General features: G+C 46.4%; 3 protein-coding genes and 1 pseudogene across 6 annotated transcripts; 2 read left to right on the top strand and 2 right to left on the bottom strand.

The window, feature by feature from the left end:
* The first annotated feature begins 12,529 nt into the window (after positions 1-12,529).
* On the top strand, positions 12,530-15,730 carry LOC125536278 (NADPH HC-toxin reductase 1). Its single transcript, XM_048699470.2, has 5 exons — positions 12,530-12,731; positions 12,872-13,041; positions 14,558-14,770; positions 14,856-15,241; positions 15,358-15,730. Exons 1-5 carry the CDS (start codon positions 12,626-12,628, stop codon positions 15,488-15,490), a joined length of 1,008 nt encoding a protein of 335 aa, XP_048555427.2. The 5' UTR covers positions 12,530-12,625; the 3' UTR covers positions 15,491-15,730.
* A 20,422-nt stretch (positions 15,731-36,152) lies between these two features.
* Positions 36,153-37,101, bottom strand: LOC147984303 (uncharacterized; annotated as a pseudogene).
* Positions 37,102-40,263: 3,162 nt separating this feature from the next.
* Positions 40,264-43,418, bottom strand: LOC125536279 (PLASMODESMATA CALLOSE-BINDING PROTEIN 2). The gene is made up of 4 exons (XM_048699471.2): positions 43,168-43,418; positions 42,162-42,395; positions 41,096-41,129; positions 40,264-40,960 (listed from the first exon to the last, which is right to left on the bottom strand). Exons 1-4 carry the CDS (start codon positions 43,226-43,228, stop codon positions 40,687-40,689), a joined length of 603 nt encoding a protein of 200 aa, XP_048555428.1. The 5' UTR covers positions 43,229-43,418; the 3' UTR covers positions 40,264-40,686.
* Positions 43,419-49,254: 5,836 nt separating this feature from the next.
* Positions 49,255-54,830, top strand: LOC125536280 (uncharacterized). Of its 4 annotated transcripts, XR_015615928.1 has the most exons (8): positions 49,257-50,005; positions 50,325-50,412; positions 51,062-51,098; positions 51,256-51,679; positions 52,245-52,454; positions 52,775-52,957; positions 53,983-54,099; positions 54,452-54,830. XR_015615928.1 is itself a non-coding variant. In XM_087543476.1 (7 exons), the coding sequence occupies exons 4-6, from the start codon at positions 51,639-51,641 to the stop codon at positions 52,947-52,949; spliced, it is 426 nt and encodes a 141-aa protein (XP_087399602.1). In that variant the 5' UTR covers positions 49,255-50,005; positions 50,325-50,412; positions 51,062-51,098; positions 51,256-51,638; the 3' UTR covers positions 52,950-52,957; positions 54,060-54,830. The 4 variants fall into 4 exon arrangements, 3 of the variants coding, with proteins under 3 accessions (XP_087399602.1, XP_087399603.1, XP_087399601.1); XM_087543476.1 differs by having other exon boundaries at positions 49,255-50,005; positions 54,060-54,830; XM_087543477.1 differs by lacking the exon at positions 53,983-54,099.
* Positions 54,831-72,089: the final 17,259 nt, after the last annotated feature.

Below are 72,089 nucleotides of genomic sequence, written 5' to 3' on the forward strand. Positions count from 1 at the left end.
GCTTTCCCTTCACCTTGAACCGTTGCAGGCCCCTCATAGGGGATACTCGTAGGTACACATATGCATCGGGTTCAAAGCTGACTTCACGGTGCTTCTGGTTGTAATAACTCTTTTGTTGGCTTTGCGCTGCCTTGAGTCGGTCCCTAATGAGTCTAACTTTCTCTTCAGCTTCCTTGAGCATGTCTGGGCCGAAGATACGACTGTCTCCTGTTTCTGACCAATTTAATGGGGTACGACACCTCCGTCCGTACAGGGCTTCAAAAGGTGCCATTTGTAGGCTGGATTGGTTACTGTTGTTGTATGCGAACTCGGCATATGGCAAGCTTTCTTCCCAACTGGTTCCATAGGTGAGGACACATGCTCTCAGCATGTCCTCTAGAATTTGGTTCACGCGTTCAGTTTGTCCATCACTCTGGGGGTGGTAGGCTGTACTGAATGCTAGCTGAGTTCCCAGAGCCTGTTGTAAATGATCCCAGAATTTCGAGACGAACTCAGTGCCTCTGTCGGATATTATAGTCTTTGGAACTCCATGCAGACAAACTATACGGGAGAGATAAATCTTGGCAAGCTTCTGAGTGGTGTGGGTTGTCTTCACTGGGATGAAATGTGCCACCTTGGTTAGTCTATCGGTGATGACCCATATGGCATCATTTCCGCGTTGTGACCGAGGTAGTCCGACAATGAAATCCATCCCAATTTCGTCCCATTTCCACTCAGGTATCCTGTTTGACTGTAGTAATCCGGCTGGTTTTTGGTGCTCGGCTTTTATGCGTTGACAAGAATCGCAACATGCAATGAAGGTGGCTATATCCCTCTTCATACCATGCCACCAAAATCTTTCCTGAATGTCCTTATACATTTTGGTTCCTCCAGGGTGGATCGAATATGGAGTGGTGTGGGCTTCGGTTAGGATTTGTTGTTTGAGGCCCTCTATATTTGGCACGCAAAGTCTGTCTCCGTACCATAATATTCCCTCATCGTCTATGACGAATTCTGAGGCTTTGCCCATACTCACTTTTCTTTTTATGCCTTCGATGCTGGGATGTCCATGCTGAGCTTTCTTAACCTGCTCCACAAGGGTGGGTTGTAATTCCAAATTTGACACAGTGCCTTCCGTGACCATCATCAAGTTGAGTTTGGCGAACTCCTGTTGAAATTCAGGTCTCAAGTCTTGTAGACTATTGTTGTCCGAGCTGGGGTTTCGACTAAGAGCATCTGCCACTACGTTTGCCTTTCCTGGATGGTAGTGGATGCCCACATCATAATCTTTCACCAATTCCAACCAGCGCCGTTGCCGTAAATTGAGCTCTGGCTGTGTGAAAATATATTTGAGACTTTTGTGGTCTGTATATATTTCATAATGATTTCCAAGCAAGAAATGTCTCCACTCTTTGAGTGCATGAATGACAGCTGCCAATTCTAAGTCATGAGTGGGATAATTTTCTTCATGCTTTCGAAGTTGTCTTGAAGCGTATGCGACAACCTTGCCTTCTTGCATCAGCACACATCCGAGGCCTTTCCGGGATGCGTCACAATACACTTCAAAACTTTTGTGTATGTCTGGTATAACTAACACTGGTGCGGTTGTTAATTTCTTCTTGAGTTCTTGGAAAATCTTCTCGCAAGCTTCAGTCCACACAAATTTCTTATCCTTCTTGAGTAACTGTGTCATTGGTTTTGCTATGGTGGAGAATCCCTCAATGAACCTTCGGTAGTATCCAGCCATTCCCAGAAAACTGTGGACATCTGTTACGTTGGCTGGTGGTTTCCAGCCAAGTACGGCCTTGACTTTTTCTGGGTCCACGGCAACACCTTCTTGGGTCAATACATGGCCTAGAAAACCAACCTGTCTTAACCAAAATTCACATTTGCTGAATTTGGCGTATAATTGGTGTTTCCTTAATTCTCCCGGTACAATCCTGAGATGTTCTGCATGCTCTTCTGGTGTCTTAGAGTATACGAGAATATCGTCAATGAACACCATGACAAATTTGTCCATAAATTTCATAAACACTTGGTTCATGAGATGGACAAAATATGCGGGGGCGTTTGTTAGTCCAAACGGCATTACTGTAAACTCATATAGTCCGTATCTGGAGGTGAATGCTGTCTTAGGGATATCTTTTGTCCGGACTTTTAGTTGATGATATCCTGACCTTAAATCAATTTTTGAGAAAACTTTGGCTTGTGCGAGCTGGTCAAATAAACCATTTATCCATGGCATCGGATATTTATTTTTGATGGTGACCATATTGAGTGCTCGATAGTCTATGCATAATCTCAGTGTCCCATCCTTTTTCTTGGCAAATAATACTGGCGAACCCCAAGGTGAGGAGCTGGCTCGTATAAATCCTTTGTCCAGTAATTCTTTTATTTGCTTCTTTAATTCTACCAACTCGGAGGGTGCCATCCTATAGGGTTTCTTGTAGATGGGGGCGGTTCAAGGTGCTAGTTCAATGCTGAACTCTATTTCCCAGTCTGGCGGCATGCCGGGTAGTTCTTCGGGAAAAACGTCAGGGAACTCACACACCACTGGAACTTTGCTTAACTCTGAGGTGTCCACCTTGTTCAATCTTGGTTGTCGTGATCCTGGTCTTTCTTGGGCTGTGACTTTTATTGTCTTCCCGTGATGATGAGTGAGGATTACAGTCCGATTAAAGCAATCGATAAATCCCTTGTTGGTGGTTAACCAAACCATTCCTAGGATAACCTCCAGTCCTTTATTTTCCAATACAATGAGGTTTGCTTGAAACTTTAGTCCTCTGAGCTCAATAACCACACCTTGACAGTAACTCTGAGTGATTTGCTTATTCCCAGGGGACTTGATGATCATGGATTTTTCCAAAGGGAGCATCGAAAAATCATGTTGCAAAGCAAAACTCTTCGAAATGAACGAGTGAGAAGCTCCAGAATCAAACAAAACCGTGGCAGGTATTATGTTGACAGTGAACGTACCGAGTACGATATCCGAGGCATTATGTGCTTCCTCCTTGGTCACATGGTTCAGGTGGCCCTTCTTGTGATTGTTGTTGGGGTTGAAGTTGTTGCGCTTGGGTGCTGAATTGTTCCCATTGTTGTTCGGTTTTGGGGCCGAGTTTCTTGGCTTTGGGCACTGTTTAGCATAGTGTCCTTCCTCTCCACAAGCGTAGCAAGTGACGCCTGGGTGATACGTAAAATCCTTGTCCCTTGCATGAAAATTTTTGATTGGCCGCGGAACATTGGTTGTGGGTCAGTTTGCTCCAATCTTCTGAGGGTCGGTCTTGTGCCGGTTGTTGCGAGCATGAGTAACCTGGTCCCTTTTCCGCTTGCGAAATTCCTCCAAGCTGTGGCGCTCATTTTCCAATGTAATGGCCCTGTCCACAAGTGTTTTGAAGTCTGGAAAGGTGTGTACGACCAGCTGGCATTTAAGTGCTGGTGCCAGAAACTTCTCCATCTTTTTGTTCTCTGTCATACGTTCTTCATTGGCATAACGAGATAATAGGGTAAACTGACTATTGTAGTCAGTCACTGTCATGCTTCTCTACTTGAGGTCGTCAAATTCCCTTTTCTTGATCTTCATAATTCTTCTGGGAATGTGCGCCCCACGAAATCCTTCTTTAAAATCTTCCCATGTGATATTGTTTTCATTGGGGTGCATGTGTAGGAAATTCTCCCACCATGACGCGGCTGCTCCCGTGAGATAGTGAGGTGCATAAAGTACCTTCTCACGGTCTGAACACTGTGAAATAATCAGCTTCCAAAATTTTTAAATAGCCTCCTCCAAATCAAATAAAGATTTTTTATAAAAACCAAATCAAATTTTTTTTTGGAGTGTCACATGGTCCATCCATAAGCGGCAGCCCGATTGCTCTCCACGCCGGTGTCTCTCTCTGGCACGCTCGTCTTGGTCACCCCGGCGCCGATGCTCTTCACAAAATTTTGCGCACTTTTCCCTTTTCTTGTAATAAATCGGAGGCTCATACTTGTCATGCCTGCCGCATAGGAAAACATGTTCGTTTGTCGTTTACATCATCCTCCTAAATTGCCACTTTTCCCTTTGATGTTATTCACTGTGATGTTTGGACCTCTCCGGTACCTAGCAATTTGGGTTTATCATATTATCTCATGATTTTAGATGATTTCTCTCATTTCACTTGGACTTTTCCGTTATGCCGCAAATCAGATGTAGCTTCGACTCTTCGTTCTTTTTATGCTTATATTGCTACACACTTTCATCGCACCATTGCTCACCTCCAAACGGACAACGGAAAAGAATTTGATGATCTCGCCATTCGCAACCTTTTATTCAACCATGGCACTATTTTTCGTCTCACCTGTCCTTACACATCACAGCAAAACGGCCGTGTCGACCGTGTTCTTCGCACACTTAATGAGAGTGTTCACGCTTTGCTTTTCCATGCACACATGCATGCATGATTTTGGCCAGATGCTCTAGCTACCGCCACACTTCTCCTCAACATTCGGCCATGCAAACCGCGGTGGCACTATACACCTCATCACCTCCTCTTTGGGTCTCCTCCATCCTATGACGATCTTCATGTCTTTCGATGCTTGTGTTATCCCAATATCAATGCCACTGCACCACATAAACTCGCGCCTCGATCTCTTGCCTGTGTTTTCCTTGGGTATCAACCTAACACCAAAGGTTTTCGCTGCTACGACCCGGTGTCCCATTGTGTGTTTGTCTCGCGGCACATTTATTTTGATGAGGTTCACTTTCCCTTTCAGCAGGCATCTTCGATCGCGTCGCCGTCTCCGGATGCACCCTCTCGACGACCTCATGGCGCCCTTGAGCTCCACCCGCCGCCTCTGCATGCGGCCCACCCAGCTGCTCACTCGACCTCCCCGTCCTCGGCAGGGACCCCGACGCCGGTGCCCTCCCATGTCTCCTCGCCGGCTTAGGAGGAGCCGACCTCGTCTTCGTCGGCTCAGGAGGCGCCGGCCTCGCCTTCATCAACTCGGGCGGCGCTGGGCCCCTCTTCGCCGGCTCACGAGGAGCCGGCCTCTCGGCGCCCTCGTCGCCCCACTCGGCCGCCTCGGTGGGCCACTCGCCCGGGCCCTCATAGCCCCACCCGGCTGCCTCGGTGGGCCGCTCGATCGGGTCCTCGGCACCTTCGGTCGGGCCTTCGGCCTCCTCTTCGGCCGAGTCCTCGGACGACCCTTCGAAGGCTTCTTCAACCGGCCCCACGGTTTCTTCGTCGCCGCCTCCCGCGGCCTCACCCGAGTCGTCACCCTCGCCGGTTATGCCCGTTTTCGTGGTTCCTCGCCGTCGTGGTCCCTTCCACCTCCTCCGTCGCCTCGTCATTCTATGGTGACGCGTGCCAAGGATGGGATCCAACAACCGAACCTGCGCTACCACAACCTCAGTGTCACGAAGATCTCTCCGGTACCGCACTTGGTGCGCTCTGCGTTGAGTAATCCGCACTGGCTCACTGCCATGCGCGCCACGTACGACACCCTTGTCGCCAACCGGACTTGGACTTTGGTCCCTCGTCCTCGCGGCGCCAACATCATCTCCGGCAAGTAGGTTTTTCGACATAAACTCCTCCCGGATGGCTCCTTCGACAGGTACAAGGCTCGTTGGGTCGTTCGCGGGTTTGCTCAGCGTGCCGGTGCTGACTTCTCGGAGACCTTTTCTCCTGTCGTCAAACCCTCCAGCTCGCTGCTTCTTGATGATGGCATGTACATCAGCTCGACATCAACAATGCTTTTTTGTACGATCATCTCCAGGAGCGTGTTCTCTATCAGCAGCCCGCTGGCTTCGTCGACCCACAACGACCGAATGACGTCTACCTATTATCCCGGTCTCTCTATGACCTTAAACAGGCCCCTCGTGCGTGGTACCAATGCATTGCGGCATTCCTCGCTGCTCTCGGTTTTCACAGCACCACATCCGACACGTCATTATTCGTGCTACATCGAGCCATTCATGTCGCAATGCTCCTTCTGTATGTTGATGATATTGTCATCACTGCATGTAACACCCACAATGCGACTATATCTCCCATGTGTCAGGGCACGACTTAGAGGCATAGTCGCATGGTAGTTTTGTCGCAAGAGGGGTAATCTTCACACAATACCATGTACTGAATAAGAAAGGGATAAAGAGTTGGCTTACAATCGCCACTTCACACAATACATAAATAATTCATACATCATCCAAATACACTCAAAGACCGACTACGGTCAAATCCGAATAAAAGGGAAGATAAACCCCAAATGCTAGATCCCCGATCATCCCAACTGGGCTCCACTACTGATCATCAGGAAACGAAACGTAGTAACGACCAAGGTCTTCATCGAGCTCCCACTTGAGCTCGGTTGCGTCACCTGCACTGGTATCATCGGCACTTGCAACTGTTTGGAAGTATCTGTGAGTCATGAGGACTTAGCAATCTCACACCTGCGAGATCAAGACTATTTAAGCTTATGGGTAGGATAAGGTAATGAGGTGGAGCTACAGCAAGCGCTAAGCAAATATGGTGGCTAACATACGCAAATAAGAGCGAGAAGAGAAGCAACGCAACGGTCGAGAAGCTAGATGTGATCAAGAAGTGATCCTAAAACTACTTACATTCAAGCATAACACAAGACCGTGTTCACTTCCCGGACTCCGCTGAGAAGAGACCATCACGGCTACACACGCGGTTGATGCATTTTAATTAAGTCAAGTGTCAAGTTCTCTACAACTGGACATTAACAAATTCCCATCTGTCACATAACCACGGGCACGGCTCTCGAAAGTTTATACCCTGCAGGGGTGTCCCAACTTAGCCCATCACAAGCTCTCACGATCAATGAAGGATATTCCTTCTCCCGAAAAGACCCGATCAGTCTCGGAATCCCGGTTACAAGACATTTCGGCAATGGTAAAACAAGACCAGCAAAGCCGCGCGATGCGCCGACAAATCCCGATAGGAGTCGCACGTATCTCGTTCTCAGGGCACACCGGATAGGTCAAACTACGAGTAAACTCAGCCCTCAAGTTACCCTGAGGTGGCCCCGCAGGTTACCCGTTTCGAACCAACACTCGGAGGAGCACTGGCCCGGGGGGGTTAACATAAAGATGACCCTTAAGTCTGCAGAACCCAAGGGAAAGGTATATGGTGGTAGGTATGCAAATGGTAAAACCAAGGTTGGGCCTTGCTGGAGGAGTTTTATTCAAAGTGAACTGTCAAGGGGTTCTCATAACACCCAACCGCGTAAGGAACGCAAAATCAAGGAACATAACATCGGTATGACGGAAACTAGGGCGGCAAGAGTAGAACAAAACACCAGGCATAAGGCCGAGCCTTCCACCCTTTACCAAGTATATAGATGCATTAATTAAATAAGAGATAATGTGATATCCCAACATATCCATGTTCCAACATGGAACAAACTTCAACTTCACCTGCAACTAGCAACGCTATAAGAGGGGCTGAGCAAAAGCGGTAACATAGCCAAACAACGGTTTGCTAGGAAGGTGGGTTAGAGGCTTGACATGGCAATACGGGAGGCATGATATAACAAGTGGTAGGTAGCGCGGCATAGCGATAGAACGAACAACTAGCAAGCAAAGATAGAAGTGATTTCGAGGGTATAGTCATCTTGCCTGAGATCCCGCAAGGAAGAAGAACGAGTCCATGAAGAAGACAAACGAACGTAGTCGAACGGATCCCCACAACTCCAGAACAAAACCGAAGCTAACGAGAGAAGCAACCCGGAAAGAAGCAAGCAACATGGTAAACCAACAAGCATAAACATGGCATGATGCATAATCAAGTATGATGCATGTCCGGTTTAAAAAGGCATGACATGGTGATAGAGGCAAAGGTGTCCCGATGTTTCGATGAGATGGTGGCTATCGTTTTCTGTGGGAGTCGACCTTGACGATCCGACTACGAACGTGCGAGACGTCGCGCCTTAGCAATCGCTAAACCAAGTTCCGAGGGGTTATTGACCACGCCGGAGCACGATCAACCTGACCACGAGGACCTGTTTCCTGCGAGCAAACGAAGAACAAGCAAGAAACTGAGATTGCAATCTGGATATTGCGAATATAAGATGAAAGCTTTATTGATCAAGGTGGGGTTCTGTGACGTCTTGGTCTGGTCGTTGGACACAAACGAAGTACGCGAAGTTGCAGCTATGGCGAACTTTTAATCTAAACAAAACCCAAAGTCTAAACGACGCCCTAAGGGCTGTATATATGGAGGAAGAGAGGGGAATTTCGTGGCCCTTGAGGGTGGGGTCCGAAACCAACCCTAACTCTTGTTTCCCCACACATACGGACTCTAAAAATAGCCTATACTTAAGTATTTCGAAATTACATGGGCCTGGCCCATTAATGAGGTGACGCAGCACCTAGAATAGCCTATGGACGAATATTATGAAGTGGCATCTTGTATAACCCTAACTCTTGTTTCCCCACACATACGGACTCTAAAAATAGCCTATACTTAAGTATTTCGAAATTACATGGGCCTGGCCCATTAATAAGGTGACGCAGCACCTAGAATAGCCTATGGACGAATATTATGAAGTGGCATCTTGTATATTTCGTCCATGGCTTCATGCACTCCTTATGGCGGCTTCAAAGTCCTGAAATCATCACTTGTAACTCCGTTCTTAATCCCCTTGCGCATGCCATCAACTTCATGCGTTTTCTTGCTCCAATGTTCATCCTTCTCCCAGCTAGGCCCTTCATTTGAAAGCAAAACAAATGTATCCAATTTAGGCAGCATCATAATCTCATGAACATTAGAATCATTACCAAGAAACGAAAGTACCTGGTAATTTAATTGGCGTGCGCGAGCTCTAGTAATTGGTCCAGTATATGTAACAGTAGGGGCTGTGGGTGTAACAATGGTATTGATGTCCTCATCACATGGCAAAGTGCAACAACCAAAACTATAAATTAAGTGGAGCTCAATATGCAACAAGTTGCGTATTGACGAAATACCACATCAATTATTTAGTTCTCTCTCGTTTATGTACCCAACAATATTAAATGTTATTAAACATGGCAAGGGGTGAAGCATATGAAAACTATCTATCTAGGCAAGTTTAAATGAGGCCGGAACAACAAACAATAAGTCCGAAAAATCCTCATGCGCATATTTTAGAGTTTGTACCGTTCTGTCCTAAAGCTGATTTTATTGTTGTTAAACAGTAAAACAAAGTGCACCGTGTTAATCTATGCATTTTTCTACCCCATTTACATATATAATTTTTTTTAAATGAAGCTGCGGTTATTTGTTATGAAATAAATCATTTTAACATGGCATTATACAAAATAAACACAAAAAATATTTTAAACATTTTAAACATGGTTTAAAGTGGCATATTATGAAACTAGGCAAAATTTTAAGCAAGTTACATATATAAAACATTTTAATATGATGCACGGTTCATGAGTAATTATATGCATGAAAACTAGGGACTTTTCTGTAAAACTGCAATCCTGCGGATAATAGCTAAATTCGTTCGGCAGGAAAAAACAAGGACTGGGCCGAATCTAACTAGCCCAACAGTGGAAGGGGGCGCAGCGGTGGCTCACCATGGGCTGAGGCCCAGTTGGTGGAGGCAGGCCGAGCGAGACCGCTGGGCCAGGGCACGGTCAACGCGAGCGCTACTCGTGCGCTCGTTCTCCTTTCGATGCAGCGAGCTGCGGGCGGCGCCTGGAGCAGAGCTCCGACGAGCGGGCGAAGGGGCGGCGAGGCAATGGACTTGGCGGACGGGAACGGGCGCAGGGGGTTCGGATCCGGGGAGCCATGCCCGGATCTGGCCGGAGCAGGACCGGCGACGATGAGCTCGGCTCGCGCTCATCAATTGCGGCGGCGGCTCCTGTAGAATGGGAGAGAGGGAGACGTGAGAGGAGGGAGGAGAAGGAGACAGGCAGGGGAAGTAGGAGCAGGGCGGCGGGGTCCGGCCTGGGAGGTCTCCGGTGATGACTCTGGCAAGGCCGCTGGTGAGGACGGGGACGGGCGGCGCCTGGAGCTCGACATGGAGTTCCTCTGCTCGATCCCGCTCGGGGCAGGAGGACGGCGAACGATGGTGGCGCGACACGGGCGCCTCGGGCCCAGATCGGCCCGGGGCGGGCCGCAGATGGGCTTTTGCGGGCCCGGGTGGCGGGGTGAAGGCCGTGGCGCGCGTGGCAGCCTCCCGTTGGTGGAGGGCGGCGGTTGCGGCGGCGCTGGCCGCTCAGGCGGCGCCAAGTGGCGGAGGCGGGTTAGGCCGGCGTGGAAAACGAGGAGAAGGTTGTAGGTGGCTGGCGGCGCACGGATTTCGAGGAAGGAGTTGTCTGCTGCCAAAAATGGAAGGGGGGCTTCCTTTTATAGCTAGGGCTAGGGTTTGAGGGGTTAGGAGGGGTTTTCGGACCGTGCGATCACCATCGGACGGCTCCGGACGCGAGAAGGGATAGGTGGGCTGCCGGTGGGGATAGTGGGTTGTGTAGAGAGGAGGTGGTCTGCAAGGAAAGAGGAGGAATGCAGCCCGGCGGCTGTTTCTGGAGACCGACAACGTCCGATGATAGACCAGCTATACTGTCGCTGTAGTTATCCGTTGGGGCATCAAATGGACTCTGAACTCGATGAAATTTGACAGGCGGTCTACCTACACTATAATAAGACCGCATGCCAACTTTCACCCTATTTCAAGAACACTTTCCGGCCACTTATAAAATACTATTTCGGAGGTGCCGCGAGCGCGTGTAAGTGTGTCTGGGCTCAGAACGGACAACGGAAAGAACTTGGAGACCCGAACGGATCCAAGTTTTGAAAACATGATGATGCAATGCACATGATGACAAGGCAAGATGCAACACGCAAGCAAATGACATGGCAACAACAGCGAATAACTGGAAGACACCTGGTGCATCGGTCTCGGGGCGTTACACTGCATCACGAGAGGACATGCTTCGCGACATCACTGGTCGTCTTGGCTCCGAGTTTCGCCTGAAGGACCTGGGCGCGTTGCACTTCTTCCTCGGTATGAATGTGCGACGTGATGCTTCAGGTTTTTTCTTCATCAAGGGCAGTATGCTCTTGACATGTTGGATCGTTTCGGCTACTACACCCGCCGAGGCCAAGCCGAAGCTTTCTGCCTCAGCTGGACAGCCTGCCAGTGATGATGCTCTCTACCGCAGTATCGTTGGCACACTTCAGTACCTTACGCTCACCAGAAGGTGCAGCAAGTTTGCTTGCATATGCACTCGCCTCGTGATGTTCATTGGTCTCTGGTTAGCGTATTCTTTGGTACATCCGTGGCACGTCGACTTATGGTCTTCGTCTACGTGCTTCCGCCTCCAGCGAGCTTCTAGCCTATACGGATGCGGACTGGGCTGGTTGTCCTAACACTCGATGATCCACGCCGGGCTACTGTGTCTTCTTAGGCGACTTGCTTGTCTCATGGTCCTCTAAGCGGCAGCCCACTGTCTCCCACTCGAGTGCCGAGGCCGAGTACCGCGTTGTTGCCAACGTCGTCGTCGAGACTTGTTGGCTGCGTCACCTACTTGGTGAACTTCGGGTTCCTATCCCGAAGGATACAGTGATTTCTTGTGATAATGTTTCGGCCACCTATCTCGCGACCAATCCGGTGCAGTATAAGCGCACCAAACACATCGAACAAGATGTGCACTTCGTCCTCGAGAAGGTCCGGTTGAGTCAGCTACGTGTCCTTCACGTCCCGACTACCCAACAGTTTGCTGACATTATGACCAAGGGGTTGCCAACCGTTGTATTCCAGGAGTTTCGTTCCAGTCTTTGCATCGCCGACATCGACGCTTCGACTGCGCGGGGGAATTATCTCCAATTGATCTTCCTATGATCTCTAGCCTTGTATAGCTTGACTCCTAGAGATATGGTAGGGTTAGTTGGCTTGTCACGCAAAACAAGTTGTATATATTGTAACCAACTCCGATGAATACAATTGAGTTGCATCCAATACCTTTCTACACTCATTCCCGCAACCCGCAGTGTGACAAAGCGAGCGACGGAGGAGGAACGCACATATACAGCTTTTCTTCTGAAGCTTCCAATAACATGTGGTAGAGTAGCCCTTATAAAGAGGTCTCACTCTTACTACTGGAGCAGTATGGTACTAAATTTCTCACCTCTTACCATGCACCTAAATAGACGTTAGAGATTAATGAGGGATTATTGTCTTAAATAGGCTAAGAGATTAATCAGAAGTTATTGTCTTATAGTACGAGTCAAAGCCCATTTATAATCCAAACACAACCTTGCTCCGTGCTGACACCACTGCTGATGTGCTTGCATTTACATGCATGATCTCGTCACATCAGCAATGGACGAGAAACTGCTGTTCGATCTTTACAAAGCCTTGGACCTCGGCAACCCGCCGGTGTGCCTCGTAGTACACATCATCCGGAAATAGCTATTCTTATACTACCACAATTTGTCTGTTAGCTATAGCAGAGCAGAGCAGGTGGGCAGTCGCCCTCCGAAACCATCGCGTCGTGACGCGGTTTTCCAGCAGAGGAAACGGAAGTCTCGGGCCGGCGTGACCTTACTTAAAGCGGCAGAGAGGGCCATGGACGACACAGTCAGTTGAGTCGATTCCCTTGACCGGAGGAGAGGAGAACACGGGAGACCGAGAGTCCGAGAAGCTTGCTGTGAGGAAGATGAGCAGGGTGTGCGTCACCGGAGCCGCCGGCTACATCGCGGCCTGGCTCGTCCGCAAGCTTCTGGAGCGAGGCTGCGTCGTCCACGCCACCTTGAGATCCCTCCGTAAGTTCAGCTAGCATGTAGCCCTAGTATATTCTTTGCATGGAACTCTGGAGTAGACCGAATATCCATGGCCGCAAGTCCTTGTAGCTGCAAGAAGGCTAATCGTCGTACGGAACCGTTGGTGAATGCGTTCGTGGCAGGGGATGAGAAGAAGACAGGGCTGCTGAGGTCGCTCCCCGGCGCGGCGGAGCGGCTGGTGCTGTTCGAGGCGGACATCTACGACGCCGCCTCCTTCGAGCCGGCCATCCAGGGCTGCGAGTTCGTCTTCCTCGTCGCCACCCCGCTGCTGCACGACTCCAGCAGCACCAAGGTAACGCAAGACGATCGGACAAACTCGAGCTCAAAATCTGGCTGGTCACCCGCCTCTCTATGGAGCTCACAGCTCGATCTGCCGGTGCCTGAATATTTTGTGACGCTTAACCACTACGTAGGAGCTAGTACATCGGTGCATATTTTTCTCGTACTACTAGAATAAACTACGTACCTACTATTACTCCGGGTATGTGCCGATGCGATCGACTCAAACTTCCACCACGAAATTGATTGGAGTGCAGATAGCCGGCGAGGGACGGCGTGCGGAGTTCTTAACTCGCGGTCCCCTGTTATCGTAGGCGGTGGCGGCGGCTTTCGGCCAATATAATGGCCTCGCGCTGACTTTCTCTTTTGTCTTCACGCTCGCTGGCAGGATAGACCCTCGATCGGTACTTCTTAATACTCCTCCCTCCGGTCCTTTTACTCTGTATATAAAAATTGTCTAAAATCAAATTTTATAAAGTTTGATCATATTTATACAAAAAGTACTAACATTTACCATGTTAAAGCTATACAATATGAAAATTTGAGTTATGAGACATCTACTGATATTGATTTCATATTACGAATGTTGGTATTTCTTTTATAAAGTTGATCAAACTTTACAAAGCTTGATTTTATATAAATCTTATATGCGAACTTAAAAGAACCGGAGGGAGTAATTCCATCCGTGGACGCGACGAGATCGCCGGCCATAACGTGGGTTACATCAGCGGCGGGGAGATCCCGGCCGTAGCCACAACCGCATGGTCACCATGGGGCAATCTCGTCCACTCGCTCGGTGGTCTCCATTTCTGCACTACGGCCACGCTTGAAGCGGGATTTTTTTTTTCTTTTTGAGCTGACTCTGGCCAACAGATGACCGAGCTTTGCACGGGATAAGATACCCGGATTAGAGAAACTCCGGACACGGACCGACCTTGGCTATTGCTGGCACTAGAAGTCGATCTAGAAACTGCATGCGTAGTTGAGTGCTCGAGCGGTTTGATTGGGACGTGATTGGAATTCCGGCGCTCCATATGTTGGACTCTTCTTCGTGCATGCGTTTGACAAGCACTCTAGATTGCGACCGTGCCGACCAGCGGTTCACTGTGTGGTGTGTGCCGTTGCTACGTCAACGACTGCATGTCCAATATATGGCCATAGTTGGTTTGATGACAACGTTTGGAACTGCCAATATTTGGCAAACTAACATTTTGCATAAAATAAAAGTTGCCAAAGGTTGATAATTTTTTGTAGGTTGGCAAGAAAAGTTGGTAGCTAACCAATTACTAGCCAACGTTTGGCATCTGCAGAATATTGACATGCCAACTGTTGGCATCAAATCAATCATACTTTATATGTCACATACCAAAGGATAGTCAACTTGGGACTGTTGTGCGGTTAGTACATCAATTTTACTGAATACTAACACCTTTTTTTCACATATATAACTTTTTTAGCACAGTACAGTTGCATATCTGTTTATACATATAAGTTAACAAAGAAAGTGTTCATCGTTAATATGCATGCAGTACAAGAACATAACGGAAGCGATCGTGGACGCGACGCGCATCATCCTGCAGCAGTGCGAGCGGTCCAAGACGGTGCGGCGCGTCATCCACACGGCCTCCGTCACGGCCGCCTCGCCGCTCAAGGAGGACGGCGACGGGTACAAGGACAGCATGAACGAGTCCTGCTGGTCGCCGCTCAACCTCTCCTACGGTTACAGCAACGTTCACCTCGACGTAAGTATCCACACTCTCTCGGACAGCCGATCCATATCAGCTGGGTGTACCAGCAACTAACGGCGACGTGTTGGCGTGTACGCAGGCGTACGTGTCGTCCAAGCGGCTGTCGGAGGAGGAGCTGCTGGGGTACAACGACAAGTCGGAGGGCAGGGCGTTCGAGGTGGTGACGCTGGCGTGCGGGCTCGTCGGCGGCGACACCATCCAGCCCATCCTGTGGAGCAGCATCCCCGTGGTGGTGGCGCCGCTCACCGGCAACGAGATGCACCACAACTCCCTCAAGTTCATGCAGGCGCTCTGCGGCTCCGTGCCGCTGGTGCACATCGAGGACGTCTGCGAGGCGCACCTCTTCTGCATGGACCAGCCGTCCGTGGCCGGCCGCTTCCTCTGCGCCGTCGGGTACCCCAACATGGAGGACTACCTCGCCCGCTTCGCCGCCCGCTACCCGGAGCACAAGATACTGCTCAAGAAGTATGTATATGCAATCGATCGACCTAGTCTTCCTTCTCTATGTTCTCGGATATTATTATCTGTGGCTTGGTTGATCAATTTGTGCTTGTTTTTCTGTGGTGGTGATGGTGGTGTAGGGTGGCGGGAGAGGGGGTGAGGGTGAAGGGTGATTCGAGCAAGCTTGTGGATCTGGGATTCAGGTTCAAGTATGGTGTGGAGGAGACGCTGGACTGCAGCGTGGAATGCGCCAAGAGGATGGGAGAGCTCTGATGTGTGATGCCGTCGAAAGAAAAACCCAGGGAAAACCAAACTTTGGATTTGAATGCAGCCCGCATGAGTTTGAAGTATGGTCTTCTTTTTTCCGGTTGTTCATTGTGTAATGTGTCCCCGTTGTTGTTATTAGTATATGTTTTCTCGCCAGTTGCAATGTATTGCTTTCTTTTTGGTTTATAAGGCTTATTATGCATATCACTTGATATATAATTTGACCAACATAAAATGAGTTGTATAGTCCAAAACTCATACCATTAGAAAGTACGCGCGGAGTACTCCTTACAAGGAACACTCCCATCTTGTCAGGTCACAACAAGTGACGCGCTTTATGTGCGTCACTTTTCGCAATGAGTTTTCACTTTTTCGTAGATTTGTTTATTTAAAACATTTTATCTCTTAAACCGTGGGTACAAATCTTGAATTGTTTTCATCGTTGGATTCTTCATGTCGAGATGTTCAAAATTAGATCTGTGTTGATAGATTTGACGAACTTTTTTCATGAAAAGATCGGACCAAATCACGAGTAAATCCGTGCCTTTTGTGAAACAAGAAAAAGATACATTTTTCCCTTCTAAGAGGCACGATCGTTCCTCTCGCGGAAGCGAATATGTGCCTTTACGAGAAGTAAAACCGTGCCTCTTGCGGAACGAAGAAAAAACGTGTTTTTTTTCTTTTCGAGAGGCATGACCGTGCCACCCACTGAAGCAAATTCGTGCCTACCATGGAACAAAAAACACATGTTTTTTTCTTTTCCGAGAGGCACGACTGTGCCTTTGGCGAAAGCAAATCCGTACCTCTCGCCGAACGGAAAAAAAGGAAAACATGTTTTTTCTCTTTCCGAGAGGCATGACCGTGCCTCCACGAGAAGTAAATACGTGTCACTCGCGGAACAAAAAAGAAGAAAGCGTTTGTTTTTTCGAGAAGCATGACCGTGCCTCTCACAGAAGCAAATTCGTGCCTCCACGAGAAGTAAACCTGTGCCTCTCGTGGAACGAAAAAAATGCATTTTTTTCCTTTCTGAACGCAGAACAAGAAAAAACAAAACGTGTTTTCTTTCCTTTCGGAGAGGCACGACCGGTCCTTCTCTGTTGGTCAGCTTACGATCATGAATTGGTATACCTAGATACGTGAAAGGTAAAACCCCCAATTCACATCCGAACAATTGTTTGTACGCATCTTGGTCATCATTAGCTCTCCCGAAACAGAACAGTTCGCTCTTATGGAAATTAATCTTTAACCCGGTCAATTGTTCGAATAAGCATAACACTAGCTTCATGTTTCGCCCTTTTGCTAAATCGTGCTCCATGAAGGTGATAGTATCATTGGCATACTGTAGAATGGATACACCTCCATCAACTAAGTGGGGGACAAGGCCACCTACCTTACCCGCATCCTTAGCCCTTCCTATGAGAATTGTCAACATATCGACCACTATGTTGAAGAGGATAGGTGACATCGGATCTCCTTACCTCACCCCTTTGTGTGTTTGGAAATAGTGACATATATCATCATTCACTTTAATCCCAACACTCCATTTTTGCGTAAAAGAGTCTACCTGGTGTCTCCAGGCCTGATCAAAACCTTTCATATGCAAAGCCTGTTGAAGGAAGGATCATTTGACCTTATCGTATGCTTTCTCAAAGTCCACTTTGAAAACAACTCCGCCCAGTTTTTTTGTGTGGATTTCATGGAGCGTTTCATGCAGGATGACAACCCCTTCTAGGATGTTTCTATCCGGCATGAAAGCCGTTTGGGACGGCTGCACCATAGAGTGCGCAATTTGCGTAAGCCTATTAGTCCCAACCTTGGTGAAAATTTTGAAACTGACATTAAGAAGATAGATAGGCCTGAACTGCTCAATACGAACGGCCTCTGTTTTCTTAGGGAGTAGAGTTATCGTTCCAAAATTAAGTTGAAATAACTGAAGCTGTCCAGAGAATAGATCATGGAACATCGGAAGCAAGTCCCCTTTGATAATATGCCAGCATTTTTTATAAAACTCCATCGGAAAACCATCCGGCCCTGGAGCCTTATTGTTTATCATTTGTGAAATTGCCTCAAACACCTCTTTCTCCGTAAATGGGGCAGTCAAAATCTCATTCTCGTCTGACGCAAGTTGAGGAACATCCTCAACCCCGGACTCATCTAAGGACACAAAGTTATCCTCCGGAGGCCCAAACAGCTGCTTATAGTAATTGGTGATATACACTTTCAGATTCTCTTGTCCTAAAATCGTCCCCTCGTCCTGCTCTAGCTAAAATATCCTCTTCTTGCGGTGTTTTCCATTTGCAATCATATGGAAGAACTGAGTGTTATCATCCCCTTGGATGATTTTGCGAACCTTAGCTTCCAATGCCCACTTCAATTCCTCCTCCCGAAGAAGTTCTCTCAGTCTCAACTCCGCCTCCACCTTAGTTTCCAGCTCTCAGGTATCTAAGATAGCGGACTCGGTTTTTAAATCTAGGGATTGAATAAGAAAAGGAAGCCTTTTCTTCTCAGCCTTATAAATCACATGCGTATGTTTAGCCCATCCACGAAGGAATCTTCGCAGATGCCTAATCTTATTCTGCCACCTTTCAACAGGAGACCTTCCTCCTGATTTTTTTGCCCATTCTCTAGCAATCAAATCAAGGAACCCTTCTCTATCAAACCACGATAATTCGAAAGAAAAGGTGTCCTTATTGCCCACATGGGTAGGATCGCTAGAGTCAACAAGCAACGGGGTGTGGTCCGAAATTGCGTGTGATAACGCCTGGACTGTTGGGGAACGTAGTAATTTCAAAAATTTCCTACGCACACGCAAGATCATGGTGATGCATAGCAACGAGAGGGGAGAGTGTTGTCCATGTACCCTCGTAGACCGAAAGCAGAAGCGTTAGCACAACGTGGTTGATGTAGTCGTACGTCTTCACGATCCGACCGATCAATTACCGAATGCACGGCACCTCCGAGTTCTGCACACGTTCATCTCGATGACGTCCCTCGAACTCCGATCCAGCCGAGTGTTGAGGGAGAGTTTCGTTAGCACGACGGCGTGGTGACGATGATGATGTTCTACCGACGCAGGGCTTCGCCTAAGCACCGCTACGATATAACCGAGGTGGATTATGGTGGAGGGGGGCACCGCACACGACTAAGAGATCAAGAGATCAATTGTTGTGTCTATGGGGTGCCCCCTGGCCACGTATATAAAGGAGTGGAGGAGGGGGGAGAGGGCCGGCCCCTATGGCGCGCCCTGGAGGAGTCCTACTCCCACCGGGAGTAGGATTCCTCCCTTCCAAGTAGTAGGAGTAGGAGTCAAGGCAAGGGAAGAGAGAAGAGAAGGAAGGAGGGGGCACAGCCCCTCCCCCTAGTCCAATTCGGACTAGGCCTTGGGGGCGCCCAACCTCTCCTCTCTCTTTCCCCTAAAGCCCAATAAGGCCCATATACTCCCCAGCGAATTCCCGTAACTCTCCGGTACTCCGAAAAATACCCGAATCACTCGGAACCTTTCCGATGTCCGAATATAGTCGTCCAATATATCGATCTTTACGTCTCGACCATTTCGAGACTCCTCGTCATGTTCCCGATCTCATCCGGGATTCCGAACTACCTTCGGTACATCAATACACATAAACTCATAATATAACCGTCATCGAACTTTAAGCGTGCGGACCCTACGGGTTCGAGAACTATGTAGACATGACCGAGACACGTCTCCGGTCAATAACCAATAGCGGAACCTGGATGCTCATATTGGTTCCCACATATTCTACGAAGATCTTTATCGGTCAAACCGCATAACAACATACGTTGTTCCCTTTGTCATCGGTATGTTACTTGCCCGAGATTCGATCGTCGGTATCTCAATACCTAATTCAATCTCGTTACCGGCAAGTCTATTTACTCGTTCTATAATACATAATCCCGCAACTAACTCATTAGCTGCAATGCTTGCAAGGCTTATGTTGGGGAACGTTGCAGAAAACAAAAAAAAATCCTACGTTTTCACCAAGATCCATCTATGAATTCATCTAGCAACGAGTGATCGGATGTATCTACATACCTTTGTAGATCGCGAGCGGAAGCGTTCAAAGAACGGGGATGAGGGAGTCGTACTCGTCGTGATCCAAATCACCGGAGATCCTAGCGCCGAACGGACGGCACCTCCGCGTTCAACACACGTACGGTCAGCGTGACGTCTCCTCCTTCTTGATCAAGCAAGGGGAAGGAGAGGTTGATGAAGATCCAGCAGCACGACGGCGTGGTGGTGGATGCAGCAGTCACCGCAGCAGGGCTTCGCCGAGCTTCTGGGAGAGGGAGAGGTGTAGCAGGGGAGAGGGAGGCGCCAAGGCTTGAGGTGTGGCTGCCATCCCTCCCCCCTTTATATAGGCCCCCTAGGGGGGTGCGCCGGCCCTAGGATATGGGATCTCCTAGGGGGGGCAACGGCCAAGGGGGTGGAGTACCCCCCAAGGCAAGTGGAGGCGCCCCCTCCCCTAGGGTTCCCAACCCTAGGCGCATGGGGGGGCCCAAGGGGGGGCACACCAGCCCACTAAGGGCTGGTTCCCCTCCCCACTTCGGCCCTTGGGGCCCTCCGGGATGGGTGGCCCCACCCGGTGGACCCCCGGGACCCATACGCTGGTCCCGGTACAATACCGGTGACCCCGAAACTTTCCCGATGACCGAAATAACACTTCCTATATATAATTCTTCACCTCCGGACCATTCCGGAACTTCTCGTGACGTCCAGGATCTCATACGGGACTCCTAACAACATTCGGATTACTGCATACTCATATCTATACAACCCTAGCGTCACCGAACCTTAAGTGTGTAGACCCTACGGGTTCGGGAGACAAGCAGACATGACCGAGACGACTCTCTGGTCAATAACCAACAGCGGGATCTGGATACCCATGTTGGCTCCCACATGCTCCTCGATGATCTCATCGGATGAACCACGATGTCGAGGACCTAATCAATCCCGTACTCAATTCCCTTTGTCAATCGGTACGTTACTTGCCCGAGACTCGATCGTCGGTATCCCAATACCTCGTTCAGTCTCGTTACCGGCAAGTCACTTTACTCGTACCGTAATGCATGATCCCGTGATCAACCACTTTATCACATTGAGCTCATTATGATGATGCATTACCGAGTGGGCCCAGAGATACCTCTCCATCATACGGAGTGACAAATCCCAGTCTCGATTCGTGCCAACGCAACAGACACTTTCGGAGATACCTGTAATGTACCTTTATAGTCACCCAGTTACGTTGTGATGTTTGGCACACCCAAGGCACTCCTACGGCATCCGGGAGTTGCACAATCTCATGGTCTAAGGAAATGATACTTGACATCCAGAAAAGCTACAGCAAACGAACTACACGATCTTTGTGCTATGCTTAGGTTTGGGTCTTGTCCATCACATCATTCTCCTAATGATGTGATCTCGTTATCAATGACATCCCAATGTCCATAGCCAGGAAATCATGACTATCTGTTGATCAACGAGCTAGTCAACTAGAGGCTCACTAGGGACACATTGTGGTCTATGTATTCACACATGTATTACGATTTCCGGATAATACAATTATAGCATGAATAATAGACAATTATCATGAACAAGGAAATATAATAATCATTTTATTATTGCCTCTAGGGCATATTTCCAACAGTCTCCCACTTGCACTAGAGTCAATCATCTAGTTACATTGTGATGAATCGAACACCCATGGTATTCTGGTGTTGATCATGTTTTGCTCTAGGGAGAGGTTTAGTCAACGGATCTGCTACATTCAGGTTCGTATGTACTTTACAAATCTCTATGTCTCCATTTTGAACACTTTCACGAATGGAGTTGAAGCAACGTTTGATATGCCTGGTCTTCCTATGAAACCTGGGCTCCTTGGCAAGGGCAATAGCTCCAGTGTTGTCACAGAAGAGAGTCATCGGGCCCGACGCATTGGGTTTGACTCCTGGGTCGGTAATGAACTCCTTCACCCAGACTGCTTCGTGTGCTGCCTCCGAGGCTGCCATGTACTCGGCTTCACATGTAGATCCCACCACAACGCTTTGCTTGCAACTGCACCAGCTTACTGCCCCACCATTCAAAATATACACGTATCCGGTTTGTGACTTAGAGTCATCCAGATCTGTGTCGAAGCTAGCGTCGACGTAACCCTTTACGACGAGCTCTTCGTCACCTCCATAAACGAGAAACATTTCCTTAGTCCTTTTCAGGTACTTCAGGATATTCTTGACCGCTGTCCAGTGTTCCTTGCCGGGATTACTTTGGTACCTACCTACCAAAATTATGGCAAGGTTTACATCAGGTCTGGTACACAGCATGGCATACATAATAGACCCTATGGCTGAGGCATAGGGGATGACACTCATCTCTTCTATATCTTCTGCCGTGGTCGGACATTGAGTTGAGCTCAATTTCACACCTTGCAACATAGGCATGAACCCCTTCTTAGACTGATCCATATTGAACTTCTTCAATATCTTATCAAGGTATGTGCTTTGTGAAAGACCTATGAGGCGTCTTGATCTATCTCTATAGATCTTGATGCCTAATATATAAGCAGCTTCTCCAAGGTCCTTCATTGAAAAAATCTTATTCAAGTAGGCCTTAATGCTGTCCAAAAGCTCTATATCATTTCCCATCAAAAGTATGTCATCTACATATAATATGAGAAATGCTACAGAGCTCCCACTCACTTTCTTGTAAACGCAGGCTTCTCCATAAGTCTGCATAAACCCAAACGTTTTGATCATCTCATCAAAGCGAATGTTCCAACTCCAAGATGCTTGCACCAGCCCATAAATCGAGCGTTGGAGCTTGCACACCTTGTCAGCATTCTTAGGATCGACAAAACCTTCCGGCTGCATCATATACAATTCTTCCTTAAGGAAACCATTAAGGAATGCCGTTTTGACGTCCATTTGCCATATCTCATAATCATAGAATGCGGCAATTGCTAACATGATTCGGACGGACTTCAGCTTCGCTACAGGTGAGAAAGTCTCATCGTAGTCAACCCCTTGAACTTGTCGATAACCCTTAGCGACAAGCCGAGCTTTATAGATGGTCACATTACTATCCGCGTCTGTCTTCTTCTTAAAGATCCATTTATTTTCTATGGCTCACCGATCATCGGGTAAGTCAGTCAAAGTCCATACTTCGTTTTCATACATGGATCCTATCTCGGATTTCATGGCTTCCAGCCATTTGTCGGAATCCAGGCCCGCCATCGCTTCTTCATAGTTCGAAGGTTCACCGTTATCTAACAACATGATTTCCAAGACAGGGTTGCCGTACCACTCTGGTGCGGAACGTGTCCTTGTGGACCTTCGAAGTTCAGTAGGAGCTTGATCAGAAGTATCTTGATCATCATCATTAACTTCCTCTCTAATTGGTGCAGGCACCACAGGAACATTTTCCTGAGCTGCGCTACTCTCTGCTTCAAGAGGCAGTACTTCATCAAGCTCCACTTTCCTCCCACTTACTTCTTTCGAGAGAAACTCCTTCTCTAGAAAGGATCCATTCTTGGCAACAAAGATCTTGCCTTTGGATCTGAGGTAGAAGGTATACCCAATAGTTTCTTTAGGGTATCCTATGAAGACGCATTTTTCCGACTTGGGTTCGAGCTTTTCAGGTTGAAGTTTCTTGACATAAGCATCGCATCCCCAAACTTTTAGAAACGACAGCTTAGGTTTCTTCCCAAACCATAATTCATACGGTGTCGTCTCAACGGATTTCGACGGTGCCCTATTTAAAGTGAATGCGGCAGTCTCTAAAGCATAGCCCCAAAATGATAGCAGTAAATCAGTAAGAGACATCATAGATCGCACCATATCTAATAGAGTGCGATTACGACATTCGGACACACCATTACGCTGAGGTGTTCCAGGCGGCGTGAGTTGTGAAACTATTCCACATTTTTTTAAGTGTGTGCCAAATTCGTGACTCAAGTATTCTCCCCCACGATCTGATCGCAAGAACTTGATTTTCCTGTCACGTTGATTCTCAACCTCACTCTAAAATTCCTTGAACTTTTCAAAGGTCTCAGACTTATGTTTCATTAAGTAGACATACCCATATCTACTCAAGTCATCAGTGAGGGTGAGAACATAACGATAGCCACCGCGAGCCTCAACGCTCATTGGACCGCACACATCAGTATGTATGATTTCCAATAAGTTGGTTGCTCGCTCCATTGTTCCTGAGAACGGGGTCTTGGTCATTTTACCCATGAGGCATGGTTCGCATGTGTCAAATGATTCGTAATCAAGAGACTCTAAAAGTCCATCTGCATGGAGCTTCTTCATGCGTTTGACACCTATGTGACCAAGGCGGCAGTGCCACAAGTATGTGGGACTATCATTATCAACCTTACATCTTTTGGTATTCACACTATGAACATGTGTAGCATTACGCTCGAGATTCATTAAGAATAAACCATTCACCATCGGAGCATGACCATAAAACATATCTCTCATATAAATAGAACAAGCATTATTCTCGGATTTAAATGAGTAGCCATCTCATATTAAACGAGATCCTGATACAATGTTCATGCTCAAAGCTGGCACTAAATAACAATTATTGAGGTTTAAAACTAATCCCGTAGGTAAATGTAGAGGTAGCGTGCTGACGGCGATCACATCGACCTTGGAACCATTCCCGACGCGCATCGTCACCTCGTCCTTCGCCAGTCTCCGCTTATTCCACAGCTCCTGCTTTGAGTTACAAATGTGAGCAACCGCACCAGTATCAAATACCCAGGAGCTACTGCGAGTACTGATAAGGTACACATCAATTACATGTATATCACATATACCTTTCGTGATGCCGGCCTTCTTGTCCGCTAAGTATTTGGGGCAGTTCCGCTTCCAGTGACCACTTCCCTTGCAATAAAAACACTTAGTCTCGGGCTTGGGTCCATTTTTTGGCTTCTTCCCGGCAGCTTGCTTACCGGGCGCGGCAACTCCCTTGTCGTCCTTCTTGAACTTCTTCTTACCCTTGCCTTTCTTGAACTTAGTGGTTTTATTCACCATCAACACTTGATGTTCCTTTTTGACTTCTACCTCTGCTGATTTCAGCATTGCAAATACTTCAGGAATGGTCTTTTCCATCCCCTGCATATTGAAGTTCATCACAAAGCTCTTGTAGCTTGGTGGAAGCGACTGGAGGATTCTGTCAATGACCGCGTCATCCGGGAGATTAACTCCCAGCTGAGTCAAGCGGTTATGTAACCCAGACATTGTGAGTATGTGCTCACTGACAGAACTATTTTCCTCCATCTTACAGCTGAAGAACTTGTCGGAGACTTCATATCTCTCGACCCAGGCATGAGCTTGGAAAACCATTTTCAACTCTTCGAACATCTCATATGCTCCGTGTCGCTCAAAATGCTTTTGGAGCCCCGGTTCTAAGCTGTAAAGCATGCCGCACTGAACGAGGGAGTAATCATCAGCACGTGTCTGCCAAGCGTTCATAACGTCTTGGTTCTGTGGGACGGGTGCGTCACCTAGCGGTGCTTCTAGGACATAATCTTTCTTGGCAGCTATGAGGATGATCCTCAGGTTCCGGACCCAGTCCGTATAGTTGCCGCCATCGTCTTTCAGCTTGGTTTTCTCTAGGAACGCGTTGAAGTTGAGAACAACGTTGGCCATTTGATCTACAAGACATATTGTAAAGATTTTAGACTAAGTTCATGATAATTAAGTTCATCTAATCAAATTATTCAATGAACTCCCACTTAGATAGACATCCCTCCAGTCATCTAAGTATAACATGATCCGAGTTGACTAGACCGTGTCCGATCATCACGTGAGACGGACTAGTCAACATCGGTGAACATCTTCATATTGATCGTATCTTCTATACGACTCATGCTCGACCTTTCGGTTTTCTGTGTTCCGAGGCCATGTATGTACATGCTAGGCTCGTCAAGTCAACCTAAGTGTTTGCATGTGTAAATCTGTCTTACACCCGTTGTATGTGAACGTTGGAATCTATCACACCCGATCATCACGTGGTGCTTCGAAACAACGAACTGTCGCAACGGCGCACAGTTAGGGGAAATACTTTCTTGAAATTATTATGAGGGATCATCTTATTTACTACCGTCGTTCTAAGTAAACAAGATGCAAAAACATGATAAACATCTCATGCAATCAAATAATAGTGACATGATATGGCCAATATCATATAGCTCCTGTGATCTCCATCTTGGGGCTCCATGATCATCTTGTCACCGGCATGACACCATGATCTCCATCATCGTGTCTCCATGAAGTTGCTCGCCAACTATTACTTCTACTACTATGGCTAACACGTTTAGCAATAAAGTAAAGTAATTTACATGGTGTTTCTCAATGACACGCAGGTCATACAAAAAATAAAGACAACTCCTATGGCTCCTGCCGGTTGTCATACTTATCGACATGCAAGTCGTGATTCCTATTACAAGAACATGATCTCATACATCACATATATCATTCATCATTCATCACAACTTTGGCCATATCACATCACAAAACACTTGCTGCAAAAACAAGTTAGACGTCCTCTAATTGTTGTTGCAAGTTTTACATGGCTGCAAGAGGGTTCTAGCAAGAACGTTTTCTTACCTACGTTAAAGCCACAACGTGATTTGTCAACTTCTATTTACCCTTCATAAGAACCCTTTTCGTCGAATCCGCTCCAAGTAAAGTGGGAGAGACATACACCCGCCAGCCACCTTATGCAACTAGTGCATGTTAGTCGGTGGAACCGGTCTCACGTAAGCGTACGTGTAAGGTTGGTCCGGGCCGCTTCATCCCACAATACCGCTGAAGCAAAATAAGACTAGTAGTGGCAAGAAAGTTGACAACATCTACGCCCAAAACAAATTGTGTTCTACTCGTACAAAGAGAACTACACATAGACCTAGCTCATGATGCCACTGTTGGGGAACGTTGCAGAAAACAAAAAAATTTCCTACGTTTTCACCAAGATCCATCTATAAGTTCATCTAGCAACTAGTGATCGGATGCATCTACATACCTTTGTAGATCGCGATCGGAAGCGTTCAAAGAACGGGGATGAGGGAGTCGTACTCGTCGTGATCCAAATCACCGGAGATCCTAGCGCCGAACGGACGGCACCTCCGCGTTCAACACACGTACGGTCAGTGTGACGTCTCCTCCTTCTTGATCCAGCAAGGGGAAGGAGAGGTTGATGAAGATCCAGCAGCACGACGGCGTGGTGGTGGATGCAGCAGTCACCGCAGCAGGGCTTCGCCGAGCTTCTGGGAGAGGGAGAGGTGTAGCAGGGGAGAGGGAGGCGCCAAGGCTTGAGGTGTGGCTGCCATCCCTCCCCCCCCTTATATAGGCCCCCTAGGGGGGTGCGCCGGCCCTAGGAGATGGGATCTCCTAGGGGGGCGGCGGCCAAGGGGGTGGAGTACCCCCCCAAGGCAAGTGGAGGCGCCCCCTCCCCTAGGGTTCCCAACCCTAGGCGCATGGGGGGGCCCCAAGGGGGGCGCACCAGCCCACTAAGGGCTGGTTCCCCTCCCCACTTCGGCCCTTGGGGCCCTCCGGGATGGGTGGCCCCACCCGGTGGACCCCCGGGACCCATCCGGTGGTCCCGGTACAATACCGGTGACCCCGAAACTTTCCCGATGGCCGAAATAACACTTCCTATATATAATTCTTCACCTCCGGACCATTCCGGAACTTCTCGTGACGTCCAGGATCTCATACGGGACTCCTAACAACATTCGGATTACTGCATACTCATATCTATACAACCCTAGCGTCACCAAACCTTAAGTGTGTAGACCCTACGGGTTCGGGAGACAAGCAGACATGACCGAGACGACTCTCTGGTCAATAACCAACAGCGGGATCTGGATACCCATGTTGGCTCCCACATGCTCCTCGATGATCTCATCGGATGAACCACGATGTCGAGGACCTAATCAATCCCGTACTCAATTCCCTTTGTCAATCGGTACGTTACTTGCCCGAGACTCGATCGTCGGTATCCCAATACCTCGTTCAGTCTCGTTACCGGCAAGTCACTTTACTCGTACCATAATGCATGATCCCGTGATCAACCACTTGATCACATTGAGCTCATTATGATGATGCATTACCGAGTGGGCCCAGAGATAGCTCTCCATCATAGGGAGTGACAAATCCCAGTCTCGATTCGTGCCAACCCAACAGACACTTTCGGAGATACCTGTAATGTACCTTTATAGTCACCCAGTTACGTTGTGACGTTTGGCACACCCAAGGCACTCCTATGGCATCCGGGAGTTGCACAATCTCATGGTCTAAGGAAATGATACTTGACATCCAGAAAAGCTACAGCAAACGAACTACACGATCTTTGTGCTATGCTTAGGTTTGGGTCTTGTCCATCACATCATTCTCCTAATGATGTGATCCCGTTATCAATGACATCCCCATGTCCATAGCCAGGAAATCATGACTATCTGTTGATCAACGAGCTAGTCAACTAGAGGCTCACTAGGGACACATTGTGGTCTATGTATTCACACATGTATTACGATTTCCGGATAATACAATTATAGCATGAATAATAGACAATTATCATGAACAAGGAAATATAATAATCATTTTATTATTGCCTCTAGGGCATATTTCCAACAACTTATAGTGATGTGCATTACCGAGTGGGCCCAGAGATACCTCTCCGACAATCGGAGTGACAAATCCTAATCTCGAAATACGCCAACCCAACAAGTACCTTCGGAGACACCTGTAGAGCACCTTTATAATCACCCAGTTACGTTGTGACATTTGGTGGCACACAAAGTGTTCCTCCGGTAAACGGGAGTTGCATAATCTCATAGTCATAGGAACATGATAAGTCATGAAGAAAGCAATAGCAACAAACTAAACGATCAAGTGCTAAGCTAACGGAATGGGTCAAGTCAATCACATCATTCTCCTAATGATGTGATCCCGTTAATCAAATGACAACTCATGTCTATGGTTAGGAAACATAACCATCTTTAATCAACGAGCTAGTCAAGTAGAGGCATACTAGTGACACTCTGTTTGTCTATGTATTCACACATGTATTATGTTTCCGGTTAATACAATTCTAGCATGAATAATAAACATTTATCATGATATAAGGAAATAAATAATAACTTTATTATTGCCTCTAGGGCATATTTCCTTCAGTCTCCCACTTGCACTAGAGTCAATAATCTAGTTCACATCGCCATGTGATTTAATATCAATAGTTCACATCACCATGTGATTAACACCCATAGTTCACATCAACTTGTGACCAACACCCAAAGGGTTTACTAGAGTCAATAATCTAGTTCACATCGCTATGTGATTAACACCCAAAGAGTATTAAGGTGTGATCATGTTTTGCTTGTGAGAGAAGTTTAGTCAACGGGTCTGCCACATTCAGATCCGTAAGTATTTTGCAAATTTCTATGTCAACAATGCTCTGCACGGAGCTACTCTAGCTAATTGCTCCCACTTTCAATATGTATCCAGATTGAGATTTTTGAGTCATCTGGATCAGTGTCAAAACTTGCATCGACGTAACCCTTTACGACGAACCTTTTGTCACCTTCATAATCGAGAAACATATCCTTATTCCACTAAGGATAATTTTGACCGCTGTCCAGTGATCTACTCCTAGATCACTATTGTACTCCCTTGCCAAAAACAATGTAGGGTATACAATAGATCTGGTACACAGCATGGCATATTTTATAGAACCTATGGCCAAGGCATAGGGAATGACTTTCATTCTCTTTCTATCTTCTGCCGTGGTCGGGCTTTGAGTCTTACTCAGTTTCACACCTTGTAACACAGGAAAGAACTCTTTCTTTGACTGTTCCATTTTGAACTACTTCAAAATCTTGTCAAGGTATGTACTCATTGAAAAACTTATCAAGCGTCTTGATCTATCTCTATAGATCTTGATGCTCAATATGTAAGCAGCTTCACCGAGGTCTAAAAAACTCCTTTCAAACACTCCTTTATGCTTTGCAGAATAATTCTACATTATCTCCGATCAACAATATGTCATTCACATATACTTATCAGAAATGATGTAGTGCTCCCACTCACTTTCTTGTAAATACAGGCTTCACCGCAAGTCTGTATAAAACTATATGATTTGATCAACTTATCAAAGCGTATATTCCAACTCCGAGATGCTTGCACCAGTCCATAGATGGATCGCTGGAGCTTGCATATTTTGTTAGCACCTTTAGGATTGACAAAACCTTCTGGTTGCATCATATACAACTCTTCTTTAATAAATCCATTAAGGAATGCAGTTTTGTTTATCCATTTGCCAGATTTCATAAAATGCGGCAATTGCTAACATGATTCGGACAGACTTAAGCATAGATACGAGTGAGAAACTCTCATCATAGTCAACACCTTGAACTTGTCGAAAACCTTTTTGCGACAATTCTAGCTTTGTAGATAGTAACACTACTATCAGCGTCTGTCTTCCTCTTGAAGATCCATTTAATCTCAATGGCTCGCTGATCAATGGGCAAGTCAATCAAAGTCCATACTTTGTTCTCATACATGGATCTCATCTCAGATTTCATGGCCTCAAGCCATTTAGCGGAATCTGGGCTCATCATCACTTCCTCATAGTTCGTAGGCTCGTCATGGTTAAGTAACATGACCTCCAGAACATGATTACCATACCACTCTAGTGCGGATCTCACTCTGGTTTACCTACGAGCTTCGGTAGCAACTTGATCTGAAGTTACATGATCATCATCATTAGCTTCCTCACTAATTGGTGTAGTAGTCACAGGAACATATTTCTGTGATGAACCACTTTCCAATAAGGGAGCAGGTACAGTTACCTCATCAAGTTCTACTTTCCTCCCACTCACTTCTTTCAAGAGAAACTCCTTCTCTAGAAAGGATCCATTCTCAGCAACGAATATCTTGCCTTCGGATCTGTGATAGAAGGTGTACCCAACATTTTCTTTTGGGTATCCTATGAAGACGCACTTCTCCGATTTGGGTTTGAGCTTATCAGGTTGAAACTTTTCACATAAGCATTGCAACCTCAAACTTTAAGAAACGACAGCTTAGGTTTCTTGCCAAACCATAGTTCATACGGTGTCGTCTCAACGGATTTAGATGGTGCCCTATTTAACGTGAATGTAGCTGTCTCTAATGCATAACCCCAAAACGATAGCGGTAAATCAGTAAGAGACGTCATAGATCGCACCATACCTAATAAAGCACGGTTACGACTTTCGGACACACCATTACACTGTGGTGTTCCAGGTGGCGTGAGTAGTGAAACTATTTCACATTGTTTTAACTGAAGGCCAAACTCGTAACTCAAATATTTTCCTTCTGCGATCATATCGTAGAAACTTTTATTTTTGTGACGATGATTCTCCACTTCACTCTGAAATTCTTCGAACTTTTCAAATGTTTGAGACTTGTGTTTCATCAAGTAGATATACTCATATCTTCTCAAATCATCTGTGAAGATCAGAAAATAATGATACCTGCCGCGAGCCTCAATATTCATCAGACCACATACATCAGTATGTATGATTTCCAACAAATTTGTTGCCTGCTCCATTGTTCCGGAGAACGGAGTCTTAGACTCTTATTCATCTTGCCCATGAGGCATGGTTCGCAAGCATCAAGTGATTCCAAAAGTCCATCAACATGGAGTTTCTTCATGCGCTTTACACCAATATGACCTAAACGGCAGTGCCACAAATAAGTTGCACTATCATTATTAACTTTGCATCTTTTGGTTTCAATATAATGAATATGTGTATCACTACGATCGAGATCCAACAAACCATTTTCATTGGGTGTGTAACCATATAAGGTTTTATTCATGTAAACAGAACAACAATTTATTCTCTTACTTAAATGAATAACCGTACTGCAATAAACATGATCAAATCATATTCATGCTCAACGCAAACACCAAATAACACTTATTTAGGTTCAACACTAATCCCGAAAGTATAGGGAGTGTGCGATGATGATCATATCAATCTTGGAACCACTTCCAACACACATCGTCACTTCACCCTTAACTAGTCTCTGTTCATTCTGCAACTCCCGTTTCGAGTTACTACTCTTAGCAACTGAACCAGTATCAAATATCGAGGGGTTGTTACGAACACTAGTAAAATACACATCAATAATCTGTATATCAAATATACCTTTGTTCACTTTGCCATCCTTCTTATCCGCCAAATACTTGGGGCAGTTCCACTTCCAGTGACCAGTCCCTTTGCAGTAGAAGCACTTAGTCTCAGGCTTAGGACCAGACTTGGGCTTCTTCTCTTGAGCAGCAACTTGCTTGCCGTTCTTCTTGAAGTTCCCCTTCTTCCCTTTGCCCTTTTCTTGAAACTAGTGATCTTGTCTACCATCAACACTTGATATTTTTCTTGATTTCTACCTTCGTTGATTTCAGCATTACGAAGAGCTTGGGAATCGTTTCCGTTATCCCTTGCATATCATAGTTCATCACGAAGTTCTACTAACTTGGTGATGGTGACTAGAGAATTCTATAAATCACTATCTTATCTGGAAGATTAACTCCCACTTGATTCAAGCGATTGTAGTACCCAGACAATCTGAGCACATGCTCACTGCTTGAGCTATTCTCCTCCATCTTTTTAGCTATAGAACTTGTTGGAGACTTCATATCTCTCAACTCGGGTATTTGCTTGAAATATTAACTTCAACTCCTGGAACATCTCATATGGTCCATGACATTCAAAATGTCTTTGAAGTCCCGATTCTAAGCCGTTAAGCATGGTGCACTAACCTATCAAGTAGTCATCATATTGAGCTAGCCAAACGTTCATAACGTCTGCCTCTACTCCTGCAATAGGTCTGTCACCTAGCAGTGCATCAAAGACATAATTCTTCTGTGCAGCAATGAGGATAATCCTCAGATCACGGATCCAATCCGCATCATTGCTACTAACATTTTTCAACATGATTTTTCTCTAGGAACACAATAAAATGGGAGCAACATCGCGATCTATTGATCTACAACATAGATATGCTAATACTACCAGGAATAAGTTCATGATAAATTAAAGTTCAATTAATCATATTACTTAAGAACTCCCACTTAGACAGACATCCCTCTAATCTTCTAAGTGATCACGTGATCCATATCAACTAAACCATGTCCGATCATCACGTGAGATGGAGTAGTTTCAATGGTGAACATCACTATGTTGATCATATCTACTATATGATTCACGCTCGACCTTTCGGTCTCCGTGTTCTGAGGCCATATCTGTTATATGCTAGGCTCGTCAAGTTTAACCTGAGTATTCCGCGTGTGCAACTGTTTTGCACCCGTTGTATTTGAACGTAGAGCCTATCACACCCGATCATCACGTGGTGTCTCAGCACGAAGAACTTCCGCAACGATGCATACTCAGGGAGAACACTTATACCTTGATAATTTAGTGAGAGATTGTCTTATAAAGCTACCGCCGAACTAAGCAAAATAAGATGTATAAAAGATAAACATCACATGCAATCATAATATGTGACATGATATGGTCATCATCATCTTGTGCCTTTGATCTCCAACTCCAAAGCATCGTCATGATCTCCATCGTCACCGTCATGACACCATGATCTCCATCATCTTGATCTATATCAATGTGTCGTCACATGGTTGTCTCGCCAACAATTGCTCTTGCAACTATTGCTATCGCATAGCGATAAAGTAAAGCAATTATTTGGCGCTTGCATCTTATGCAATAGAGAGATAACCATAAGGCTTTTGCCGGTTGCCGATAACTTCAACAAAACATGATCATCTCATACAACAACATATATCTCATCACGTCTTGACCATATCACATCACAACATGCCCTGCAAAAACAAGTTAGACGTCCTCTACTTTGTTGTTGCAAGTTTTACGTGGCTGCTATGGGCTGAGCAAGAACTGTTCTTACCTACGCATCAAAACCACAACGATAGTTTGTCAAGTTGGTGTTTTTTTATCCTTCGCAAGGACCGGGCGTAGCCACACTCGGTTCAACTAAAGTTGGAGAAATTGACACCCGCCAGCCACCTGTGTGCAAAGCACGTCGGTAGAACCAGTCTCGCGTAAGCGTACGCGTAATGTTGGTCCGGGCCGCTTCATCCAACAATACCGCCGAACCAAAGTGTGACATGCTGGTAAGCAGTATGACTTATATCGCCCACAACTCACTTGTGTTCTACTCGTGCATATTACATCAACGCATAAAACCAGGCTCGGATGCCACTGTTGAGGAACGTAGTAATTTCAAAAATTTCCTACGCACACGCAAGATCATGGTGATGCATAGCAACGAGAGGGGAGAGTGTTGTCCACGTACCCTCGTAGACCGAAAGCAGAAGCGTTAGCACAACGGGGTTGATGTAGTCGTACGTCTTCACGATCCGACCGATCAATTACCGAATGCACGGCACCTCCGAGTTCTGCACACGTTCATCTCGATGACGTCCCTCGAACTCCGATCCAGCCGAGTGTTGAGGGAGAGTTTCGTTAGCACGACGGCGTGGTGACGATGATGATGTTCTACCGACGCAGGGCTTCGCCTAAGCACCGCTACGATATAACCGAGGTGGATTATGGTGGAGGGGGGCACCGCAAATGGCTAAGAGATCAAGAGATCAATTGTTGTGTCTATGGGGTGCCCCCTGGCCACGTATATAAAGGAGTGGAGGAGGGGGGAGAGGGCCGGCCCCTATGGCGCGCCCTGGAGGAGTCCTACTCCCACCGGGAGTAGGATTCCTCCCTTCCAAGTAGTAGGAGTAGGAGTCAAGGCAAGGGAAGAGAGAAGAGAAGGAAGGAGGGGGCACAGCCCCTCCCCCTAGTCCAATTCGGACTAGGCCTTGGGGGCGCCCAACCTCTCCTCTCTCTTTCCCCTAAAGCCCAATAAGGCCCATATACTCCCCAGCGAATTCCCGTAACTCTCCAGTACTCCGAAAAATACCCGAATCACTCGGAACCTTTCCGATGTCCGAATATAGTCGTCCAATATATTGATCTTTACGTCTCGACCATTTCGAGACTCCTCGTCATGTTCTCGATCTCATCCGGGATTCCGAACTACCTTCGGTACATCAATACACATAAACTCATAATATAACCGTCATCGAACTTTAAGCGTGCGGACCCTACGGGTTCGAGAACTATGTAGACATGACCGAGACACGTCTCCGGTCAATAACCAATAGCGGAACCTGGATGCTCATATTGGTTCCCACATATTCTACGAAGATCTTTATCGGTCAAACCGCATAACAACATACGTTGTTCCCTTTGTCATCGGTATGTTACTTGCCCGAGATTCGATCGTCGGTATCTCAATGCCTAGTTCAATCTCGTTACCGGCAAGTCTCTTTACTCGTTCTGTAATACATAATCCCGCAACTAACTCATTAGCTGCAATGCTTGCAAGGCTTATAGTGATGTGCATTACCGAGTGGGCCCAGAGATACCTCTCTGACAATCGGAGTGACAGATCCTAATCTCGAAATACGCCAACCCAACAAGTACCTTCGGAGACACCTGTAGAGCACCTTTATAATCACCCAGTTACGTTGTGATGTTTGGTGGCACACAAAGTGTTCCTCCGGTAAACGGGAGTTGCATAATCTCATAGTCATAGGAACATGTATAAGTCATGAAGAAAGCAATAGCAACAAACTAAACGATCAAGTGCTAAGCTAACGGAATGGGTCAAGTCAATCACATCATTCTCCTAATGATGTGATCCCGTTAATCAAATAACAACTCATGTCTATGGTTAGGAAACATAACCATCTTTGATCAATGAGCTAGTCAAGTAGAGGCATACTAGTGACACTCCGTTTGTCTATGTATTCACACATGTATTATGTTTCCGGTTAATACAATTCTAGCATGAATAATAAACATTTATCATGATATAAGGAAATAAATAATAACTTTATTATTGCCTCTAGGGCATATTTCCTTCATGGACTGTTACAAGGGGGAACATCTATTTCCATTCGACGCTAGCAAGGACACGGTCCAGCTTCTCAAAAGTCGGATTAGGTAGCGAATTGCCGCAAGTGAATTTCCTACCAGATTGCTCGATCTCTCTAAGATCCAAGCTTTCGATTATAGTATTGAACATAAACGGCCATCTACCGTCAAAATTCTCATTATTCTTTTCCTCCTTCCTTCGAATAATGTTGAAATCGCGCCCAAAGAGGATAGGGAGATGTTCGCTACCACAGATGCGGACAAGATCGGCCAAAAAATCTGGCTTGAGTTCTGGCTGTGCGGCACCATATACCGCCACCAATGCCCAATTAAATCCATCGGCCTTTGATCTGACCCGAAACTTAACCGCAAACTCTCCCATAACCACACTCCGAACTTCCAACGAGTCACACTTAACCCCGAGTAGGACCCCTCCTGACCTTCCTCTCGGAGGTAGGCAGTGCCAGTCGAAGTTGATACCCCCCAATAACGTGCTAAGAAATTGGGGGGGGGGGTGAAATTATCCCTTCCAGTCTCGGACAGGGCAATAAAATCCAACTAATATTCAATAGATGCTTCCGCTAGAAACCTTCTTTTAGCCAAGTCTTTAAGACCTCTGCTATTCCAAAAAATTTCTCTCATATTTCATCATGAATTTTTTTAGAGGTATGGATCCTAGCACTTCAACGCACAGCCGAAACTGGATAAACCTTCTGTTTCCATTTCCGCTTAGGCTTATCCTGATCCTCCCGCCGGTCCTCAGAACCGCGCTCTGGGGAAGTAACCTCCGGAATATCAACATGGCTCGAGGCCTTAGGGGACCCGACTCCCTCTACTTCCTCTGTCTCAGGAAGTGAAGGGGCAAGATCCGCACAAAAACTATCAACAGCTCTGACACCCAACGCATCTATCTCAGCATCATTCATGGGTTTAACAGCTGCTATATTGCGAATCATTTCCAAAGCGCGCTCCGCTTCGAGATCAAGAATATCATTAACTGATTTAGTGATTTCACTATCATTATTACCTAGTGAAACCCCTAATTGATTTGCATTGTGAATAATCTCATCATTGGAAAAATGAAGAATGGAATTTGATGTATTGACTGACATACTAGTAGTGACCTCAATGTCATGAAGCTTGGCCGTCCGCATAGCGCACCTTAGCTGCATGTCATCCACATCCGGCTGCTCCTGGAGATGACTAGTCATCCGCCACCCCTCAGAAACAAGATCCGGTATCCCTCCATAAGCAATGACCTCCTCCCGTGTAGCCATGTTTGGGGTAAGGCCTCCTGCCCGACCCCCAACCGAGCTCAACTGAACTGGAACAACCGAAGAGTCACCAAGAGGCCCCGAAGCCTCCCACGGCATCGGCCGATGCCCGGATCCCGGGGACGCCACGGGAGCCCCACCAGCCACGGGCGCGACCGTAGCACCTGAAATGAAGGGCGAGCGGGGCCCCTGGCTGCCAGCCCCAGGCGACCCTCCCACCAGGGTTGTCGTCACCAGTGATGGCGCCACCGGAGGCGTCAGCGGGGCCATCGCCTGAGGGGTAGAAAGGGGTGCGCAGGCCTCCTGCCCGCATGCCCCTCCGAGGTCCTCCGATCCCCCGCGGGAACCCATGGCCACCGATCCTTCCTTGGGCCCCTTCGGTGGAGATGAAGAAGGCGAAGAAGAGGGCCGGGCCATTTGCCCGCCACCTCCCGCCACGGCGTCCAAAGCAGCCGCCACCTCCAGCGTACACAACGGTGAAGAGGAGGCAATGGCGGCCTCCTGTCTACCGACTCCAGCATGTCCATCCAGCACAAACAAAGACTCACACCCCACAACCACCGGCGGAAGATGTTCCGCCGGGTCGTCCAAATCAACTCGATCACTCCAAAGACGAGGAGGCGCGGAGAACGCCCCCAAGGATCCAAGCTGCAGCATGTTGGTCGGAGCAGAAACCGGAGACTTCTCATTAACCGGCTCTCCTGCTTTAGACGAAGTGGAAGGCCCTCTAGCCTTGTCACCATTGTTCTGTGCATTATCCTCCTGGTTCCCGGAGTCACCTCCACCCTTAGAAGTATCCATATGTTGTACCTTCTCAAAGTCCTGAAACAAGTTTGGATCCTCATACTCAACATCCAACAACTACACCATACCCTCATGAGTCCATCTTACCACATCCGGCAAGAACTCAATGTTAGCCACACTAACAAGCAAACGTGCCACCCCATGAGTGCGTGTGAAGGGCATATCCACCTGTTCCGTCTTGCCAAGCAGGGATCCCAGGCTCCATGTGACCAAAAAATTATCCAGTGGTTCAGATGACGCCCCCGAGAAACGGACCCAAATCTGAGTCAACGGCATACCCTGAGGCTCCTTTTTTTTCCATTCATCAAATTGCAACACAAAACCTGTTCCAGTGACTCTACACATGCCAAATTTGAGGATTCTCAACTGATCCTCTTTAGAAGGGCCTATTAAAGCGTAGAAGCTACCTTCATTGAGAAAAATTGTTTAAGGGTCTCCATTGGTGGTTTTCTTGTAGGGAGAGACCTCTACTATACTATTCCGCGCACACGCCGCAGGCGGAGCAGAGGCACTACTGCCTACTGGCACTGTACCAGGTAGCCCGCAACGCGCGCCACGCCATGATTCGCACCCCTGCCGCCGCTCCCGCTGCCGCGCACAGTCGATTCATTGCACGCTCGCCTGATTCTGCGAGCCATCACTACCCCACCACCTTAACTCGGCCAGACCTGGCCTGGCCTGCGCACGCCGATGAATCATGCCATGCCGCTCGCCGCGAGCCGCCATGTGCGCCTGCACGGAACACCCCAAGTGAGATGCGCCACCGTACAGCCCACACCGGCGCAAATGGTCCATGCGCCCGATCATTCATCGCCACATTGGCAGCACAATCATACGATCCAGTGTAGCACCAACTCTGCCGGCTGACTCCATGGGCACGGTTCGCTCGTGCTTAGGGCATCTCCAGCCGTTGGCCTCTCAGGAGGCGTCTAAAATCGCCGCTTGAGGGTGAGCCGGCGTAAAAATTGGGTCTGGGGACGAGTTGGTCCCCAGCCGCCGGCCTCAGAGCCGCCCTCAAGCACGTTTTAAAATAAAAGAAGTTCGATGAAGTTCGGCTTAAACACGATAAATTTCGGCCAAACACGATAAATTTCGGCACATTTCGGCGAAGTTCGCGGATTTTCATTACATAGCACATATACATAAACTAATCTAAAGGAAAAACTGGCTGAAGTCGCCGCCGTCACCGCCATCGTCGTCGTCGGCCTTCTCCTCCTTGACGCGGGCGCCCCTGCTGGACCCCTGCCCGGCGTCGCCATGGCGGACTGGTGGCGGCGCATCGTCGTCGTCGTCGTCGCTGTCGTAGATGACGACGACTCCGCCTTCGTCGCGGCCGCGTCGACGCTCCGCGAAGCGAAGCAGGGCGGCGCACTGGCGCTCCTTCGCCTTCTCCAGGTGCTCCTTCTCCATTGCTATGGAGTCCCTGCGCGCTCATTTCAGGGCCGTGTCGTCGTCGTCGAGCTTCGTCGTCACCGGCGCGGCCGGCTCCTTCTTCACCGGCGCGAGCCCCGGCTCCGTCTTCACCGGCGCGAGCCCCGGCTCCGTCTTTGGGCGTCGGTGAGGGAGGCACGCACGACCTCGGCTTCGCCACGGCGTCGGGCAACGGGGGAATGGGCACTCCCCCGGCGCTGAGTCTCCACCCCGTCGGCCCGGCGCGCATGTCTGGCGGCGCCGGGATGTTCATCTGGAACAGGAGTCAAGACTCCTATTCGCGGAGCGAACGGCGGCCGAAGCCGTTGGCCGCCGCCTCGTCTCCGGGGAAGCGTTCCGCCATGGCGACGGGCTCGGGAGAGGTAGAGAGATAGAGGGAGGGGCTGGGCGGCGGCGCTCGGGAGAGGTAGGGAGAGGGAGGGGCTGGGCGGCGGCGAGGGGCGGGGCTGGTGTGGGCACAGGCGAGTGCAGGCCACCGGCTATATTGCCGCGCCGCACCCGTGTGTACGCGTGCGAGGGAGGGGAGGCGTCGGCGTGCCGTCCCGTGACGCGCCGCCCGTGAGGAATCAATGGCAAGGCTGACCGGCGGCAGCCTTGCCATTGATTCCCCGCGAGAACCGAGGCCGTTGGGGGAAGACGAGGCGCCGTGTCGCTGACGCGGCTGGCCCGCGGCTTTTTCGCGACAAAACAGCTCGCCCCGGCGGCCCCGGGCGCCCCCCCAGCGCGTCAGGTTCGGCCTGGGTCCGCCGACACTGTTTTCGGCCTAGACCGACGAAAATCGGGCTCTTGAGGACACGACTGGACTGTTTTTTTGACACCGACATGAAAAAATCGTCTGAGAAGGCGTTCCTGAGGGCGCGGCTGGAGATGCCCTTAGCTGCATCGGAGACGCTCTCGTACGGGAGCCACCGCCCGCAGCTGCCCATTGCGTTTGTGCGGATAGGCTGTGGTAGATCTGGTGGGCGTCTACGGTGAGCTAGGCAACGAGCCGTGACAGCAAGATGGAGCCCGCCTGGCCTGGATGTCATTAGAAATGGACCATGGTCTCAGTGTCGCATTGATGCGCCACGCCACCCAACCTAATGGCCACCACAAAGTCCACTGCGCCATCCCCACGATCTACATACACCTACCCTTCAAGCCATCCGGAGCAGAGTGACCAGCTTGGCATTCAGACGATCATGACAGTGAGACAGTCTCGCGCACTCCAGAAGAGCTTTGACAGTAAGACAGCAAGAAAGGACAAGAACTCGATCGCAACTTGATACTAGTATGCCATTGTTCCAACAACATCCTCACTCCAGCCAGCCTTGAACAACTAACCTAGTACTAGTTCCCCTAGAATCACAAGACGAACAGAGAAAAAAAGAGGAAGGAAGACAAGGGTCCATGCACGAAAGCGACGGCCATCCTACCAAATTACAGAGCAAGAGATCAGATCAAGGGACACAAAAGGCACCAAACCATGTGCATGCCATTGACACCAGACAAGAAGGAAGCAGGGTTTTTCTTGTTCTTGTTCTTCTTCATTTGGACAGGATGACACCTTCAGATATATCAGGTTTTTCATCCTCTGTCCTTAAGATCCGACTAGCCCTGCAACAAGCTTACTAAAGCGGTTTCTTTCTTCTACCCCGGGCAAATTCGAGCGAGCGATCCAGCTTCATGCGAATACCAGGAACAGGAAGGAGAGGAGCACGGCAAGGAAGGCAGGCGCTCCGGACCTTGGATGCAAGCCGGCTGCGGCCGTGTCCATGTTGCTCGTGCCGGTTGGACCCAGGCCGCCGAACCCAGTGGTTGTGTCCGTCCCCGTGCCGGTTCCTCCCATGCCGCTGGTGCTAGTGCCGGCACCGGGCGTGAAGGTGCCTCCAGTTCCCCCTGGTGTGCCTCCGATCCCAGTCCCAGCCCCGGTCGGAGTCGTTGATGTTCCAGCAGCACTGTGTGATGAAGAAAGAAACGGTGTTTACCAACCCTGATTCGACGATTATGCTGGTTCTAAAAATGCAGCATATGAGACCCCAATCGGTTGATACTGTGTGTGCACTTCAAATGAAAATGTAATGGTGTAGTACCTTGCACTTGAGGGGTAGGAGCAGCCTGAAGAACCTGCATGTCAGCAAGACCATAATGCATCAGTATGTAAGAAACTCAAGAATCATTCGAAACGTTGCAATAGGAATAAAGAAGGATTTTAATGCCATGCCGCCTTGATGATAGGATTCAGATGGTGTTTGATTGCTCATAGCAAAAACAAAGGAATCATTCTAGGAGATTGGTTTCAATGGAAAAGAGGCTGGCATCTACGGATCGTTCAACATTGGCCTATCCCTCTGATTGATGTGGCCCTCCTCGCTGATGAGAATTTGATGCGATGTGGTTCAGCGATGATCAGTGGGTAGTTCCTCGACATCTTTTGGGCGGTTGATGTTTTTGTTGAGGAGGGTTCTAAGTAGTACAACTTTTTTCTCAAAGAGCAATCAGTGTGTTTATTGTTGAGCTTTGCTTTTTTGCTTAATTAAATTTCTACGAATATGGAATCCTGCGGATCAAAGAGACCTTAAAGGGGTCTACTTTTTTCTGAAAAAAATGCTTGTCTGATTGGCCAAGAAAATAATAAAAGAACCGTGCACAAGTCACAATCTAGAGATTATAAATTTACTATATCTATATTTCATAATCAAATGTGGATTATAATATTCAAATACCTTTGGCTGCAAAAAAAAAATATATATATATATCAGTAGCACTTACGTATCCAAAGTGTTAAAATTATTTGCAGACCGTTTAGAGAAATAGACACGACAGTTTTACTCATAAACCCTAGTAAAGCTTTGATAAACACACTAGTATCTACTACCTCTGTACCAAAATATAAGACATTTTTGCAATTATGGAGGGAGCAGTTGCCTGGCAATTTCCTTTTCTTGCCCTAACGGCACAACTGAAATGTGACACTGACTAGTACGTACAGTAACATAGACCAGAGTGACAGAGCTTCTACATAAAAGACCATTGCACAGTCCACGCATGCAGTGCCAGTTACTCAACGACGGTCAGACAGTGAATTCTTGAACCGGAATGCAGGGGCAAAATCTAAACGGTGGGCAAATATGTCCGAGGAGCCAATGAATCCCTTACTTGGGTCGGTGGAGACGACGAGGGCGGTGCCGCCGAAGTCGCAGGTGGCGCCCATGGCCCTCTTCTTCTGGAAGTAGCTGTTGGCCGCCCAGGAGCAGTGCGCGACGACGTTGTTGGGGTTGTAGCACGGCCCCTGCTCGTGGATCGAGTTGCAGTCCGCCCCCGCCCCGCACGCGTAGTCGATCGTCTTCTGCAGCGCCGCCTGCGGCTGCTCCGACCTGCACACGCAGAAATCTGCCAAGCAACGCCAGCAGCAGCCAAGATCAGTCATGCCAGCCAAAGGTCAAATGGCCGGGAGCTACTAGGAATTAAACACAGGCGTTTCCAAGATTAAACACAGGCGTTTCCAAGAAAGGTGGCGCGTTTCTGTCAGTTTCTCTTGATGTGCGTAGCAAAATTGTGGCCAAGGAATGTGACAAAAGCGGCACGAAGATAAGAGCAGAAAGGATGGGCGAGAACGCCGGGTTTTTCCATTGGCACCTTGCTGACAGCAAAGAAAGAAAGGAAGAACGGAATATATGCTCCTGATAAAGGTGGTGAATGCTTTTATTTACTTTTGGAAAATGGACCTGAGAACAAATTCCGTGAAGATGGAAGAAGAACAGGAGCTAGGCATGTGGCTGGCGGTCTACCATCTCCTCCCTAGGCATGGAAGTGGGAGAAGGGAATCTAGGAAAAAGGTGGGAAATCATGGCCCAAGTTGAGCATAAATGCAAAGGCTGGCCTCTCTTGCAAAAAAAGGAGAGCAGATCTTTTGATCTTTCAAGCATAATAATCACTGATGAGTGATGAACATAACAAGAGCATCAGTACTAGTACATCATTCCACTGGAAAAATGAAGAATAGAGGAACAGTGGCTCCAGACAAGCACCGAAGAAGCTGAAGAGAAACACCGACAACAAAATAGACAAGGAGTCTTTGCTTATTATAGACTGCTAGCCCGGGAAAAATCCAAGAAAAGGGGGGAGAAATGCTAGAGAAAGACCGGAGCTGCGGGCGGCTCACCGGAGACGACGAGGGGCGAGGACAGCAGCAGCAGCGCGGCCACCAGTAGCGGCGCCTCCATGGCGAGCTGGAGAACGCCGGCGCAGAGAGCGGTGGAGAGCTCCGGTGGCAGAAGGGGCTGTGCCTCGAGCAGGGGGTGGAAGGAGGGGAGTGAAGAGAGTGGGCAGTGGGCACGGTACAGGTCTACAGGAGCTGCGGCCGGAGGGAGTGTGCTTTGGGTGTGCGATGTGCGGGGTGCGCGTGGGTTTTTGACCTGCCACGGGAGCGTGCGGAGTTTTATTTAGGTGTTTTGTAGTACTATAATCTTTTTTGTATCAACGGCCGCGGGCCTCTGGCCTGTGGGAGACTAAGGGCATCTCCAACCGTTGGCCTTTAGGACGGGCAAAAAATCGCCCCCTGGGGTGCACCGGCGCTAAACCGCGCATTGGGGACGTGATGCCCCCTAGTCATGCCACCCCACGGGTTTTTAAAGTGTTCGAATTCGGCGCAAACAGAACGCAAACACGGGCAAGTTCGTTCAAATTTAAATATATTTTGCAGAAAAAGGAAAAACTACCGCGGGCTACCCCCGCCGTCTCCCTCGCCGCTCGCCTCGCCGCCCGCCCACGCGGTTCTACATGCCGAGGAGGTTATAGAACCGCGTGTAGTCACCGCCGTCGTCGTCGTCATCGTCGTCGTCGTCGCCCCCGCCTACGCCTCCGCCGTCCCTGCTGCATCCCTCCCCCGGTTGGCGCGGCGGGTTGGACGATCCGGGGGCGTCGTCGTCGTCGCTGTCGAGGACCACGATGCCGTCCTCGTCCTCGCGCCCACGCTTGCGGGCGGCAATCTCCTCCAGGGCCCGGCGCTGCCGGACCATCTCGTCGCGGAGGTAATCGTCCCACGCTCACCGCAGGGCGTCCTCGTCGGAGAAGCCGCGCCGGGCTATCTCCTCGTACTCCGCGGGGAGGCCGGGCTCCGGCTTGGGCTCGACGAGGACGAAGCGGCCGGTGGGGGAGGCGTTGTCGCCGATGCGAACGCCGGAGCTGCGGGTGCGCGCGCTGACAGGCGTGCCCCTGGGGCTCCGGCTTGACGGGCGGAGGTGGAGGCAGGGAGAGCCGCCGGACGAGGAGGAGGACCCCCCAGTCTCCATGCGCCTCGGCGTCCAGGAGCTTCCCCGGCGGCGTGAGAAGGACGGGGGAGCGGGGTACTCGAGGCGCGGCGTGTTGCCGCCCTCGATGTACTCGAGGACGGCCTCCAACGTGCGCCCGGGCACGCCCCACTACCGACGCCGGCCGGCGGCGTTGAGCCTGCCGGAGGGCACGACGCCGTTGGTGGCCTCGAGCTGCTCGGCGTGACGGCGGCGGAAATAGGGCTCCCAGAGCGGGCTGTCGGGGACGTACCGTGGCCCCTTCCTCGCCGCACGCGGTAGGGACGAGCGGATGCGTGCGATCTCCGCACGCCGCGCCGCGCCGGTGGGTACCGGGGGCACCGGCACGCCGCCGGCGCTGATCCTCCACGCCCCAGGAACCCGCATGTCCGGCGGGACCGGGTACTCGGCCTCGAAAAGGAGGCGAGCCTCGTCCTCGTGAAGATGGCGGCGACCGAAGCCGTTCGCCGCCGCGCCGTCGCCTGGGAAGCGCTCGGCCATGGGTGTGATGAACTGGAGACGGCGAGAGAGAGGAGAGGGAGGAACGACGACGGCGAGAGAGTTCGAGTCGCCGAGTGCGCTAGGCGCGTCTTATATAGGCCGAGGCACCGCCCGTCCGCGTGCCGCCGTGTGTACGCATGGCGGGCGAGGGAGGGCGAGGGACGCGCGTCATCCGGTCTTCACTGCACCGCCCGTGAGGCATCAATGGCGCAGGCTGACCGGCGCGGCAGCGCGCGGAAGCTTTGGCATTGATTAGCCACGGGAAACGAGGCGATAAGGACGACGAAGGGGCGAGAAGAGAGCCGTGTCCCTGACGCGGCGGGCCCGCGGCTGTTTCGCGCCAAAGCAGTTCGCCCCGGCGCCCCCGGGCACCCCCCAGCGCGCCGGGTTCGGCCTGAGTCCGGCGGCGCTGTTTTCGGCTCAGGCCGGCGAAAATCGGGCTCCTGGGGGCGCGACTGGGCCGATTTTTCGGCGCCGGTGCAAAGAAAACGCCTGGGGAGGCCTTCTTGGGGGCCCGGCTGGAGATGCCCTAAGGCGAACCCACCACCTTTGCTCGCTTTGGCAGTTTTGCCTGCCTGCCTTCGCCTGTCCACCGCGAAATGCGTAGGGCTCGGTACGAAACTGCTGTTCACACGAAAGTAGACTCACGACATGCAGCGGACTGTAAATCAAACGGTGGAGCAGTACAGCTGTGGTGCATGGGATGGCTAGATCAGCTGCGTCCTCTGCAAATCGTTTGTGCAGCGTCGTCTGTATAGCACGACTCGGCTCCGTAAGAGCATCTTCAACAGGCGCGCTAAACAGGCGCCGCGCCGTAAATAGACCCACTTTAGCGCGCGCAACCCGGCGGATGGCTCCAGCGGGCGCGCAATAACCGCACGCGCGGTATAAGCAGTTGGGCGCGCGGCAGGAAACGGTACCTCGCGCGGTGTATTTGCGGCGCCCGCTTCCGCGCACGGCACACTCGCTCGCTCTGTCTTCTCCTGCTCCAAAGCCCCGCGCGCGCCGGCGCCGGCGACCCGCACCCATGGACGCACGCGCCGGCACCCCGCTCACCCCATCCTATAGCCGCGACCCCCCTCCCCCCCGCCACCACCGCAAACCCTAGCCCGGGTGGCGTTGGCCTCGCCTCCGCTGGAGCTCCTCCGACCATCGGCCTCGCGCGCGGCCTCTTCATACCGCCGCGGATGACCTCGGCGTCGCGCCGGCGCCGGCCCGATCCGCCGCCCTCTCCTCCTCAAAGCTCCCCAATGCGGCGCCGCCAAAGAAGGGCAAGACATTGGCGAAGAAAAACAAGGCGGCGGACGGCTCCGGCACCTCCAAGGCGAGGAGGAAGAAGCTTGCGGGGCGTGCGACGGGCGCGGCAGCTGCCGAAGCGCCGGCGAGCTCACTCGTTGAGCCGGCGGCCGGCGCGCACAACATGTTCGACGAAGTGCCTCCAAGGTAAAAACAATTCTAACTTTTCTTTTTTTGTTATTTTTTGAATGCATTCACATATAGATAGCTTATTTGCATTGTGCAAAAAAATTTGTAGTCTCAATGATGATGCATACATGTCCACGATGGGTGTTGGCTCCAACAATTCGCATTGGTCTCGAACCAATGACATGCATTTCGAAAACCATAAGTTCGAAGTGGACGAGGAGGGCGAGGGCATTGTCGACGCACCGAAAGGAAGAGCGGGCAATTACAACAACGCCGATGACATCTTACTATGCAATACTTGGTTGCAAGTGTCGAGGGATCCATCCGTTGGAGGTGATCAAAGTAGAGATGCTTATTGGCTTCGGATGAAGGAACACTTTGATGTTTGCAACATGAGTGGAATTGACCGCTCCGGACGATCACTTAGGTCCCGGTGGTCGACAATCAACTCGGATTGTCAAAGGTGGGCGGCCTGTCAAAAGGCGGTTGACAAGTTGAACCCAAGTGGCACAAATGAGGACGATAGAGTAAGTGGCATTTCATACATGTTCATCATACATGTTCATCTACTTGTTGTTGGTGCTAACTTGCTTTGTTTTCATGTAGTTCAACATTGCGCAAAACTTGTTCAAAGAAGAGGAGAGGAAAACCAAGAAGGGGAAGATCAAGAAAGGAAGGGTATTTGCTTTGCCTCATTGCTATGAAGTGTTGAAGGATGATGGGAAATGGAAGAAGCGTGAATATTTGGATGATTTGCATTTGAGCAACAAACGAAAGCGAACAATTAAGTTGGATGATGATGAGGGTGATGCATCAAGTGATGACGGCAAGAGAAGCCCCACACCCAACTCGGTTTCATACTCGAAGCCAAAACGACCGGATGGGTGCAAGAAAGACAAAACCGAAAAGAAGAAGAGGAAAGGAGATGATGAGCTCAAAAATGCTATGGAAGCAATTGTGAAGGCAATAAAAGAAGCCAACGAGGTGAGGAAAATGGCAAGGAACCAAGATGCCGCGGCCGAGGAGAGGAGGTTGGCGGCCGAGGAGAGGAGGGTGGCGGCCGAGGAGAGAAAGGTGGCTTTGGAGGAGAGGAAGGTGAGCAATGAGGAGTGTACTAAATTGTTGGAATGGGAGAAGCACTTGTTCTTCTTGGACACATCTAACCTCAGTGTGACGCAAATGGAGTATGTCAATCTAGCCCGTGAAGAAGTCTTGATCCAAAAAAGAGCCATGGTTCGTGCAATGGGTGGCGGTGGCCTCGGCGCCATGGGTGGCGTGGCCTCGGCGCCATGGGTGGCATGGGTGGCTTGGGTGGCTTTGGAGCTCCCCCTGACGCTATGGCCACCATGGGAGGCATGAGTTTTGCTTCTCTCATGGGAGGCATGGGTGCACCTCCGGCCGCCATGGGCGGAATGTCTTTCGATGTGCCTCCTCGCACACATTCCCATGAAGATGCCGTTGAAGATCTTGCCAACACTGTTGGAGCTTCACGTGATGCAGTGCGCGATGAAGAGAGGGAGGAAGATTCATCTTCGGAGGCGGAAGAATCGTCTTCCGAAGATGAGGACGAGGAAGAAGACGAGGACGAGGAATGATGTGTCTTTCATTTGTGTATTGAACTTGATTTGCATTTTGAACTTGGTTGGATGAACTTGTGTGCATGATTTTAAACTTGTGGGCATGAACTTTTTTTCATCAACTTGTTTGTGTGAAATTTTGTGTTGAAAATGTTCATCATTTTGTGTTGAAAATGCAATGCACCAGCGAGTCGCGCGCGCTGCATTTCAGCATGGCTGCTGGAGCGGGCGCTACATGCCACGCCAAACCAGGCGATGCGAGCGCGGCAAATCTGTTTTTTGCGCGCCGTGCGTCCGGCGCCTGTTGGAGATGCTCTAAGGGCATGTACAATGGTGGCATATGGATACATATGTTTCATGACAAAAAGTAATTTGAGGCATATGTGTTAATTTTTTCTCTCCAATGCAAGCTACTACTAATGGGCCTCATCAAAGAATAGAAAGTGACTCTTACTACATATGCATCCCTCCTCTCCACTTCAACTTTTTCAACTTTATGCATCGGACCACACTTTTTTCTCTAAGCACCCGCCTCCTGAAGAGGATCCTGCTTCCCCATCCGAACCTACCTTTTCTGTTATCCGATTCTATATGGCATGTGAGACATCACTCTGGGGCTATGCATTGGCCATGCCCTAAAAGAATAGTACGGGTCAGGCTCTTTATTTTCATACAGTTTAGCTGCATGCAAGTTGCCTGAAAACGGAATTTGGGTCGGTCGATTTTCTAGCCTGAAGGAAACAGGAGATGCGTGGAGCATTGAGGTCTCCTTGTTTATCTTAGGGTACCTATCTTAGGGGTGCAGAAGGTGCGGGGGGAAGCAGCGGCCTTCTTTCTATCTTAGGGGTCTCGGGAAGGGGGTAGGTTCGCCAGAAAATTTCAGGCGATTCGCCGGTTTAGAGGGATGATCGGGGGCGGCGGCATGCATGGTGGTGGGGAGAGATTGAGGGGGGGGGGCATGGTGGGAAAGGCTGGCGTAGGAGCGCTGCCAGCAGCAGGGCATGGGAGGAAGAAGAATATGGGGGCAGAAGACGATTTGTTTTTAGGAAGTAATAATGGTTGGAGGAAGAAGACATAATCTGGCGTGTTCATTTTTCTGTCTATTGCTTCAGATTGATTCAACTGGCCCAAAACTAAATTTCAGTCGACTGCCCCTAGCCATTCCCTTGTTTTTAGAAAATTAGTACTACATACTCGGTCGATTACTGGTTTCTTCTGTACATCCATGAGATACAAACCACAATAGATCATACCGGCGGCCACTCGTATACCTGCATGAATAGATTCCTCGAGTTATCCATCCAAAAAGAAGAGAAACTGTTATAGCTAAATGTACTTGGCTAAGGAATGATTTCCTGATCGTACATGTCATCGAAATATACAAGATCTTCTCCATTGAACATACAAAGGATGAAGGGGGTGCTAGGCAGGCTCGCGTCGTTCACGTGTTGCTATGAATAGTGCCGCGAGCATTGCGTCCCGTGCAAGTAGAGAAGCGAGAGAGAAAAAGAAGCGAGCGAGCAGCTGTAGCTAGCGACACCTAACCCGCGTCTCCACCATGACCCCCGCCTCCTCTCCTGCCGCCGCCGCGCCCTCCCCACCCGCACGCGACCCACCATCCTCTTCGACCTCCCTCCTAGCCGCCGCTGCCTCTCCTTCTCTTCCTCCTCTCTCTCCTGCTCCGCCGTCCTCCCCCCATCCACCCATGCTGCACTCCTATCCTGTATCCCGCTGGATCCGAGGCTTCTCCGACGGAGACGATGACCTGTAGGCAAAGGGTGACAATGCAGAGGAGATGGAGGTGCAGCAGCATACGGGAGAGGGTCACTAGCCAGCGTCGTCCTGTGCTGGTGAGGTCGGGCTCCACCATTCCTGTCCGTCGTCCTTACGCGTCACCGGCGCTGGAGTTGCGCGGGGTGTGGGGAAAGCAAGGAGAGGGAGGGGATGAGTGGGAGGCGCGAGGACGAAGGCGCTCCGGCGGCGGGGCCCGCCAGCCATGCAGTGCTGGTCGTGGAGTACTCCAGATCCCCTTTCGCTCGCTGCCACCACGGCCTTTCTCGCCATCGACCTCCCAGGCTATTCTCTCCCCAAATTGTGCCTACATGGCCAGATTTATTCAAGCCCCAGGTGAAGACACCTCCCTCACTATCCAAGCGTGCTTCTCTACATGGGCGGCGTCACCACGACCAGTTTGCCGATTCAAGCCAAGGTGAAAATATTGTCCTCTCTTTATTTCTCAGTTGTGTGAGATCTAATTTTGTTCAGAATTTGTGTGGAGCTTGAAGCACATCAACAAGAAATTGAAGATGATTCTTTGTCCATGGGATGTTCCAAAAACAGAAAACAACACAAAGAATTATTCACTATGAATTGTACCATATTCAGATATTTTGTTTGCTTGCTCAGAAATCTCAATCAGACTTTTGCTTTCATTCTATTACATGTAAATGAATTACTTGAGGAATGTGAGATCTCTTATCAGATTATATCCTTTGGAGCTAACTCATGTTGCTTTATTTTACTTGCAGGGTTGCATTAGATCTTCACGAATCATATCTATTATTTTGAGGAGCACTCAAACAATTGTATTGCAAAACAGTATGCCTTTGTTTGAGGGTATGGCATCTTAGTCCTTTTCATTGGTAGCGCTGTATAGGCCGGATTGGGTGTATTGATTGAACTTATCGACTTTGCCTGGTTCCATGTTTTTCATTTCCTTTTGTTGATGAAGATTGATTTTTTACAGTGCAGATCTGGTTTGTATAATTGCATGCTTGAGTTGAGGCTTGTGATTAGCCTTTGTGATGCGCAAGTAGTTTGTAGGATGTACTTGATTGATCTATGAGATGTGTGGCTTGATGGTGAAGTTTTTTCACATCTGCTTTGTTAACCATGTACTGACTATGTCGAAATGAGCATGTCCACCATGCTGATTGTTCATATATTCTCTGGCTGTGTCAGTGCTTATCTTAGTTACCTAATTTGCTATGATTGCTCTTGCCATTGTTGTGCTCTTGCCGGTGAGTATAGTAGCAGATTTAATAGCAATCCTTTTTATTCTCATATCCATGTCTTTTATGCCACATCGGTTCATCTTTATTTCCTAGATTATCCTGACATGTTTATGTAGGATCAACATTTCTATCTTGCTAAGCATTTTTTTAAGTAATAACGCAACCTGTAAGTTTGGGAAATTTATACTTGTTCATTGTAACATTAGTATTCCAGTAAGCTCACACCTGATGTCTCCATCTTATAATTGCAGGTGTATTCACCTCATCATACCATCTGTTCTAATCAAGGTACCCATCATTCCCTACACTGCAGATGTAAAACCTTTTTTTGCAGGGGTTGCTGATATTAAGTTTGTCACTTGGGAAAACATTTCTGATCCTAATAAATATTAAGATTATTGTGCTCGTACTTTTGCTTCTCTTAACTAGGATGGATGTGCTGCAGGCCACAGTCACTGCCCGGAAGGAGATGTCGGGGTTGTTATTGACTAGGAGGAGACAAGGAGTAGGAGACAGCATGAGAGGCAGTAAGCATCTTGACAATGATAGCCGTCACCCGACTTATTTGGTTATCCTTCATATGCCTCCTAGGCTGGTTTGTGGGAATTGACATGCATTGCTGTTCCATTTTACTGATTTATTTGATAAATATGTGACCATACGGGTAACCTATTGTTTGTTTTAGCACTATCGGACAATGCATTCCTATTTAACAGGGAATTGCTTATCTATGATTCAGGCTAGAACAATTGTTTTCTACTAACGATTGAAGTTCTACTGTATTCTTCAGATTTGCGTAGCGCATACTGCTCTTTGAACAAGCAGTTGATGTCTTCACAAAAACTGCTCAAAACCAACTATGTGTTGTGGTACAGATCTTTTATCTCTTTGTTTTGCTCCCTCAAATTGTCGGAAAAATGGCTAGCCTATTTCTTCCTTCAGATGATACATATGAACAGATAATGCTAGGTGGTAGCCTTGCAAGATGCGCTTTGATGTTCATATGTACTGTCTGCTTGATGAGAGAAAAAACAAGAATATAATAGATAGTAAGACGTGTGCTGTTGCTTTGATATGGCTTGGAAAAGAGGGTTTAGTAAGGGGAAATAGCTGGCTGTTATAGTGTGGCTTTCATAGTTAGTTATTTGTTAGAAAAGCTTAAACCTGTTTGTTCCTTGCCAGTCTTAAAGATCTTCCAATGCTTGTGATCCTTTTCCATAGCTATTACTTATTTGTTAGAAAATATTACAATTTCTTCATTCTACATGTGGCAATCGATTGTTGGAGGTGGTAATAATGTATAAATTGGCATGAAAAGCAAGGATGCAGAACAGATGGAAAAATTGATGTTGAACTCGAAAATACATCGCAAGAAATTTTCTTCAGAGATGCTATGAAAAAAATGAATATATTCTACTGTTTGTGAACATGTAGGAGAATGATATATACATTTATAGAGTATGTCCTGCTCGAGAACGGCGGCAATGGATGCCGGTGCTCCTCTTCATCTTTCCCGACCTGCAAGGACGTAAGCATCCAGTACAGGACTGCACCAGCGCCGGTGGGGGTGTCCGGGGCGCCAGCTCGTCATCGTCCACACCGTGCTGGAGCAGACACGCCTCTGTACAGCTCTCACGCCCGCAGGTTCCACCTCCTTCCTTCCTGCTGCTCCCCCTCTTTTGAGTAATGAAGTTGTAACTGGAAATTGGTGTCAGTGCTATGCCTAATGTCGCTATAACATTGGTGAAGATCTTTTGATTAGTCAACCACTGTACCATCTCTTTTGATTGGTGAAGCTCCTCATCCTATTCAGTCTTGCTGTAACTGACAAGTAAAAACATACCTGCTGAATTTTGGTGCCCAGGCACATGTCTTCAGATATATTATCGACAACTGAAGATGACACTAGTCACATTTTTCATTGCACAAGATGACTTTGTCATGTATCAATGTCATGCTTCCAGGAAAAGTTCAAGCTCATACGACGATGCTGTTGTTTTTGACCTCCAAGGACGCGTGCCGACATCCGGGTACGCAAGCAACCAATACAACCACGACATGGTCCAGTCAGCCTTCTCTGACGAGCTTCCGCCCTGCACCAACAGCAGCACCGTGCTGGCTGCTGCAGCATTGAGTTAACAGCGGTGGTAAGACGGCGACCATCCCTTCCTTCCTTGCTTGTTTGCAACGATTTAATTTTCACCTAGCTCGCTAGACTGGTTTGTTTTGGGGGTGCTCTAATCTGATCCCTTGGAGGTGGATTCACTTCACATGGATGGAAACGGATGCCCTTTATTTTGTTTATTCTGTAATAAATTCCAATCAGAAGAATGTTGTGTCAGTTCACTTGTACACATGTATAAAATAGAGGGGGTAATTCGGTTCAGAGCGAGACACATGGATAGTTCAACCCTGTTTTTTTGTTGTTTCTGACAACAAATTCATCAACCAAGCCAGGCATACAATGCTACGACTCACTTTTGCTGCTACGTTCACTTGCAACCAGAACACCAGGCCTAAGCTACAACAAACCAGAACACCAGGCCTAGGTCACGATTCAGCTGAACAGTAGCCTTTTCTTCTGCGTTTAGAGAAGAAAGAAGCCGGTACCTACAGATGGCAGCGGTTACTCAGTTGAATCCCAACCTCCGAGTGCATAGAATCTACATTGATGTAGTTAGCCATGGAATATAGGTCACTGTATGGCACCAACAGCATGTGAACCTGCTGCTTGGCGTCTCTAGGGATCTCCCCCTGGTGGCGCCCTGGGGAGGCGTCGTGAGGGCATTGGAAACTGCTTATATTATTGAACCTAATTATGTATAAAATCCCCATGTTTCTCTTGCTTGCTACTCAAAGCAAGAGCTGGTTGTCCTAAAAAACTTGTGATATGACACCGAGGTACTTTTCCCTGTATGCCAGTGGTGCTATCTGCAACCCATTTGCTGCTACTCCTAGCTTACTTTAAATTTGACTTCCAGTAGGCTTTAATATACACATAACTTTCCATTATATTGTGTTTTTGTGCCATGTGCGATGTTGGCTATCCTCTGTGTGTGAACATTTAGCTTACTTTTGCAACTAACTATGATTTTACATTTAGCTTGCAATAATATAATAGCTGATCCATTTCATTCTAAAGTTAATCTGCTACGTCGCCTCAAATTTGCAGCAACGCTATTGTTGCTTTGGAAATTCTATTGGATCTTATAAAGATTTTTGGACCTATTATTCATTCGACATTATCAGCTCGCTCACTCGTTGGAGTAGATCTTTACGCCGGAAAGAGGTATGCTCCCCAAATTTACTCGAAGAAGGGAGCTGGGTGTTGCTAAGAGAGATGTTGTCAAAACTTGTGTTGCTACAAGTCTACCAAGGAACTCAGTGCGAGGTGGCAAGTTGGACACAAACTTATGTTTTGCCGAAACGGTTGCCCTGAAACGAACCGCATAATTACTGCAGTCATCAGTAGCATATTTACTCTAGCTGGAACCTAATTCTCATATCCCATTAAGCTCATGTGCATAAATCAACTAGGTTAAAGAGTGCTATCAATTTCCTCAAGAAGACCAGTTGAGATATTATATGCATGATGTGGATTGTTGAGTTTGCTTGGTTATTGGAATGCCATGCCTGTGCAGATCAGCGGGGGCTGAGTCCAGGGTGAGACCTTCAAGATGGATTTGTTGTTACCGTTATTTTAGTTTGCGGGTAGAGGATATGATTCCAGCAAGACCGAGACAACGATGATGAAAGGTGAGATTTATGTTAAGGAATATTAGCAGATGTTCACAGGATCACTGGAAGCATATAAAGGTATCCACAAGGATAGTTGCTTTCTTATCGACTCAGAATTAAAGTATAGTTATAGACAGTCAAGAGTAGTTGTCTTTTTATTTATTCGAAAACACAGTGTACCTTTTGTGATCGTAGCTGTATGCAATGATCCATCATGTATTTTTTTTCTAAACCACAACCCCTAATTGTTTGATGTCATGAAATGTCTATGTTTTTTGTTTACATTCTTAAGTTAGCGTCCATACTACAGTAAACTGATCTCTTGCCTTTCTTATAACACTGCCTATCAACTTCATACCTAAATATCTATTTCCTTATGACCCAGTCAGTATCTAAATATTCTAACGTGTATGCTCTAAATGCTTGGCTTGCCCTCGCCCTTTGCACCATTGGCACAACGGGTCATCTAGTAACGTTAAAGAAGGACTCCAAAGTTATGACAAATCATACCACCAAAAGCAACAAAAAAGTAACACAAGTTCATCATGTCTATATGAGCAAATCCGCAAGCGCATAAGCTAAAATCTACGAAGATTGGACCACCAAACCTGCGAAGACCCAAATTCTCTGGCTATGTGCCACCACCCCATAAGACACCACCATAACAGGAGAAGAACCATAGTACTTTTATTATCAACAGTGTCCCACCCTCCGACCCCGCATTGTGGATGAAAACCAAAAAAATAATGCTTAATCTAACTTATGAATGCAGCTATGAAGATCCAAGGTCCCCTCATCACACAACACGATGGCCGGAGGCAAGGGGAACCTACAAAGTCTGACCCTCAAACCCTAGCTTCTTTTCGTGCTTTATGCTGCTTGTGTTTGATTAGCAGTGGGGTCTTCTTATCAAGTCTTTACATAATTTTACAGTATAAAGATTTGTACCAAATGGAAGATGTCTATAACAAAATATCATTGTAATTCTTAGTTACTGGAGTTACTTTATAGTTTGTACTGCCTCCGTCCCGTAATATAAGAGCGCTTTTGACACTACACCTATGAAACGAAGGGAGTAGTGATGTGGAGCATCCCAAGGTCATCCCCATGGACCCACCTACATCTCCTATGACACCACTTGGACCAATGACAAGAGCCCGAGCGAAGGCTATCGAAGATAAGGTGAACTCACTCCTCTCCGAACTACCACTTTTCGTGCATGGGAATTGGCTACTACCTCAAGCGGAAACCCTATGTGTGATCAGGTGCTTGGAGGAAGGCCACGGACCGACTACATTCAACGGACAAGACGGTGAGGATGCCAAGTCCACGAGATAACAAGAAGAACTACTCAAAGTTCCCAGGCTCCGGACGACCGACGAACCCCGGACGTCCGACGACCTCCAAGCTCCGGACATCCGGCCCTCTCCGGACGACCGACACTTCCACACCCGAGCCAAAACTATGGACTTCCGAAGCGCTACGTGCTACGTCTTGAGCTTGCGTTGGTTTTCCCCGAAGAGGAAGGGATAATGCAGCAAAGTAGCATAAGTATTTCCCTCATTTTTTGAGAACCAAGGTATCAATCCAGTAGGAGGCCACGCTCAAGTCCCTTGTACCTGCACAAAACGATAGCTACTCGCAACCAACGCGATTAGGGGTTGTCAATCCCTTCAGGTCACTTACGAGAGTGAGATCTGATAAGATATAATATTTTTGGTATAAAGATGCAAAGTAAAAAGTAAAGGCAAAGTAAAAAGCAAAAAAAGATTAAAGTGATGGAGATTGATATGATGAGAATAGACCCGGGGGCCATAGGTTTCACTAGTGGCTTCTCTCAAGAGCATAAGTATTCTAGGATGGGTGAACAAATTACTGTTGAGCAATTGATAGGATTGAGCATAGTTATGAGATTATCTAGGCATGATCATGTATATAGGCATCACGTCCGTGACAAGTAGACCGAAACGATTCTGCATCTACTACTATTACTCCACTCATCGACCGCTATCCAGCATGCATCTAGAGTATTAAGTTAAAAACAGAGTAACGCCTTAAGCAAGATGACATGATGTAGAGAGATAAATTCATGCAATATGAAATAAACCCCATCTTGTTATCCTCGATGGCAATGATGCAATACGTGCCTTGCTGCCCCTTCTGTCACTGGGAAAGGACACCGCAAGATCGAACCCAAAGCTAAGCACTTCTCCCATGGCAAGAACTACCAATCTAGTTGGCCAAACCAAACGGATAATTCGAAGAGACTTGCAAAGATAACCAATCATACATAAAAGAATTCAGAGAAGATTCAAATATTATTCATAGATAGACTTGATCATAAACCCACAATTCATCGGTCTCAACAAACACACCGCAAAAAGAAGATTACATCAAATAGATCTCCACGAGAGAGGGGGAGAACTTTGTATTGAGATCCAAAAAGAGAGGAGAAGCCATATAGCTACTAACTATGGACCCGAAGGTCTGAGGTAAACTACTCACACTTCATTGGAGAGGCTATGATGATGTAGAAGCCCTCCGTGATGACGTCCCTCTTCCGGCGGAGCTCCGGAACAGGCCCCAAGATGGGATCTCATGGATATAGAAAGTTGCGGCGGTGGAATTAGGTTTTTGGCTCCGTCTCTGATCGTTTGGGGGTACGTAGGTATATATAGGAGGAAGGAGTACGTCGGTGCAGCATCGAGGGGCCCACGAGGCAGGGGGCATGCCCTAGGGGGGCGCCCCCCACCCTCGTGACCGCCTCTCTGACTACTTGGAGTAGGGTCCAAGTCTCTTGGATCACGTTCGGTGAGAAAATCACGTTCCCGAAGGTTTTATTCCGTTTGGACTCCGTTTGATATTCCGTTTCTTCGAAACACTGAATTAGGCAAAAAAATAGCAATTCTGGGCTGGGCCTCCGGTTAATAGGTTAGTCCCAAAAATAATATAAAAGTGGAAAATAAAGCCCAATATAGTCCAAAACAGTAGATAATATAGCATGGAGCAATCAAAAATTATAGATACGTTGGAGACGTATCAAGCGTCCCCAAGCTTAATTCCTGCCCGTCCTCGAGTAGGTAAATGATAAAAAGAGAATTTTTGATGCGGAGTGCTACTTGGCATAATTTCAATGCAAATCTTCTTAATTGTGATATGAATATTCAGATTCGAAAGATTCAAGACAAAAGTTTATATTGACATAAAAATAATAATACTTCAAGCATACTAACAAAGCAATTATGTCTTCTCAAAATAACATGGCCAAAGAAAGTTATCCCTACAAAATCATATAGTCTGGCTATGATCTATCTTCACCACACAAAGTATTTAAATCATGCACAACCCCGATGACAAGCCAAGCAATTGTTTCATACTCTAACTTTTTCAAAACTTTTTCAATCTTCACGCAATACATGAGCGTGAGCCATGGATATAGCACTATAGGTGGAATAGAATGGTGGTTGTGGAGAAGACAAAAAGGAGGGGAAGATAGTCTCACATCAACTAGGCGTATCAACGGGCCATGGAGATGCCCATCAATAGATATCGATGTGAGTGAGTAGGGATTGCCATGCAACGGATGCACTAGAGCTATAAGTATATGAAAGCTCAAAAAGAAACTAAGTGGGTGTGCATCCAACTTGCTTGCTCATGAAGACCTAGGGCAATTTGAGGAAGCCCATCATTGGAATATACAAGCCAAGTTCTATAATGTAAAATTCACACTAGTATATGAAAGTGATAACATGAGAGACTCTCTACTATGAAGATCATGGTGCTACTTTGAAGCACAAGTGTGGTAAAAGGATAGTAGCATTGCCCCTTTTTATTTATTTTCTCTTTTTTTGGGACTTTTTTTTCTTTGTCCTTTCTCTCTTTTTTTGGGGGGACAATGCTCTATTAAATGATGATCATCACACTTTTATTTATTTACAACTCAATGATTACAACTCGATTCTAAAACAAAGTATGACTCTATATGGATGCCTCCGACGGTGTACCGGGATATGCAATGAATCAAGAGTGACAAGTATGAAAAAAAATTATGAACGGTGGCTTTGCCACAAATACTATGTCAACTACACGATCATGCCAAGCAATATGACAATGATGAATGTGTCATGATGAACTAGATGGTGGAAAGTTGCATGGCAATATATCTCGGAATGGCTATGGAAATGCCATAATAGGTAGGTATGGTGGCTGTTTTGAGGAAGGTATATGGTAGGTGTATGATACCGGCGAAAGGTGCGCGGTATTAGAGAGGCTAGCAAAGGTGGAAGGGTGAGAGTGCGTATAATCCATGGACTCAACATTAGTCATAAAGAACTCATATACTTATTGCAAAAATCTAGAAGTTATCAAAGCAAAGTATTACGCGCATGCTCCTAGGGGGATAGATTGGTAGGAAAAGACCATCGCTCGTCCCCGACCGCCACTCATAAGGAAGACAATCAATAAATAAATCATGCTCCGACTTCATCACATAACGGTTCACCATACGTGCATGCTACGTGAATCACAAACTTTAACACAAGCATTCTTTAAATTCACAACTACTCAACTAGCATGACTCTAATATTATTACCTCCATATCTCAAAACAATTATCATGCTTCAATCTTTTCTTAGTATTCAACACACTCAAAATAAAGTTTCACAAATCTTGAATACCAAGCATATTATTATTAAGCAAATTACCATGCTATTAAGAGACTCTCAAAATAATTTAAGTGAGGCATGAGAGATCAATAGTTTCTTTAAAACAAATCCACCACCGTGCTCTAAAAGATCTAAGTGAAGCACATAAAGCAAAATTATAATGCTCAAAATATATAAGTGAAGCACATAGAGCAAAGCTACTTAGCTCAAAAGATATAAGTGAAGCACATAGAGCAAAACTACTTAGCTCAAAAGATATAAGTGAAGCACATAGAGTATTCTATCAAATTTTAATTCATGTATGGCTCTCTGAAAAGGTGTGTACAGCAAGGATGATTGTGGCATACTAAGACACAAAGACGCAAATAATACAAGACGCTCCAAGAAAAACACATATCATGTTGGTGAATAAAAATATAGCTCCAAGTAAATTACCGATGGAAGTGGACGAAAAGAGGGGATGCCTTCCGGGGCATCCCCAAGATTTGACTTCTTGGTGTCCTTGGATTATCTTGGGGGTGACATGGGCATACCCAAGCTTAGGCTCTTGCCACTCCTTGTTCCATAATCCATCAAAAGAATTCACCCAAAACTTGAAAACTTCACAACACAAAACTTAAAGTAGAAAACTCGTGAGCTCCGTTAGCGAAAGAAAACAAAAGACCACTTCAAGGTACTGTAATGAACTCATTCTTTATTTATATTGGTGTTAAACCTACTGTATTCCAACTTCTCTATGGATTATAAACTATTTTACTAACCATAGATTCATCAAAATAAGCAAACAACACACGAAAAACAGAATCTGTCAAAAACATAACAGTCTGTAGTAATCTGTAGCTAGCGCAAGATCTGGAACCCCAAAAATTCTAAAATAAATTGATGGACGTGAGGAATTTATCTATTAATCATCTGCAAAAATAATTAACTAAATAGAACTCTTCAAATAAAAATGACAGAAGTTCTCGTGAGCGCTAAAGTTTCTGTTTTTACAGCAAGTTCAACAAGACTCTCCCCAAGTCTTCCCAACGGTTCTACTTGGCACGAACACTAAGTAAACACAAAAAAACACAAACAAAACAGAGGCTAAATAAATTATTTATTACTAAACAGGATAAAAAAAATCAAGGAATAAAAATAAAATTGGGTTGCCTCCCAACAAGCGCTATCGTTTAACGCCCCTAGCTAGGCATAAAAGCGAGGATAGATCTAGGTATTGCCATGTTTGGTAGGCAATCCATAAGTGGCTCTCATGATAGTTTCATATGGTAATTTTATTTTCTTTCTTGGAAAGTGTTCCATGCCCTTTTTAATGGAAATTGAAATCTAATATTCCCTTCCTTCATATCAATAATCGCACCAACCGTTCTAAGGAAAGGTCTACCAAAAATAATAGGGCAAGAAGGATTGCAATCTATATCAAGAACAATGAAATCTACGGGCACATAATTACTATTTGCAACAATAAGAACATCATTAATCCTTCCCATAGGTTTCTTAATAGTAGAATCCGCGAGATGCAAGTTTAGAGAGCAATCATCAAAATTACGGAAATCTAGCAAATCACACAAAGTCTTGGGAATAGTAGAGACACTAGCACCCAAATCACACAAAGCATAAAACTCATGATCTTTAATTTTAATTTTAATAGTTGGTTCCCACTCATCATAGAGTTTTCTAGGGATAGAAACTTTCAACTCAAGTTTTTCTTCATAATATTGCATCAAGGCATCAACAATATGTTCGGTGAAGGCTTTATGTTGACTATAAGCATGTGGAGAATTTAGCACGGATTGCAACAAGAAATACAATCAATTAAAGAGCAACTTTAATAATTAAATTCCTGGAAGTCCAATATAGTGGGTTTAGCAACATCTAGATTTTTATTTCTTTCAATCCCACTTTCATCAATTTTGTCATAAAGATCTAAATACTCCGAATTTTTAGAACGCCTTCTAGGTAAAGGAAGATCATATTCAGTTTCATCAAGATTCATATTGAAAAACAAAGATTTAATAGGAGACACACCAATAACTTTTAGATCTTCATCTTGATTTTCATAGGAATTGGAAGAACACACTTTAATAAAGGCATCTTTGGAAGCACGCATCCTAGCGGTTCTTTCCTTGCACTCATCAATGGAAATTCTCATGGCTTTGAGAGACTCATTGATATCATGCTTAGGAGGAATATATCTAATCTTTAAAGAATCAATCTCAAGAGAAATTCTATCAACGTTCCTATCCAAATCATCAACTTTAAGCAATTTCTCTTCAAGCAAAGCATTAAAATTCTTTTGAGAATTCATAAACTCTTTAACACTATTCTCAAATTCAGAGGGCATCTTATTATAATTTCCATAAGAGTTGTTGTAAGAATTCCCATAATTATTAGAAGGATTACTAGGATATGGCCTAGGATTAAAGTTCCCTCTATAAGCGTTGTTACCAAAATTATTCCTACCAACAAAATTCACATCCATAGATTCATTGTTATTCTCAATCAAAGTATACAAAGGCATATCATTAGGATCAGAAGAAACACTCTTAGTAGCAAATAATTTCATAAGTTCATTCATCTTTCCACTCAAAACATTGATTTCTTCTATCGCATGCACTTTTTTTATTAGAAGATCTTTCAGTATGCCATTGAGAATAATTAACCATAATATTATCTAGGAGTTTAGTAGAATCTCCTGAAGTGATTTCCATAAAAGTGCCTCCCGCAGCCGAATCTAAAAGATTTCTAGAAGCAAAATACACTCCGGCATAAAAAATTTGTATAATCATCCACAAATTCAAACCATGAGTAGGGAAATTACGTATCATTAATTTCATTCTCTCCCAAGCTTGTGCAACATGTTCATGATCAAGTTGCTTAAAGTTCATAATATCATTTCTAAGAGAGATGATCTTAGCGGGAGGGAAATACTTAGAGATAAAAGCATCTTTGCACTTGTTCCAAGAATCAATACTATTTTTAGGCAAAGACGAAAACCAAGCTTTAGCACGATCTCTAAGACAAAAAGGAAATAGCTTCAATTTAATGACATTATTACCGACATCTTTTTTCTTTTGCATATCACATAAATCAACGAAGCTATTCAGATGAGTAGCGGCATCTTCACTAGGAAGGCCGGCGAATTGATCTTTCATAACAAGATTCAACAAAGCAGTATTAATTTCACAAGATTCAACATTGGCAAGAGGAGAAATCGGAGTGCTAAGGAAATCATTATTATTGGTATTGGTGAAGTCACACAATTTGGTAGTATCTTGAGCCATCGCGACAAACAAGCAAACTAGCACACGAGCAGACAAGAGCAAACGGGCAAAAGAGGCAAATAGAGAGGGAGGATAGAGAGAGAGGGCGAATAAAACGGCAAGCGTGGAGTGGGGGAGAGGAAAACGAGAGGCAAATGGCAAATAATGTAATGCGAGAGATAGGGATTGTGATGGGTACTTGGTATGTTGACTTTTTGCGTAGACTCCCCGGCAACGGTGCCAGAAATCCTTCTTGCTACGTCTTGAGATTGCGTTGGTTTTCCCCGAAGAGGAAGGGATGATGCAGCAAAGTAGCATAAGTATTTCCCTTAGTTTTTGAGAACCAAGGTATCAATCCAGTAGGAGGCCACGCTCAAGTCCCTCGTACCTGCACAAAACGATAGCTACTCGCAACCAACGCGATTAGGGGTTGTCAATCCCTTCACGGTCACTTACGAGAGTGAGATCTGATTGATATAATATTTTTGGTATTTTTGGTATAAAGATGCAAAGTAAAAAGTAAAGGCAAAGTAAAAAAGCAAAACAAGATTAAAGTGATGGAGACTGATATGATGAGAATAGACCCGGGGGCCATAGGTTTCACTAGTGGCTTCTCTCAAGAGCATAAGTATTCTATGGTGGGTGAACAAATTACTGTTGAGGAATTGACAGAATTGAGCATAGTTATGAGAATATCTAGGCATGATCATGTATATAGGCATCACGTCCGTGACAAGTAGACCGAAACGATTCTGCATCTACTACCATTACTCCACTCATCGACCGCTATCCAGCATGCATCTAGAGTATTAAGTTAAAAATAGAGTAACGCCTTAAGCAAGATGACATGATGTAGAGAGATAAATTCATGCAATATGAAATAAACCCCATCTTGTTATCCTCGATGGCAACGATGCAATACGTGCCTTGCTGCCCCTTCTATCATTGGGAAAGTACACCGCAAGATCGAACCCAAAGCTAAGCACTTCTCTCATGGCAAGAACTACCAATCTAGTTGGCCAAACCAAATGGATAATTCGAAGAGACTTGCAAAGATAACCAATCATACATAAAAGAATTCAGAGAAGATTCAAATATTATTCATAGATAGACTTGATCATAAACCCACAATTCATCGGTCTCAACAAACACACCGCAAAAAGAAGATTACATCAAATAGATCTCCACGAGAGAGGGGGAGAACTTTGTATTGAGATCCAAAAAGAGAGAAGAAGCCATCTAGCTACTAACTATGGACCCGAAGGTCTGAGGTAAACTACTCACACTTCATCGGAGAGGCTATGATGATGTAGAAGCCCTCCGTGATGACGACCCTCTTTCGGCGGAGCTCCGGAACAGGCCCCAAGATGGGATCTCATGGATACAGAAAGTTGCGGCGGTGGAATTAGGTTTTTGGCTCCGTCTCTGATCATTTGGGGGTACGTAGGTATATATAGGAGGAAGGAGTACGTCGGTGGAGTATCGAGGGGCCCACGAGGCAGGGGGCGCGCCCCCACCCTCGTGACCGCCTCTCTGACTCCTTGGAGTAGGGTCCAAGTCTCCTGGATCACGTTCGGTGAGAAAATCACGTTCCCGAAGGTTTTATTCCGTTTGGACTCCGTTTGATATTCCGTTTCTTCGAAACACTAAAATAGGCAAAAAACAGCAATTCTGGGCTGGGCCTCCAGTTAATACGTTAGTCCCAAAAATAATATAAAAGTGGAAAATAAAGCCCAATATAGTCCAAAACAGTAGATAATATAGCATCGAGCAATCAAAAATTATAGATACGTTGGAGACGTATCACTACGGCCGACCGATGACCTCCAAGCTCCAGATGTCCGAACCCGACCGGACGTCCGACCGAAGTCCACCCGAGCCGAATCTACGGATGTCCGACAGGCACCGGACGTCCGGACCCTCGCGAGCCTCCGGACGACCGGTGACTCCCGGACGTCCGACGCCTGTGTGCTGTTATGTGTTGGGCCGCCACCCATGTACCCCCACTTCGTCCCCTTTTGCACTAAGACTATAAATAGACCTCCTATTCATCCTAGCTAGGGTTAGCAAATGTTAAGCTTATATTTCGTGTGAGAGCTTTGCTCATCCACTTGGTTACCTTCTCCTCGGAGATAGCGCCTCCTCGGAGAAGATCCCCCAAGCGGATTCAAGACCCCTTTATGGGAAGAACCTCAAGACCTCCTCACGGAGAAGACCAGCTACCCTTGTATCGTCCTTAGTTGTCCGTGGATCGTGTGTTCCCCTATGTACTCGAGGATCTAGCACATGTGTGACTATTTCTTGTTGGTTAGTGTTTCTCTCATGTTTCCCCCGTGTTTTCCCTCGTTTCCCTCCCCGTGTTCTTCGTGTTCTTCGCGGGATTCGCTCCATTCATGAAAGATCGACCGATTAGGTTTCCACCCTACATCATCTTGGTATCTAGAGTCATGTTGATCACGATTTCGGAGCCTCCCCGTTGTGTTGCTAGCCTAGTTTTTGTTGATTTTGTCCCTAATTCGAAAATTCTCCACAAAAATAGCCTCAATTTTTTTTGTGATTTGTTGGTGTGTTGAAATTTTGTTGGGTTTGATCCGTGGATTTGCTTTGCCTTGAGTGGATCTACCTTTTCCCCCTTGTCTCCACCCTTTCCATCCACGAAATCGCCCGGATTCGATGAATTTCGACCTCTCCATCTCGCCCACGTGAAGTTCATCCCGTGCCCGAAAATCGCCCAGGCACAGGACGTTCAACCCCAACCGGACGTCCGACGACAGGACGACCGGCCCCACCCGGACATCCGACGATCACTGACGAAACTGAATTTTTTTCAGTTTAGTCACCACCTCCGCCCCACATTTCTGCATACGCACTCCTACCACCTATACACCATCACCACTTCCGCATACCGCTGCTACCTCTTGAGCATGCGTTGGTTTTCCCTTGAAGAGGAAAGGGTGATGCAGCAAAGCAGCGTAAGTATTTCCCTCAGTTTTTGAGAACCAAGGTATCAATCCAGTAGGAGACCACGCTTGAGTCACCTCGTACCTACACAAACAAATAAGAACCCCGCAACCAACGCGATAAAGGGGTTGTCAATCCCTTCACGGCCACTTGCAAGAGTGAGATCTGATAGAGATAATAATAATAAGATAAATATTTTTGGTATTTTTATAATATAGATTGAAAGTAAAGATTGCAAAATAAAATAGATTGGAAACTTGTATGATGGAGAATAGACCCGGGGGCCATAGGTTTCACTAGTGGCTTCTCTCAAGATAGCATAAGTATTACGGTGCGTGAACAAATTACTGTCGAGCAATTGATATAATTGAGCATAGTTATGAGAATATCTAGGTATGATCATTTATATAGGCATCACGTCCGTGACAAGTAGACCGACTCCTGCCTGCATCTAGTACTATTACTCCACACATCGACCGCTATCCAGCATGCATCTAGAGTATTAAGTTCATAAGAACAGAGTAACGCTTTAAGAAAGATGACATGATGTAGAGGGATAAACTCATGCAATATGATATAAACCTCATCTTTTTATCCTCGATGGCAACAATACAATATGTGTCGTTTCCCTTTCTGTCACTGGGATCGAGCACCGCAAGATTGAACCCAAAGCTAAGCACTTCTCCCATTGCAAGAAAGATCAATCTAGTAGGCCAAACCAAATTGATAATCCGAAGAGACTTGCAAAGATAACCAATCATACATAAAAGAATTCAGAGAATATTCAAATATTTTTCATAGATAATCTTGATCATAAACCCACAATTCATCGGATCTCGACAAACACACCGCAAAAAGAGTTACATTAAATAGATCTTCAAGAGAATCGAGGAGAACTTTGTATTGAGATCCAAAGAGAGAGAAGAAGCCATCTAGCTAATAACTATGGACCCGAAGGTCTGAGGTAAACTACTCACACATCATCGGAGGGGCCATGCAGTTGATGTAGAGGCCCTCCGTGATCAATGCCCCCTCTGGCGGAGCTCCGGAAAAGGCCCCAAGATGGGATCTCTTGGGTACAGACAGTTGCGGCGGTGGAAATAGGGTTTCGTGGTGCTCCTGGATGTTTTCGGGGTATGTGAACATATATAGGAGGAAAACGTAGGTCGGTTGAGCCATGAGGGGGAGGGCGCGCCCAGGGGGTAGGCGCGCCCCCCTGCCTCGTGGCCACCTCGTTGGTTGCTTGACATCCACTCCAAGTCATATGGATCACGTTTGTTCCAAAAATCATGCTCCCGAAGGTTTCATTCCGTTTAGACTCCCTTTGTTATTCCTTTTCTGCAAAACACTAAAATAGGCAAAAAAACAACAATTTGCACTGGGCCTTGGGTTAATAGGTTAGTCCCAAAAATAATATAAATGTGTAAAATAAAGCCCATTAACATCCAAAACAGATATTATAATAGCATGGAACAATCAAATATTATAGATACATTGGAGACGTATCAGCATCCCCAAGCTTAATTCCTGCTCGTCCTCGAGTAGGTAAATGATAAAAACAGAATTTTTGATGTGGAATGCTTTCTAGAATATTCTTCAATGTATTTTTCTCTATTGTGGCACGAATATTCATATCCGGAAGATTCAATATAAAAGTTTATTGTTGACATAAAAATAGTAATACTCCAAGTATGCTAATCAAGCAATTATGTCTTATCAAAATACCATAGCCAAAGAAAACTTACCCCTACAATGTCATATAGTTTGGCCATGCTTCATTTTCGTCACACAAAATGCTCTCATCATGCACAACCCCGATGACAAGCCAAGCAATTGTTTCATACTTAGCCTTTTCAAACTCTGTCAACTTTTATGCAATATATGAGCGCGAGCCATGGACATAACACTATGGGTGGAATAGAATATGATGATTGAGGTTGTGTGAGAAGACAAAAAGGAAGAAAGTCTCACATTGACGCGGCTAATCAATGGGCTATGGAGATGCCCACCGATTGATGTCAATGCAAGGAGTAGGGATTTCCATGCAACGGATGCACAAGAGCTATAAATATATGAAAGCTCATCAAAGAAACTAAGTGGGTGTGCATCCAACTCGCTTGCTCACGAAGACCTAGGGCATTTGAGGAAGCCCATCATTGGAATATACAAGCCAAGTTCTATAATGAAAAATTCCCACTAGTATATGAAAGTGACAAAATAAGAGACTCTCTATCATGAAGATCATGGTGCTACTTTGAAGCACAAGTGTGGAAAAAGGATAGTAACATTGTCCCTTCTCTCTTTTTCTCTTTTTCTCTTTTTTTATTTGGGCCTTCTTTTTTTATTTTGGACTCTTTTTTTCATCCGGAGTCTCATCCCGACTTGTGGGGGAATCATAGTCTCCATCATCCTTTCCTCACATGGGACAGTGCTCTGATGATGATCATCACACTTTTATTTTCTTACAACCCAAGAATTACAACTCAATACTTAAAACAAAATATGACTCTATGTGAATGCCTCTGGTGGTGTACCGGGATTGCCATGAATCAAGAGTGACATGTATGAAAAATTAAGCATGATGGCCTTGCCACAAATACAATGTCAACTACATGATCATGCAAAGCAATATGACAATGATGATGCGTGTGATAATAAATGGAACGGTGGAAAGTTGCATGGCAATATATCTCGGAATGGCTATGGAAATGCCATAATAGGTAGATATGGTGGCTGTTTTGAGGAAGATATAAGGAGGCTTATGTGTGATAGAGCGTATCATATCACGGGGTTTGGATGCACGACGAAGTTTGCACCAACTCTCAAGGTGAGAAAGGGGCAATGCACGATACCGAAGAGGCTAGCGATGATGGAAGGGTGAGAGTGCGTATAATCCATGGACTCAACATTAGTCATAAAGAACTCACATTCTTATTGCAAAAATCTACAAGTCATCAAAACCAAGCACTACACGCATGCTCCTAGGGGGATAGATTGGTAGGAAAAGACCATCGCTCGTCCCCGACCGCCACTCATAAGGAAAGCAATCAAAGAACACCCCATGCTTCAAATTTGTCACATAACGTTTACCATACGTGCATGCTACGGGACTTGCCAACTTCAACACAAGTATTCATAAATTTCACAATTACTCAACTAGCACACCTCTAATATTACCACCTTTATATCTCAAAACAATATATCAAGCATCCAACTTCTCTTAGCATTTAAAATTTATAACCAAAGTGAATTACCATGCTGTTCTAAAGGACTCTCAAAATGATATAAGTGAATCATGAGAGATCAATTATTTCTATAAAAAAGAACCACTGACGTGCTCTAAAAGATATAAGCGAAGCACTAGAGCAAAAATTATCCAACTCAAAAGATATAAGTGAAGCACATAGAGTATTCTAATAAATTCCATTTCATGTGTGTATCTCCCAAAAGGTGTGTACAGCAAGTATGATTGTGGTAAACTAAAAAGAAAAGACTCAAATCATACAATACGCTCCAAGCAAAACCCATATCATGTGGCGAATAAAAATATAGCTCCAAGTAAAGTTACCGATGGACGAAGACGAAAGAGGGGATGCCTTATGGGGCATCCCCAAGCTTAGGCGTTTTGGTGTCCTTGGATTTTACCTTGGGGTACCTTGGGCATCCCCAAGCTTAGGCTCTTGCCACTCCTTGTTCCATAATCCATCAAATCTTTACCCAAAATTTGAAAACTGCACAACACAAAACTTAAAAGAAAATCTCCGTGAGCTCTGTTAGTAAAAGAAAACAAACCACCACTTCAAGGTAATGTAATGAACTCATTATTTATTTATATTGGTGTTAAACCTACTGTATTCCAACTTTTCTATGGTTCATAAACTCTATTACTAGCCATAGATTCATCAAAATAAGCAAACAACACACGAAAAACAGAATCTATCAAAAACAGAACAGTCTGTAGTAATCTGTAGGTTTCGAGTACTTCTGGAACCCAAAAAATTCTAAAATAAATTTCTGGACCTGAGGAATTTATCTATTAATCATCTGCAAAAATAATTAACTAAATAGAACTCTCCAGTAAAAAATGGCAGCAATTCTCGCGAGCGCTAAAGTTTCTGTTTTTTACAACAAGATCAAAAAGACTTTCTCCAAGTCTTCCCAACGGTTCTACTTGACACAAACACTAATTAAACACAAAAAACACAACCAAAACAGAGGATATATAAATTATTTATTACTAAACAGGAACAAAAATCAAGGAATAAAAATAAAATTGGGTTGCCTCCCAACAAGCGCTATCGTTTAACGCCCCTAGCTAGGCATAAAAACGAGGATAGATCTAGGTATTGCCATCTTTGGTAGGCAATCCATAAGTGGCTCTCATAATAGATTCATATGGTAATTTAATTTTCTTTCTAGGGAATTGTTCCATGCCCTTCCTTAACGGAAATTGGAATCTAATATTCCCTACCTTCATATCAATAATTGAACCAATCATTCTAAGGAAAGGTCTACCAAGAATAATAGGACATGGAGGATTGCAATCTATATCAAGAACAATGAAATCTACGGGCACATAATTCCTATTTGCAATAATAAGAACATCATTAATTCTTCCCATAGGTTTCTTAATATTGGAATCCGCAAGGTGCAAGTTTAAAGAACAATCATCAAATTCACGAAAACCTAGCAAATCACACAAAGTTTTTGGGATCGTGGAAACACTAGCACCCAAATCACACAAAGCATAGCATTCATGATCTTTAATTTTAATTTTAGTTGCAGGTTCCCACTCATCATAAAGTTTTCTAGGGATAGAAACTTCCAACTCAAGTTTTTCTTCATAAGATTGCATCAAAGCATCAACGATATGTTTAGTAAAAGCTTTATTTTGACTATAAGCATCAGGAGAATTTAGCACGGATTGCAACAAGAAAATACAATCTATCAAAGAGCAATTATCATAATTAAATTCCTTGAAATCCAAGATAGTGGGTTCCTTGCTATATAAAGTTTTAACTTCTTCAATCCCACTTTTACCAATTTTTACATCAAGATCTAAAAACTCCGAATTTTTGGGACGCCTTCTAACTAAAGTTGACTCATCTCCAGTCCCATCATTATCATGATTCATATTGCAAAACAAGGATTTAATAGTGGACACATCAATCACTTTTAGATCTTCATCCTTATTATCATAAAAACTTTTCTGTTTAGCGGCCATCTTATTAACTAAGGTGGTCTGCTTATCCGAAATTTTAGCAATTAATTTTTCAAAATGAGCAATCTAAGATTTCAAACCATAAAATTCCTTAGACATGTCATCAAGCTCTTTATTCATGTACTCCATAAAGCCTATTTGTTCCTTGAGCTCGTTTCTAAAGAAATTATTATGCTCAAATTGTAAAGTCATAAAGCTTCTGACATTGCTTTCAATCTCTTCTAACCTTTTAAGGTGAAGATCACCAAATCTAGGCAGGGCCATAAGGGCAACAAGCAACAAGAGGCAAGCGAAAAAGAGGCGAACGGAAAAGAGAGCGAATAAAACGGCAAGGGTGAAGTGGGGGAGAGGAAAACGAGATGCAAATGGCAAATAATGTAATGCGAAGGATAAGAGTTGTGATGGGTACTTGGTATGTCTTGACTTGGCGTAGATCTCCCCGGCAACGCGCCATAAATCCTTCTTGCTACCTCTTGAGCATGCGTTGGTTTTCCCTTGAAGAGGAAAGGGTGATGCAGCAAAGCAGCGTAAGTATTTCCCTCAGTTTTTTGAGAACCAAGGTATCAATCCAGTAGGAGACCATGCGCCAGTTACCTCATACCTACACAAACAAATAAGAACCTCGCAACCAACGCGATAAAGGGGTTGGCAATCCCTTCACGGCCACTTGCAAGAGTGAGATCTGATAGAGATAATAATAATAAGATAAATATTTTTGGTATTTTTATGATATAGATTGAAATTAAAGATTGCAAAATAAAATAGATTGGAAACTTGTATGATGGAGAATAGACCCGGGGCCATAGGTTTCACTAGTGGCTTCTCTCAAGATAGCATAAGTATTACGGTGGGTGAACAAATTACTGTCGAGCAATTGATAGAATTGAGCATAGTTATGAGAATATGTAGGTATGATCATGTATATAGGCATCACGTCCGTGACAAGTAGACCGACTCCTGCCTGCATCTACTACTATTACTCCACACATTGACCGCTATCCAGCATGCATCTAGAGTATTAAGTTCATAAGAACAGAGTAACGCTTTAAGAAAGATGACATGATGTAGAGGGATAAACTCATGCAATATGATACAAACCCCATCTTTTTATCCTCGATGGCAACAATACAATACGTGTCGTTTTCCTTTTTTTCACTGGGATCGAGCACCGCAAGATTGAACCCAAAGCTAAGCACTTCTCCCATTGCAAGAAAGATCAATCTAGTAGGCCAAACCAAACTGATAATTCGAAGAGACTTGCAAAGATAACCAATCGTACATAAAAGAATTCAGAGAAGATTCAAATATTATTCATAGATAATCTTGATCATAAACCCACAATTCATCGGATCTCGACAAATACACCGCAAAAAGAGTTACATCGAATAGATCTTCAAGAGAATCGAGGAGAACTTTGTATTGAGATCCAAAG

The sequence above is a fragment of the Triticum urartu genome, chromosome 2A, assembly GCF_056163025.1.
Source record: "Triticum urartu cultivar PI428250 chromosome 2A, HENAU_Tu73, whole genome shotgun sequence".
Taxonomy (NCBI): Eukaryota; Viridiplantae; Streptophyta; class Magnoliopsida; order Poales; family Poaceae; genus Triticum; species Triticum urartu.

Coding starts and splice junctions, on each gene's coding strand:
- LOC125536278 (XM_048699470.2), top strand. CDS start 12,626: ATGAGCAGGGTGTGCGTCACCGGAGCCGCCGGCTACATCGCGGCCTGG. Junction 13,042..14,557: donor ACGACTCCAGCAGCACCAAG/GTAACGCAAGAC, acceptor ATATGCATGCAG/TACAAGAACATAACGGAAGC. Junction 14,771..14,855: donor ACAGCAACGTTCACCTCGAC/GTAAGTATCCAC, acceptor GCGTGTACGCAG/GCGTACGTGTCGTCCAAGCG.
- LOC125536279 (XM_048699471.2), bottom strand. CDS start 43,228: ATGGAGGCGCCGCTACTGGTGGCCGCGCTGCTGCTGCTGTCCTCGCCC. Junction 41,130..42,161: donor CGTCGTCTCCACCGACCCAA/GTAAGGGATTCA, acceptor GCTGACATGCAG/GTTCTTCAGGCTGCTCCTAC. Junction 40,961..41,095: donor TCCTACCCCTCAAGTGCAAG/GTACTACACCAT, acceptor TTCATCACACAG/TGCTGCTGGAACATCAACGA.
- LOC125536280 (XM_087543476.1), top strand. CDS start 51,639: ATGTCTTCACAAAAACTGCTCAAAACCAACTATGTGTTGTG. Junction 51,680..52,244: donor AAAACCAACTATGTGTTGTG/GTACAGATCTTT, acceptor GTGAACATGTAG/GAGAATGATATATACATTTA. Junction 52,455..52,774: donor TACAGCTCTCACGCCCGCAG/GTTCCACCTCCT, acceptor TCATGCTTCCAG/GAAAAGTTCAAGCTCATACG.